This window comes from Triticum aestivum, chromosome 6B (genome assembly GCF_018294505.1).
Source record: "Triticum aestivum cultivar Chinese Spring chromosome 6B, IWGSC CS RefSeq v2.1, whole genome shotgun sequence".
NCBI lineage: Eukaryota > Viridiplantae > Streptophyta > Magnoliopsida > Poales > Poaceae > Triticum > Triticum aestivum.
Window position 1 is genome coordinate 69,253,671 of NC_057810.1, and position 72,089 is coordinate 69,325,759.

Sequence of the window (72,089 nt, forward strand, 5' to 3'; positions counted from 1 at the left end):
TGGGGTTTGTTACCGGTGAGGAGATTGTATGCCGTCTTGCCGAGTAGCTTGTGAAGATACAAGCGATTTGGTTCATGACAAGCTGTCTCAACCGCTTCTGCCCAAAAGTGCTTCGGCGTCTTGTACTCATCAAGCATTGTTCTCGCCATTTCGATAAGCGTCCAGTTCTTCCTCTCAACAACTCCATTTTGTTGAGGTGTGTACGTAGATGAGAACTCGTGTGAAATCCCTTCTTCGTCAAGAAAGGTGTCCACATTTGCATTCTTGAACTCCATTCCATTGTCGCTGCGAACCTTCTTGATCTTCACTTCAAACTGATTTTGAGCCTTCCAGGCGAAGTTTTTGAAGATCTTTTGGACCTGCGATTTATCATCGAGAAAGAACACTCACGTAAATCTTGAAAAATCATCAACTATAACTAGACCAAAAGAATTTCCACCGAGACTATTTAGGCGTTGGGACCAAAAAGATCCATGTGAAGTAACTCAAGTGGCCTCCTTGTGGTCATGATGTTCTTCACGGGATGCCTTCCTCCAACCTGTTTACCTGCTTGACAAGCACTACAAAGTCTATCCTTATCAAATATGACATCGTTAACACCAAGGATATGATTCCCTTTAATAAGCTTGTCAAGGTTTCTCATGCCAACGTGACCTAATCGTCTATGCCATAACTAACCTTTTGAGGATTTAGCAATGAAGCAAGCTTTAGGTTGAGCCTTTTTAGAGAAATCAACAATGTAAAGATCACCTCTACGTATACCGGTAAAGACCATTTTATGATTGTCTCGATGAAACACTTGGCAATCTACTTCAGTAAATAGGACATTGAAACCAAAATCAGCAAGTCTAGATACTGAAAGTAAGTTGTAGCCAAGAGATTCAACGAGCATAAAATTTTGAATGGAGCTATCATGTGAGATGGCCACCTTACCGAGGCCAACCACCTTACCCTTTGAATTGTCACCGAAAGTGACATACTTTCGAGGACTATCATTTTCAGCAAGCTCACGAAACATGTCTTTATCTCCGGTCATGTGATCGGTAAATCCATTGTCAAGAACCCATTCCTTTCCTCCTGCCATATATCCCCAAAGATTTGCCATAGGACCAAAATGTCTCATTGCATTATCAAGATCAAAGTCATCATCATCATCATCCTCATCATAGTATCCATGTTCAACATCGTCATGTGGTGGATCAATTCCTAGTGAGAGTGATTCATTAGTATGAGTTTGACAATAATCTCCTCTATGAATGTTAGTAGCTTCGAAAATAATATCGCTAATGATTCCAACATTTCCTTTGGCACGCATAAGATTTGTAAGTTCAAATAGACCATTACCAAACATAGGATCATTGGAATTCATCTTAGTCAAGGCAATAGACTTATGAAGAATTTCATCCAGATTTTTCAAAGAATAATCAGGAAATCGTTCCTCAAGAAATTTCCATATAGTGTAGGCACACTCAAGAGTAGGCAGTTTTCCAATCAAGTTTCTAGGCAAGCCTCTAGTGATAAGATTAACAGTTCTAACATTTCTAATCATGTCAATAGACTCATCAAGGGTAGGATGCATACGATCAACATAAGGTGCACAAGGACTAGCAATGTACTTGTTCAAATGATATTGATAGAAAATTACAAGCATCTCATTTTTCCGCTCATGAAATTACTCTCCATCAAGTATGGGCACTCTATGTCTAAGACTCCCCAAAGTAGACTCATCCATCTTCCTCCAATGGTGATTAAACCAAAGCAATGGAGACCAATGCTCTGATACCACTTGTAGGACCTTGAGAATAAGTAAGTAAGTCTAGAAGGGGGGGGTGATTAGACTACTTGACCAATTAAAAACTATGCCTTTTCCCAATTTTAATCTTTGGCAGATTTTAGCAATCTTAGCATAAGTCAAGCAATCTTCACACAATTCAAGCAAGCATGCAAGGGAGTATATGAGCAGCAGAAAGTAAAGCATGCAACTTGCAAGAATGTAAAGGGAAGGGTTTGGAGGATTCAAACGCAATTGGAGACACGGATGTTTCTGTCATGGTTCCGATAGGTGGTGCTATCATACATCCACATTGATGGAGACTTCAACCCACGAAGGGTAACGGTTGCGCGAGTCCACGGAGGGCTCCACCCAAGAAGGGTCCATGAAGAAGCAACCTTGTCTATCCCACCATGGTCGTCGCCCACGAAGGACTTGCCTCACTAGCGGTAGATCTTCATGAAGTAGGCGATCTCCTTGCCCTTACAAACTCCTTGGTTCAACTCCACAATCTTGTCAGAGGCTCCCAAGTGACACCTAGCCAATCTAGGAGACACCACTCTCCAAGAAGTAATAAATGGTGCGTTGATGATGAACTCCTTGCTCTTGTGCTTCAAATGATAGTCTCCCCAACACTCAACTCTCTCTCATAGGATTTGGATCTGGTGGAACGAAGATTTGAGTGGAAAGCAACTTGGGGAAGGCTAGAGATCAAGATTCATATGGTAGGAATGGAATATCTTGGCCTCAACACATGAGTAGGTAGTTCTCTCTCAGAAATGGTAAGTTGGAAGTGTAGGTTTGTTCTGATGGCTCTCTCCACGAATGAAGAGGAGGTGGAGGGGTATATATAGCCTCCACACAAAATCTAACCGTTACACACAATTTACCAATCTCGGTGGGACCGAATCAACAAACTCGGTCGGACCGATTCAGTAAACAATGTGACCGTTAGGATTTTCGGTGGGACCGATATGCAACTTGGTAGGACCGATATGATTAGGGTTAGGGCATAACGTAATCTCGATGAGACCGATTACACAAACTCGGTGAGACCGATTTTGGTAATTAGCTAACCAGAGAGTTGGTTAGGAAAACTCGGTGGGACCGATTACTCAAACTCGGTGGGACCGATTTTGCTAATAAGTTAACCAGAGAGTTTGCATTGTAATCTCGGTAGGATCGATTGCTCAAACTCGGTAAGACCGATTTTGATAATGGACATACACAGAGAGATTACAATCCCATCTCGGTGAGACCGAGATCCCTATCGGTGAGACCGAGATCCCTATCGGTGAGACCGATTTGCCTAGGGTTTGTGGCAGTGGCTATGACATCTGAACTCGGTGGCGCCGGATAGAAAGAATCGATGGGGCCAAGTTGGACTTTAGGTTTAGGTCATATGTGGATATGGGAAAGTAGTTGAGGGCTTTGGAGCATATCACTAAGCACTGTGGACCAAGAAACTCATTAAGCAACACCTCATCCCTTCTTGATAGTATTGGCTTTTCCTATAGACTCAATGTGATCTTGGATCATTAAACATAAAATGCAGAGTCTTGATCTTGAGGCTTGAGGCAATCCTTTGTCCTTAGCATCTTGAAGGGGTTCCACATCCTTTAGTCCATGCCACTCCATTGTTGAACTTGTCTGAAATATACTAGATAAAAGTGTTAGTCCAACAAGAGATATGTTGACATTAATTACCAAAACCACCCAGGGAGCACTTGTGCTTTCAAGTTAGAGATAACAGAACTGGAAGGAGAGATGTTGTTAACACTGAATTGCATGATTGCACTTGCCTCGAGTGGCAACACACTGGTAAACCATATGAGCATGCCATTCTTTTCTTAGCATCCCAACCGAAGATAAACATGCACCCATATCTGCATGAATATTATTCGGTAGCAAGATTCAAAGCTGCATATGCTACTCCAATTCCAACACTTACAGATTAGTCTCAGTGGCCTGAAGTAGACATTGAATTTTCCATGTGTCCTCCCTTGATGAAAGGAAAGGCTGGCAGGCCTAAACAGAGTAGATTCAAGGCATGGTTTGAGAAAGGTGGGAGTAGTAAGAAGGGAAAGAAAGATGAAAAGCCAAAAAGGGCCCAAAAAGGTAACAAAAACAGATGCAAGTTGTGCCAGGAACTTGGGAACAGAGTGGGATCTGTCAAATGCCGTTACACTCCTGATAAGCCAAAGTATGTTCTTGTTTATTTGTCTGTGTTTTGATTTGGTGCTTTTTTCCAATTACTATATCTATAACATTTTCCCAATGGCTAGGAGGAAGCGAGCAAGTCAGCCCCTTATTGTTGAACAGTGTTGGCTAACAAAAAAAATCAAGAGTCAATGGCGGTAGAAAGAAGAGAAGTGTGCCTGAGCCTGAGCAGACTGAAGAAAATCCTGCAACAGTCAACATTCAGACTGAAAAAACTGATGTGGATGTGCACACCGAAGAAACTGAACCTAAGCGTGTTGAGGTTCAGACTGAAGAAACTGAACCTGAGCGTGTCGAGGTTCAGACTGAAGAAACCCATGTTGAGGTACACACCAAAGAAACTGAAACTGGTGTCAACATTGAGACTGAAGATACTGATCACGAGGGTGTTGGCGAGGTGTTGAAAAGACCAGTGAAGAAAACCAAGATGATCAGTGAACTTGTGTGTGTAGTAGAACCAAAAACAAGAAGGGCTAAGGCGAAGAAGGGCACACGACGTGGTAGGAAGAAGTAGAACAGAGAATAGTTTGAAAATTTGGGGCATGTAATAATATTTGTAACTTGGTGCGTACTGGTAGTCACTATGTATCCCCATATTTCTATTCGAACTTGTTTGTCTAAACCAGCCAAATAAAATTTAAATTTAAATTTAAATTTGGGCTATTGATGTTTTAGTGCTATCTAAAGTACCTCAACTGAAATATGTTTGCTTGCTAATCATTCCGAGCCCTTTTGGTAAGTTGAACTCATAGTCATGAAAAGTGTGTTTCAAATGACCTCCAAAGGTAGGGTAAACGGCCTCAAATTTAAGCAAGTTTTTTTGGCACCTTGTCTAAACCAGCCAAATAATTTTTCTACACATCTATTCTACCTATATAGTGTAAATCTAAAGTCTCACTTTTATTGAATTAATTTTCTATTATTTTCTTTTCTTTTTGAAAAAACAAGGTTTAATAGAAAGTTATATATAAAACAAGTTTAAAACATGAAAATGAGAAAAGTAAGTTAAGATCTTTCTTAGTCAATCCAAAATGAAGTTTTGGTGAGGTTTTCACACTTTTCATTTTCAAAACTCCACCTACTCTCGGGTGCCCACTACTCTCTCCCTTGAACTCCATACTACATTGTTTGAGGAATGACAATTTTGTGAAGGATTTTTCGTAAAAATGTATGTAAACCATATTTATATTTTTTCTCGTTACTATATGACATAATAAGACTATGTGCGCAAGTTTTATATTTTTTGGTTTTTTTAAATTAGTTATGCTCAACCCTAATCAGTCAAAACCTCTCAAAAGCGCTCTCAAAACCCCTCAAAACCCCGCACACTACCTGGTCGTCGATCGTTGTGCGTGGACGGTTGAGATCAGGCGCTAGGGTTAGCTACAGTGTGCAACGATCCGCATGAGACGCGCTGATTGGTTGACGCGGTGGGGTTTGGATCAGCCTCTCTCGTTGGGGCATCAGGACCATTCATTTGAATCCAACGGCAAGAGTTGACGCAGTGCATGGACCAAGCCTACGCAGTGCCCTTTCCATCGTTGCATGCGTGCCCATGCCCACCCGCGGCATGCATGCCCACCCGCAGAACTGCGCCCGTGCGTTGCATGCATGCCCTCGACGTAGCCCTGCTCCGCCACCCCTATCGACGCAGTAAGCTGTCGCATGCCTACCGTTAGAACCGATGCAGCGTCGCATTAAAGCATGCACCCGGCCACAATGCAGCAGCCCGATGAAGACAACCAAAAAGCCAACGCTGCATGGCGTGGTGTGCACGCTGTGCATGGCGTGCTCCTCTTTGAGGATGCAATACTGGCATGGGGTATTGATGTGGGTATCGAGGGCATGCAGTTCAAACGGTGTGCTGCCCGCTACAAGATGGGCAAAAGAAGGCCTCCATTATTGTCACGTCTCCCATCGACCGAACCTTGCCCTCTAGCCAGGCCCTAGCAAGATGAGCAAATTAATGGGCTACGGCATGCATGCACGGGCGGCACACGCAGAGAACCCGGGGAAGGCGTGTCCCCTTGACCCACGACGGCACAGACGCATGCGTGAGCCCGTCCCCCTTGACCCGCGACCGGTGGCATAGAAGCATCACAGTCCATTTCCCACGGCTACGCTCATGTACACACTTTCATGGGGCGCCACCAAATGCCGCCCGCCCATTAATTCTAGGGTTTCGACGGGGTGAAACCGCGTCGCACTTGGGCTATTTAAGTCGGGCACTATCGTCCTCTCCCTCCTCATCCATCATACCCCATCCTCTGCCTCCTCTGCCCTTCTTCTTCCTTCTTCTCCATCAAACCCGACCGAGCCCTCGAGCCACCCCGCCACCATGCAGTACGACGCTCCCACCTACCGCTTCCCCCCAACTGTGCCGGAAAGGCTCTACCCGGCCGGAGTGTATGTAGAGAGAACCCTTAGGGTTTGGGCGATCTCAAGGCGGAGGGGCGCAAGGGAGTTAACGGAGTTCTTCCTTGCGGCCGGCTTCCGCCACCTCCCCCGCGGCTCTCCTCGAGTGTACCATGTTGAGGAGGTCAACCACAACAGCATTGTGGTTGGGCTCCTCGCCACGTTCACTAACCCTTTCGATGCTTTCCATCTCCTCGGGCGATCGTATTGGGTTGGTTGTGAGTTCATAGCTTTCACCACCTACAATATCTTCACCGACTTCCAGAGCATCTTCCCCAACAACGGTGTTATGCACACGCTCCCATACCCCATCAACAACGGGGAGGAGTGAAGGGCGGCGCCCGAAGGAGCGAGGTGGCGTTGTTCCCCCAGAGGAGGAGGAGAAGAAGAGCCCGAAGAAGAACCCGCGTTTGGTGCCCCACGATCTATCTAGCTTATCGTATTAGTTTTTTTAAGTAGTAATTGTTATGCTACTATTATTAAGTTGTATTAGTATTTTAAGTTGTAAGGATATCATGGAGTTGTAAGGCTATCGTGGAACTATGGGTTGCAATCGTTATGCTACTATATATATTGTGTGTTTCGTGCTATTATTTGAAGATTGCTATGGGTTGTTCTTGCTTATTATTTGTGTATTGCTATGGGTTGCTACGAGCCCGGGTTGCTACACCTTAATCTCACCACACACACCATCTTCAAAATATTGGCCAAACCATGGACATGCAACTAGGAGCCCGATGCAAACCCACTATAGACATGCAACTAGGAAATGCAAACTAATTTACTTCATGCAACTCATTTAGTTCATGGAACCGTAGACATGCATAAAAACAATTAACATTTGGTTTTATTGCATCAAAAAATGATCCATCACAAAATTTAGTGCAAGAAAAAGGCCAAAGTAAAAACAAGTAACATTTTATTTGCCAAAGTTAGAGGTGGGTTGGTGCCGCTACGCGGGTGGGATGGTGCCCCCACGCGGGCGGGCTGGTCTCTATTTTTGGGCAAGGTTATTTTCTCAGGGCCCATTTTCTCAGGGCCTAACATCTATTCGGCAGCCCAGTTTTTTTTACTAGAAACAAAATTTGGGTGTGTACTCTGTTAACTGAATAACAAAAACAGAGGAAACAGAGCATGAACACTGAATAGGGCCCCTGAGAATATCATTACAAAAATTCAAGCAAGTTTTGCTTCACATGAATTAAAGTTCATCTAACAAATGATCCCTGGCTAACTCAAACTACTGGGCACCCGTAAAACTAGCTGACTAACTAACTGAAACTATAACAAATTCTAGCGATTGATGAACATCAAGTAAAATAAACCCATAGCAATGACACAACCATAAAATGCTCCAGCCATCACATTTGCTTGCTGCTTCAAATTGATCAGATGCTTTAGTTGCTTGCTGATTTTCTTCAATTCACACTTCAGTTCTGCTCTGTGCATCATCAGATCGACTCTGTACACCAAATTGGGGGCTTGTTCCATGGCAAGCCGCCCCCCAAAATTGAGCTCTTGGGTTGGGGTTGATCCCTCCAATTTCAACCTTTCAACATATTCATCGAGCCACTCAAAATGCCCACATTTCTTCAGAACCTGAAAAACAGGAGGCCGGTGGCGCATGAATCCTAGATCCACCACCCAGATCCACCGCCCTAATTCGAGGAAAAAAGAAAGAAATCGGGAGAAATTAGACCATAGAATTGGTCAATTACACAGATCTAAACTGCCCCGGCTGTGGCTTGCTCAAACATTTCACAAACTCACGCCCACGGTTTCCATTTTCTTCCCTCACACAAGTCAAACGCTTGAGAGGCTCCATGCGCGGGCAATCGGGGCATCTTGTCAACGGCAGTGGACCGTACTGCGTCCATGATTGGCGGGTGGCTGAAGTCGAGCTAGACATCACTCGCCGGCGGCGCGCTTCGTTGCCGGAGCAGAGGAAGAAGAAGGTGGGAAAGGAAAGGGGCAGGGCAAGCAATGGAGGGGGGCGGGCTGGCTCGGGTCGGGGCACGCTGATGATCACGGGCATGCTTGTGTGGATAAGTTGTGGGTCCCACCCGCATGCGAGTAACTGGTGGGTCCCGTGTGTCATAACTCAAATTGCTAACCCCTGGTGTTTTTCATTTCACGGTTAAACAGAGCCATTTCGCATTGGAGCTATTTACACGCTCAAATGTGTCGCATCACAGCCATTCATTCGAACTACATCGCACTCCTTCCAATTCACATGAAAAACGTCGCACAAGAGCTATTGGCCCAAAGCCAACACGCACCTGGGTCAGCGAGGGCGAACCAGTCAACGCAGATCCTCTTGTGCTCCCTGGAGCAGCCCACAGCGGCGGTGGACCGCGCCCGTGCGATCTCCATCCACGGTCTCCCTCCTCGCGTCGTCGGTGGCGGCTGACGCCTCCTCCTCCTGCCGAATCGCCTGACGCAAGCGGTGTCCTACACTGCCGACGGCGCCTGATGGGAGAGCAGCGATGGCGGTGATCATGGCGATGGGAGAGGAAGGGAGGAGAGGGTGACGGGACTGCATCGGAGGTGATGGCTGCAGGAAGCGAAGAAGAGGGAATGCCAGCTAGGTTTTCCACCCAATGGCGAAGTGGAGAGAAGGAGACGGCCCCATCCATTCCCTAGACACCCATCGCATACCACGCAAGGGCGTAGCACATGAAATACCACATATACCCTCAGCAGACTATGAAAATTACAGGCGGTGGCATGTTATTTTGACCGCAAAAGATATACACCGGGTGCCTCTCTAGCCACAGTCGCTGACGAACGCGGCACACCCTCCAGGACCCCACAGGTCAGCGAGAACCGGTCAAACAGAAGGAGTAATCGACGGCGTGAGCTAGACAAGATCAACCATGCTAAAGGGGGCGGGGATTCGATCGGACGGATGAGATCTTCCAGCAGCTCGATCCGACGGCCGGAATCGCATCAAGCAAACCGATTGAACGGCTAGGAAGCCGAAATCGCTGAGGATCCATATGTTTCGATCGGTATGGTTTTTCTGGATATATAGTGGAGTTTTGGTGCCCAATTAGATACACAAGTTTTGGAGCCTCCTCTAGTTGATCTAATTCTAGTTCTCGTTGGTCCTAGTTGACTAATTAGATCTAGCCCTAGCCACCTCTAGCCCTAGCCACCGTTGTACAAGGAGGAGGCATCGATGTCAGAACAAGTCGAATTCGGCATGGAGGAAGTGTTGGTGGAGTTTGACATCAACCAAGCAGAGGAGGTGGCGGACAATAGGCCATTCTTGAGTTCATCCAGTCCAAGGTGGAGATGATGGCGAAGGGCGAACTGTCGCTTCCTCCATGGAGACTGAGCAACTTTTCACGGATGAGGACGACAAGGAGTAGGGGTCAATGTTTCGCCCGGCCGCCAATGACCACAAGGCCGGTGCCTCTGGTAAGGAGGTCATCAACATTTCCAACGACAAGTAATTTAGTTTGCTAGTTTGCTACTTTGTTTATGTACTTAGAACAAATAGATGTTGCCTGACATTGTATGAAAATGGGGATATGAAAATGAGGAGTGTAGTTGCCATGTGTGAAGAATGAAGGGTGGCTGACACTGTCGTCTCAGACATGTGGAGTCTCACTTTTGATAGGTCCAGTTGTAGATGCTTTGACTATGTTTGTGACATTTCAATACGTCTATATTCAACATAAATGATCACCGATACATCAAATGAATCTACTAACATGCAAAAAAAATCTTGACCATCCGAGAATATTTCACCTTACTTGAACAAGATCTGTTCTATAAAATTGTAATGCTACATCCTTTATCAATAAATATAAGTACCCGAGATGGAACCGAGAAGCATTCTCGTGCCTACAAGGATTAGCTCCACTGCTACAATCGAGGGAGAGGAACCTCATTCCCTCCTTTCCCAAACAAATGACACCAACTTTGGTGATACACATCTCCAACGCCGACCCTCAAACTGTCAGCATATGTCTGGACCATATTGTCCGGACCGTGGAAGCCATTCAACGCGGGCCTGTATCGTTCCGCAAGGCGGTCCAGATGCACTTTTTCCAGCAAATTGAAGCGAAAGTGGGGGAGCTTTGTGGGAGTCCGGACAACAGACACGTAGGACTCCGACACCACCGGCCCACCCAATCCTCCATCCCGGTCCCATTTTCTTTCACTCCACCCCCTTTTCCCCTTGCTTTGCATATGCACAATGCACCTCGGTCATTGCTGCTCTACGCCTGGGCTGCCTACAAAGCCATTGCCGGACGTCCGCAACCAACACCAACGTGTCCGCTCACCTCTACGACGGCGCTGCACCCTGGAGCCGTTTGTACCTAGGTACACACCGCCCCCTATCAATGACCTACATTGTGGACAATGTTGGAAATATGCCCTAGAGGCAATAATATTGTATTATTATATTTCCATTATTCACAATTAAGAGTTTGTATTTCATGCTATAATTGCTATGATCCCGGAATATGTGATTCAGTGGAAAACTCATATGCATGTGTGAAATGACAAACGGTAAACAATTGGTTCCTAGTGTCGGCTCTAAGGTTGGGTCAAGTGTTGTTGGTGATCATGTTTTCCGGATCTTAGGATATCGTTGAGTGTAATGATAGTCCTAAAACAACATTGAGGGTATGACGTTAGAAGAACAATCATATTGAATCGACCCAAACTTGCCTGTTATACTTTGTGATTATATCGTCTTAAATCATTTGTTATAACACGAAGTGTTAGCATGTGTTTTAGTTCCTCAGACCATGAGAGTGTCTCGGTCACTCCTACCAGACAGTGGAATTTGGGGTTGCTCAAACGTCATCTATAACAAGGTGATTATACCGACAACTTTCAGGCTCACCGAAAAGTTTGACAAGTGACCGGATAGCTCGAGAGTGGGATTTGCTCCTCCGACGATGGAGAGTTATTCTTAGGGCCCTCTCGGTGTGGCGGCATCCATCATCGTCTAGGCTGACATAGGTGACTATGTCACAGGGATGCTGGAATATGTCAACGAGAAAGAAGAAAAAACCTGGTAACCGGAGCAACGATATAGTGAGCATGGTGATGACTCAGGAGGATATCGATGCACACTGGGTTTTGTAAAATATCAGGAAGCAAAGGGAACACCACATGATAACCAAAGGTTCACCCGAATATCATTCTTGTAATCATAGGGACCGATATGGATGTCCACGGTTCCGTTATCGGTCAATGAACAAAGGGGTTTCGTTCATGTCAATGAACAGCGAACCAATGGGGTCACAAGCTTAAGGTAATCATGATCTACTGAGTGTTAGTGGTACTGGAGTAATGAGAATATATTTGTGGAATTGTTCCATTAATATCCGGAATAGTTCCAAGAGGTTCCGGAAGCGTTTTGGGGTCATCGGAAGGGTTTCAGTGAATATCGGATAATACCGGGTATTAGCAATTAATATATATAGGTGGAAAATGTTTTTGGGGATATTAAATTATATATATAATGTTCTGAAAAAGTTTAAAATGAATATATATTTAATTTAATATCAACGGGCCTAAAAAAGCCAAGAGGTGGAAAGCAACTTGGGCCACAAGAGCCCAAGTGGGGAGAGGCGCCCCTTCCCTAAGGAAGGAGGCTGAATAGGAGTGGGGAGGAGTCCAACTCCTCCTCCCCTTGGTTGGACGCCCCAAGCAGGGGTTCCTTCCATGGTGGCAGCCCTCCCTCTCCCCTCTAACCTATATATAGTGGAGTTTTTGTGCCCAATTAGATACACAAGTTTTGGTGCCCAATTAGATATACAAGTTTTGGAGCCTCCTCTAGTTGATGTAATTCTAGTTCTCATTGGTACTAGTTGACTAATTGGAGCTATCCCTAGCCACCTCTAGCCCTAGCCGCCGTCGCACAAGGAGGAGGCATCGATGTCGGAACAAGTCAAATTCGGCATGGAGGACGTGTTGGTGGAGTTTGAGAGCAACCAAGCGGAGGAGGTGGCAGACAATAGGCCATTCTCGAGTTCACCCAGTCCAAGGCAGAGATGACGGCGAAGGGCAAACTGTCGCTTCGTCCATGGAGTCTGAGCAGCTTTTCACGGATGAGGATGACAAGGAGTAGGGGTCAATGTTTCGCCCGGTCGCCAATGACCACAAGGCCGGTGCCTCCGGTAAGGAGGTCGTCAATATTTCCGACAATGAGTAGTTTAGTTTGCTAGTTTGCTACTTTGTTTATGTACTTAGAACAAATAGATTTTGCATGACATTGTATGAAAATGGGGATATGAAAATGAGGAGTGTGGTTGCAATGTCTGAAAAATGAAGGGTGGCTGACACTGTCGTCTCAGACATGTGGAGTCTCACTTTTGATAGGTACGGTTGTAGATGCTTTGACTATGTTTATGACATTTCAATACGTCTGTATGCCACATAAATGATCATCGATACATCAAATGAATCTACTAACATGCAAAAAAAATCTTGACCATCCGAGAATATTTCACCTTACTTGAACAAGATCTGTTCAATAAAATTGTAATGCTACATCCTTTATCAATAAATATAAGTACCCGAGATGGAACCGAGAAGCATCCTTGTGCCTACAAGGATTAGCTGCTCTGCTACAATCGAGGGAGAGGAACCTCATTCCCTCCTTGCCCAAACAAATGACACCAACTTTGGTGATACGCATTTCCAACGCCGACCCTCAAACCGTCTGCATATGTCTGGACCGTGTTGTCCGGACCGCGGAAGCCATTTAACGCGGGCCTGCATCGGTCCGCAAGGCGGTCCAGATGCACTTTTTTCAGCAAATTGAAGAGAAAGTGGGGGAGCTTTGTGGGAGTCCGGACAACAGACACGTAGGACTCCGACACCACCGGCCCACCCAATCCCCCATCCCAGTCCCATTTTCTTTCACTCCACCCCTTCTTCCCCTTGCTTTGCATCCGCACCATCCACCTCGATCGTCGCTGCTCTACGCCTCGGGCTGCCACAGAACCATTGCCAGACGTCCGCAACTAGCACCGACGTGCCCGCTCACCTCTACGACGGCGCTGCACCCTGGAGCCGTTTGTACCTAGGTACACACCGCCCCGTGTCGACGACCTCCATTGCGGACAATGTTGGAAATATGCCCTAGAGGCAATAATATTGTATTATTATATTTCCATTATTCACAATTAAGAGTTTGTATTTCATGCTATAACTACTATGATCCTGGACTATGTGATTCAGTGGAAAACTCATATGCATGTGTGAAATGACAAACGGTAAACAATAGGTCCCGAGTCTCGCCTCTAAGACTGGGTCAAGTGTTGTTGGTGATCACGTTTTCCGGATCTTAGGATATCGTTGAGTGTAATGATAGTCCTAAAACAACATTGAGGGTATGACGTTAGAAGAACAATCATATTGAATCGACCCAAACTTGCCTGTTATACTTTGTGATTGTATCGTCTGGAATCATTTGTTATAACACGAAGTGTTAGCATGTGTTTTAGTTCCTCAGACCATGAGAGTGTCTCGATCACTCCTACCAGACGGTGGACTTTGGGGTTGCTCAAACGTCATCTATAACAAGGTGATCATACCGACAACTTTCACGCTCACCGAAAAGTTTGACAAGTGACTGGATAGCTCGAGAGTGGGATTTGCTCCTCCGCCGATGGAGAGATATTCTTAGGGGCCTCTCGGTGTGAAGAAATCCATCATCGTCTGGGCTGACAAAGGTGACTATGTCACAGGGATGCTGGAATATGTCAACGAGAAAGAAGAAAAACCCGGTAACGGGAGCAATGGTATAGTGAGCATGGTGATGACTCAGGAGGATAGCAATGCACACTGGGTTTTGTAAAGTATCATGAAGCAAAGGGAACACCACATGATAACCAAAGGTTCACCCGGATATCATTCTTGTAATCATAGGGACCAATATGGATGCCCACGGTTCCGCTATCGGACAATGAACAAAGGGGTTTCGTTCATGTCTATGAACAGCGAACCTATGGGGTCACAAGCTTAAGGTAATCACGATCTACTGAGTGTTAGTGGTAAGGGAGTAATGAGAATATATTTGTGGAATTGTTCCATTAATATCCGGAATAGTTCCAGGAGGTTCCGGAAGCGTTTTGGGGTCACCGGACGGTTTTCAGTGAATATCGGGTAATACCGGGTATTAGCAATTAATATATATAGGTGGAAAATGTTTTCAGGGATATTAAATTATATATATATATAATGTTCTGAAAAAGTTTAGAAAATATATATATATAATTTAATATCAACGGGCCTAAAAAGCCAAGAGGTGGAAAGCAACTTGGGCCACAAGGCCAAAGTGGGGAGAGGCGCCCCTAAGGAAGGAGGCCGAATAGGAGTGGGGGAGGAGTCCAACTCCTCCTCCCCTTGGTTGGCCACCCCAAGGAGGGGTTCCTTCCATGGTGGAAGCCCTCCCTCTCCCCTCTAACCTATATATAGTGGAGTTTTGGTGCCCAATTAGATACACAAGTTTTGGAGCCTCCTCTAGTTGATCTAATTCTAGTTCTCGTTGGTCCTAGTTAACTAATTAGAGCTAGCCCTAGCCACCTCTAATCCTTATAATTAGAAGCCTCCTGTGGTTCTAATCTCCTCCCTCTGATTCTCCAGTGATGATTAGCTCTGGTCGGCGAAGTACTGCCTGATCATGAAGACCGTACACTTGCAACCAAGTAGAGAGGTCATGCTTTCGGCCTTCCGTCCGAGGGATTGTTCGAGGGCGATTCAAGGGATCGTTTTCGGCGCTCGAGGGACTCCAAGTACGATCTACATCGACTCGTCTACTTCCACTGCACTCCCGTAGTCGGTAACGATCATTGATCCAAAGCCGTTATGCATCTTCAAATTGTTCTTGGGTGATCGTAGGGCGAAATTTTTGTTTTCTACTACGTTTCCCAACCGTGGCATCATGAGTGGTTCTACGAGTAGATGCAGGTTTCGATCTAGATCACATGTGATAGTGAGCGTGATGTTCTTGCTATTCTTCCCTCGAGTGTTGCTTTGGTTCAGTTCATTGACGGCATGGTATCGCTTTCTACAAGGTTCTAACAATCGTTTGGCTCTGGCTGTCGATGATCTGCTAACAGTTCCTTGGACTTCACCATAGTCAAGAATAGTGAACCGTCGCGTGCACAAGAGGGCAATGAATATGGATGATCTTCTAGGGGGTCACGCGTATTAGATGAAATTTAGTGTGGGGGAACGAGATTTTTAATTAAGTCTCTTCTTTCACACACCCCGAAAGTTAATCTAGCAATAAGGATTATCACTTTATGGTGTGCACGTAGGTAGCTAGGTTTATCCGGAAACCCTAGAAGCAACGTAATTAAAATTTTCCAAACCGATTAGAGGACGTCTAACTTGGTTTTGCAGGGTTTGCATATGATGTGGTATAGCCTTCATCGTGATAATGAGTTTGTGTACAAGATGGTTATATGTTGTAATGTCAAGTGACCTGCGCGTCACGACATGATGGCTGGAGCCACGAGATTGCCACCTTAATGTAAATATAATAGAGATAGGTTACAAGTGATGGTGGCAAGACGTACACAGAGGACCCCAACGAGAAGAAGGTGTACCAGGCGCGGGACGAGGAGCTATAGTTTCGTGCCATGGCAAAATTTCAATTTTTGTGCCACGACAACGTTTTCTGAAACGACCGCTACAACAATTTTTTCTGAGATTGCCGCCATGGCAATTTTTTTGAAATGTTTTCCACGACAACAAAATATTTGCCGTCACGTTGCTTCAACTGGAGATTGAGGACGATCATAGAGAACTCTTGGTACCCAGGGCTATACCATATCATGCTATTATGAATTGCTTGAGATGTTTATCCCTTTGTTGTTTGCACCCTTTGATTGCGCAGTAGTCAAATTATTAATTAGGGTGATCCCTCACAGTAAATATCAAGTTAAAAGGTGCTCTTCTCAGTGTTGCAATCTTCTATAACACGTAGCATTCCAGAGTATGTGATGTCCACATGAGTACAAATGGGACGTGAGGTGTAAGACGGGGACGATCAGACCACGGGTGCAGATAGGACTCGGTTATCTTGAAGTTCTAGCTGAATCGTTCTGATCTCAAAGCACGAAGCATCGAAAGATGAATAAGAGTCATATGGAGATATGATCGGCAAGAGTTTGCCCACCGGTCAAAATTCTCGTCATCAGTGATGTTCACATCAATGAGTGAGAACTAGATTTGGATCTTGAATCACCTAAAATCAATTACGAGAGATATTGATTTGAGTCGGAGCATAATTATGGATTAATTTAGTTTAATCACTAGTGCAAATTAATTATGAACTATGTCTATGTGTAGTTTGCATTATTGTTGTAGAATTATGACTCACAATTCCGCCTTTGTTGTTGAAATTGATTGGCTATTACTTATCTGGTTGAATCTTTATGATTGAGAGGATTGTCCTCTAAGAATGCAAAGAAAGATTTTGTCCTATTGCATGCTTACAATACTCTCTTGCTAATGCTATGGATGATGAGACTCACGTCCTTCGACCCAAAAGCTAGAACTGCATTGCAGTTTGATTGCTTTTGAGAAACCCGAACTTCAAAAATGTTTGGGATAGTTATGTGATATTCTTGGAATTGAAAATTGTTTTCAGAAACAAACAAAGGTTAAAGATATGTGATATCTAAAGGAGTGTTATATTTGCAAGATCTAGTGAAGTGTTCAACTATGTTTAAGATTAAAATGTGTAAGAACCGGAAGAGCGCCAGTCATGAGTTGATGGCGAGAACTTAAAGAGAAAGAACAAAACCAAAAGGTGTAACAAGATTTACAAGCATATGGAAGTTCGGGGGCTCACGCCACTCTTAAAAGGTTAGATGATTCTTCTGTTGAGTGGGAGAAATGTTGAACGTAAAACTATAAGAAGTTTAGAGCCGGAAGGAAAAAGAAGACTAGCATGTCCACCTCAGGTATGAATGCCATACAAGTTATAAGATGCAGAGAAAGTCAGTCAAGTAAAGTGTGATTCTTGATAATTGTGATTAAATTTTTAAACACTAAAATCTTCAGGGATTGTGGTTAAAAGTTGATCACAAGGATACTGACTCGATTGCATGTTGTTGCGAATCGATGCAAGAATTACTACGGCCTAATGACCAACAAATTAATGAGGTTAAAATATGTGTTGAAAATTTTGTAATAGTTATGATACTTTTTCATCAAACATTACCTCTGAATTTACTATCATAATTCATTTAGAGTTTCATACACTCTAACCCATTGCATAGGAGTTGCAAAGAGGTTGTTCACGAGAGAACAATAGTTGTTCAATGCAATGAACAAAAGGGCCCTACTCCTATTGTGAATAGGATTTAAGTTATGAATATTGATGATATGATTGAACATGCATACCACTGTCGCTAAATGTCACAAGACTAAAAGAATACCACATATGTGTGGCACTGCATTTAGTCACATTGGAGAAACCCGCATGGAGAAATTCTTATGGATTTTGGAGTCACATGATTACGAATCATCTGACACTTGCAACTTTCGTCCAATAGTGAAGTAAACAAAAATACCGTTCACATGCCATAAAGAACGAGCAACAAAAAAATTGGAAATATGCATATTGATGTATGTAGTCCAATAAGTGTTGTTGCAAGCAGCGGATTTATCTACCTTCAAGGATGACTCAAGTAGATATTTATATTTACTAACTGAGACATAAATCCGGATATTTTGGAATGTTTCAAAAAGATTTTTAGTATGAAGTGGAAATTATTATAACAAGAAAATTATGTTTCTACAATTGGATTGAAGAAAAAAGAATATTTGATTTACAAATTTAGTGAATGACTGATGAGCTATAAAGAATTCTATAGCTTGCACCTCCTAGAAACACTACTGAGAGTAGAGTGTTTTGACTAGATGTAATCAAGCTATGTATGACATGGTGAGGTCAGAGATGACATTGATTGTTCCACCAATATACTTTTAAATTGATGCTTTAGAGACTATGACTTTTACACTGAAAAGAGTGTCATCAAATATATTGAAATAAGTGTGCTACTTTTTAGGTAATCACAAATTGTTGGGTATTCCTCAATCACTATGCCAAGGCAAAGTGTTTTGTCATAGAGTGCGGAAATTTTGAAGAAAATTTTTTCTGCAAAAGAGTGAGTGGGAGGATAGTGCAATTCAATAAGATTACAGAATCCTCGTGATCAGGTCAAAGAAAAGAAACACTAGAAGTGGTTCTGGAATCTTTTACTGTGACCGATACAGAAGCCTCTACATGTATATAGAGATCTCCGTCGAACATGCAGCCGAACTATCTAGGTTGAAAAAAATTCACACATACCTTCAGGGTATGCAGACAAAATATTGTTGAATCAAACAATCCTATGATACACAGAGAAGCGTTGATGGGCCCTGACTCCAGAATGGGCTATATGCAAAAATGATTTGAGATAGTTTCCATACATATAATTCAAGTTTAGACCTTGATAGACCCTTTGAAAGACTTAAAGTCTAAAGTGTAGTGATGGTATCGTATGCGCTCATACTCCTTTCCTTACTGCAAGATGATCTGCTCTTGTCTCGTCTATTGCTGCAAGATGGTGGCCCTGTGATGCATAGAGCTTCCCCCTCTAGTTCTGGCATTCTGCAGTATAGTCCACTGATATACCCCGTTCCTTTGATACCGATGCATATGTAGCATAGATCTAATGTAAGTCTTGTGAGTACCTCGGATGAGTACTCATGGATGCTTTGCACCCCTTTTCTTCTACCCGGTTGCTGCGATCAGGTGATGGGGCCCATGAGCTAGAGGATTCCGAGCTTGCTACTACGTGGAGTTCGACATCGACGAGTAGTTCAGAGGTCCTAGGCAGGAGGCCTGCACCTTTTCGATCTAGAATCGTTGTTTGTTTTCACCTTCTTAAGGCACCCTTGTATTTGTCTGTAAGACAGACCTAACTCTTGATGTAATTTGGGGTCCTACGACCCAGGCTTGTAATATTTTGTTCTTTGTATAAATTTGAGTCGTAGAGTCGTGGTTTGATATTATAGCGTGAGTCATTGATCTTGATCTTGATCGTGCATGCTGCGTGGATGTTTAGTGCACGATTAATTTAGGGGGCGTCACACATTCGGACGTGTCCATGGGAATTTAGTGTGTCTATTTTGATGTAATGCGTAGGAGATGCCTTTACGACAAGAATGTGTGGAGAACAATAATTATAGCTGGGAACAACAAAAAAACCTCGGGCAAAGCCGAATCCTCTGACTTCCACGAGGAATTTCTTGTGTAAAAAAGGGAAGGCAAGTTAGACTTTTGGAGATTGATAGGGATCTTTTGAAAAGGTTAAAATGAGGCTTTTAAAAACTAAAATAAGTCTTTTCAAAACTGAAATGGATCTTTTGAAAACTGAAGTTACTTTTTTAGAAATTGAAATGAGCATTGTTCATGAAATTAGAGTGAAAGGAAAGTCAAGTTACTTCCCTTCCTAAGTCAGAGGATCCGGCTCCAACTCAGACAGTCACGGAAACTTGCATCACTCATGATTCATATTTTTTTGTTTGTTTGTGAACCCATGAAGTACTGGCATCGAACAAGGTTCCTAGCCCAAATATGTACCATAAATAAATGGTTTTGCTAATTTCCATCCGACTGAAAACAATTCATTTTCAGTCGGATATTGTATCCGTTCGATCCATACACATCTATTCGTGCGTGCTCGCTTGGTTATTTGTTTTAGCGGCCCACTCATGTGTCATGTGTTTATGGGTTGCCGTTAACCCGTGCCGCTGGCTGTTTTCCCTTCGATTCTGAAACTTCTCTATTAGCTCTGTAGCTTGTCTTCTTTTTGCACCTTCGTCAGCGGCAGTTCAAGCAATACATTAAGAGCATGGGAGAGAGAGAAATACATGGGTGATTTACATTCCGAGCTCTACATCTCTCATTACTTGAGCATTTGGTTGATGTTCTCGTTCACTGCGCTTAGAGGTGCTCTTCCAAGTGGTTTGCACATGTTGTTCTGCCTTTCCTGTATTCCTTATTCCTTTTCTAGATCTTGGTTCATAGATTTTTGAGCTCTCACCCGCCAATCCTAGCTAGGTTTATGTTCATGTGTTTGCCTTGTTTTGTAGCTCTTCTAATCCGTTGGAAGGACCCCTTGCTTGAAGTTTAGGTTGTCGTGGTTGGCTCATTTGGAGTTTGCTCTTCCCAGCGGTTTGTTGTTGTTCTTCATCCATTACTGTATTATCTAGATCAGTGAGCTATGGTCCTCCATTTTTTTGTTCCCATCCTTGTGTTTTGCATCTGGCTTGTCGTCCATAAGTTGATAGGTAGGTGCTTTGTGCTTGTCATGTATAATGTTGGGGCAATTCTAGGTGTACTGTATGCAAAATCTCCTCAGTGGAGAGTTGGATTTAGCTTTCTAAGGTTATTAGTTATTTATCTAATTATTTCACATCTTGAAACTTTTACTGGTTGTTGATCTGTAATTTTTTGTTGTTGTTTTTCTATAAATTCAGTGAGTTGTCTCCGAAATTTCTGTTTGGTTAAAGTCCACAACATTTTAAAGTTACTATGTTGTACCTTATGAATGAATTGTAGTCCGAGAGTATCTTTGTAAGTCTTTTAGTGATTATTTGCATTATTACCTCTGCATCTTCTAATTGGTTGTGCAGGTTTGTGATGTGACCATCTTTATTGAGAGTTGCAAAAACGTCTTATATTTAGTCACATAGGTAGATTTTTTTATGTTAGGTTTGGTTCAGTTTTTGAAGTTCAATGATATGATGATATAAGCAGTTATGATTTGTGCTTCCTCTACTAAGGTTGTAGTATGATAGATGTGCTTCACAAATCATGACCAGTTTACTCTAGAGTTTCTCTATAGCTAGGTTTTATTTGTGTTATCCATGTAGTGATTTAGTTAATTTTTCAGTCCTACTTTTCATTTCTGATCATTTTTGTAGTTGCTTTACGTACCCCACCCCCCAAACACACACATATGTACTGTAAATTGATCAATCGCTTCATGTAATTTGTGCGTTTGTGTAATGCAGTTATCGAGTTTGTCTACATTATTGAGTTTGCACACATAGTTGAATTGTTGAGGCTACATGTTTCGAGCTCTCTTACTGTGTTTCTTCATGTTTCTTACTATTTGTGGGATGATGTAATTTTTTTGCCCCCACATGTAATCAAATGAATCATTTGATTGTATACTCTTCAACTGTCTCTTTATTCGCTAGTTTTCCTTTTGTTGTGGTATGTTTTGTACTACTTTTCAGGGGACTTTCTGTTCCACGTGAGTTGTAGCTTATGTAGGGGGTTAGTGTAATAGAAATGGGTAGATTCCAGAAGCTTGGGAGAAGCTTGGGGAGAAGGGCATTATTGTCTCTTCTTCATATGGAAGTGTTGATTCAGCATCAGATTAATCTTTTGCTATGTTTGAGATACTTTATACTTTCGATGAAGTTTGGTAATAGATATGAATTATTTAAAAAACATGCATTGCGTGTATGCATTTAATAGTACTAATGTACACATTTACTAGTACTCTACAAGTAAATGTGTATTATTGGAAAGGAAATTAATTGCAAGTTGATAAGGTAGAATATCATTTGTTCATTAATTATGAGATTAGCACGAACATTCATATTTGGTATGATATTAATTGCGCATTAAAAAATTTGAGAGCTCACCATTGTTATAGATATAGATAGAGATAGAGATAAGCATGAGTTAGATTATTATAAGAAGGTCCACCATTACCAGACATTTGAAGCAACTACACACAATGGCAAGAGCACTTGCGATGATGCTACTCATGGCCATCGCGCTGACCACTACTATGTCAGCGACGAGCGCCATGGACATCACAGATAAGGATCTGGCGTCGGTGGAGTCCTTGTGGGCGTTGTATGAGCGCTGGTGCGAGAACCACAGGGTGGAACGCGAAATTGGCGACAAGACTCGACGCTTCAATGTGTTCAAGGAGAATGCACGCATGATCCACGAGTTCAACCAACAAGATGTGCCCTACAAGCTAAGCCTCAACCTCTTCGGCGACATGACCGATGAAGAGGTAGACCGTACTTACGGTCGCTGCTCCAACATCAGGTCCAACGGCCGGAAGCGCCGGCATCAGGATCGGCTCACGCAAGGATCCATCATTGCCCGCGAAGACCTCCCAGCTGCCGTGGACTGGCGCATGATGGGATACGACCAACGTCCGTCAGCAGTGACGAACGTGAAGCGTCAGGGGACCTGCGGGGGCTGTTGGGCCTTCGCGGCGATAGCGGCGGTGGAGGGCATCAACTCCATCAGGACCCGAAACCTAACGTCATTATCTGTGCAACAACTTCTAGACTGCGATAAGGGGAATGAGGGATGTCGTGGCGGCAACGCGGAAGGGGCCTTCGAGTACATTATCCACCATGGGGGCATCGAAATAGAGGCCGAGTATCCGTACGTTGGCCATGAGCATGGCCGCTGTTCGGTGCCCAAGCAGAGCCGAAACACCGTCGTCACCATTGACAGCTACAAACAAGTGCCGCCCAATGAGGTGGCACTGATGCAGGCAGTGGCGGCCCAACCCGTCGTCGTGGCACTCGATGCTAACTCGACAGCCTTCCGACGCTATGGGGGAGGCGTCTTCGTGGGACCGTGCGGGACAGACCTAAACCACGAAATGACAGTGGTGGGCTATGGCACTACCAATGAGCAGGACTCGAAGAAACGCATGGATTACTGGATCGTAAAGAACTCATTGGGGCCTGAATGGGGTGAAAATGGCTACATCCGCATAGCACGCGACGTCAACAGTCAGGCCGAGGATGGGTTGTGTGGCATCCTCATATATGCATCGTACCCGGTGAAGTTCAAAAGGAAAGGCGTGAATGATGTCATGAAGATAGTGTAACAAATGCGTATAAAGATTTGAGAGTTCTTTCAACATACATGTTCCAGACATATATATGGACCCTTCATTTTATTATCGCACAATAATATTACCTTTATCATTGGGAAGGTAGGATGATGCATGTCTATGATTAGTATATAATGATTATATGGACCACAATATTATGGGAATGTTTTATGGGAGCGTTTTTCTCAGCGAGCGTCAAATTTGTCATGCCAAACCAACTAAAGTTGCCATGGCAACTTTGTCGGATTTGCCATGATTGGAGGAGAAAACTGACATATAGCACAAAAAAAAGCCGAAAAATGTCATGTTTCGCAGAAAAAATGTCCTTCGTTCGAGCTTTGAGGGTGTCCGCTGGGAGGCCCAAAAATTCAGACGTTCGCTAAAACAAGGAAAATAATATCTTTATTAAGAACACGACACTAGATTAGAAAAGACATAACAATGTCCAGTTAATGCTATCTCTATCTTCCAATTTTGGTTGCCTATAATAACTTACAGTATTAACACATACTTCTTTCGTTCCAAAAATAAGTGTCTTAACATTAGTATAATTTTATATTAAAGTTAGTAGTACAAAGTTGAGACACTTATTTTGAGACGGACGGAGTACAACATATGCTAGTACAAGAAAGATTCTTAGTTATACAATATCAAATACTCTCTCTGAAAAGAAATATAAAAGTGTTTAGATCACTACTATTTCCTAATGGAGGGAGTACTACCTCCGTCCTGATTTATTAGGCCACCTCGTATTTTGGATCATAATTTTAACAAATACAATATAAATTATGCATAGAAAAATAAAATCATTGGAAGCTACATTCAAATACGAATCGAACAATATAATTTTTTGTGACATGAATTAACATCTTGCTAGTCAAACATATGGTCAAATTATGACCGAAAATACGATGAAGACTAATAAACTCATATGGAGGTAGCAAAATTTAGATTGTGAAAACACTTAAAAGCATTTGAGGCCCTAAAAAATCTGACGTTAATACACAAATAAGATTTCACATGTCATTACCGGAAAGAATGTGTATGCCAAGTGTATTGTTATTTGCCCTGTCTGCCAAAAAAAAAACAATGCACGGGTCTTTGCTGAGTCAACCCAACAAAACACTCGACAAAGATTGCGGTGAGCACTCAGCAAAGCCGGTGCCATGTGTCCCTTGCCACCACAAGTGATGGTGCTGTTATAATGAGGCGAGTTTGTCAGAGCATCTCATGTTGAACACTCGGCAAAGAATTTATTATCTTTTCCAGATGTTGAAAATATTTGCCGAGTACCCGACATATAACAGTCACCATTTTTTTAAACATTCCTTTCCTTTCTTTCCCAAAAATTTAGAGTACTCGACGACCCGTTTGTCAAGTGTTGTGGGGCTTTTGTCGAGTATTTACGGCACTCGGCATAAAATAGATTCTAATAGTAGTGTGCGTGTGTGTATTTTATGTACATAAATATATTTGTTAAATACTTAACTTATGGCCTCTATGTGATGCGCACAGTATTTTACTTTGTTATACTATATAAGTGCAGTGATTGACTGGGCCGGCCTAACAACCTGTACGGATACTGTAGTGCAAAAATATGCAAAAAAAAACATCAAGGACCCGCTAGGAATCAAACACAAGACGCTGAATTCGTGAGTCCACGGTGCTAACCAAGGGACCACCGAGGATTCGTGTCTACATAGCAGCGCGAAGACTTAAGATCAACAGCAACAACAGATCATTTTTTTTTAAACAAACAAATGTGTTTAGAAATGAATACTTCTTGAAACGAGACCACTTTTAAACTTCATGAACGAATTTTCAAAACCTCATCTTTTTAAATGCGACCATTTTTTAAATCTATGATCAAATTTATAAAAATTGAACACAAATTGAATCATTGAGCAAATTTTGAAATTCCAAATAAAAAATTTGAAAACATGAACATTTTCTGAAAATCCTCGAACAAAAATTGAAAAGGGGGACATTTTTTGAAAAACATGATGTTTTTTCAAAAAAATATTAACAATTTTAGTGGGAGTAACCTTTTTTTGAAAATTCAGTATTTTCTTTGAGTGAGAACATTTTTTCAACAAACTTTGTAAATTTGATCATTTTTTGTAAAAAGTGAACAAAACTTGAAATTCCAAAAGGTTTTTTAAAAGCACGAATTGTTTTGAAATTTGATATTTTTTGTTATTTTTTTACAAATTTCGAAGATATGAACTTTTTGGAAAAAGTTTTTAAAAAAAATTCCAAAGATTTTTACATAACACGCTTTTTGTCGACATTCCATGCATTTTTTTTGAAGAAAAAAGACTTTGAAAATTCTGAATTTTTTAGATGATTTAGAAATTGACAATTTTCAGACAAGAAAAGAGAGAGAGAAAGAAACAGGAAAGAGAAAGAGGAAAAAACATAAAAGAAGCAAAACTTAGTTCAGGAACCTGCTAGAAGGTTTCTGAAACTGGGAGAAAGGAATGGGTTAAATGGGCCGGCCCAAGTGCGCTGTGGGTGTTGAGGCATGTGCGTTTGGTCGTCCGTTCTTGCAAAATGCGATAGATACGCACTCCCTCAAGATTCAGTCCCAAGCCCACGGGAACACGTTTTCCACCCGGCCACCCTTCCCATCTCAAACCCAAAACGTTCTCTTTCCGACATCTGTCATAAATAAACATACACACCAAACACCAGACTCCGTGCCATCATCGGCATTTCCTATTCGGCGCCTTACTGCACATTTAGCAAACAAGTGCACAGCCCCATCAACGCAGGGCCGGCCCATTGGCCATTTTTCTCTTAAATTGCAAAAAAAGGTGCGACTGGCCTTAATCGAACCTCCAATCTCTTCCTCAAGTATAACTTGAGGTAACCACTCGGATAACTTGGCTCTTGAAACTTTTTTTTATGATTTATTCTTTTTAAGCTCACGGAAAGCCCCTGTTTTTTTCGGCCCCTGGGCAGTTTCTGATTCACAGAAAGCCACTGTTTTTTAGACCAGTTTTTGTTTATTTTTTCTTTCCCTTTCCTGTTTATTTTCTTCAGTGTTTTTATTTTTTCCTTTTCCTTTTTATTTACTCTTTTTTTTCAAAATGCTTGAACTTTTTAAAATTCGATTAACCTATTTTCAGATCAACGAACTTTTTTCAAATTTGATGGTTTCTTTTCAAACTTTAGGAAAATTTTCAAAATCGACGAACCTTTTTCAAAAAATTATTTCTTTCAAAATAGATTAACCTTTTCAAATTTGATGAACTTTTTTCCAAATTCATGAACTTTTCTGAAGTTTGTGAAACAAATTGAAATCTGCAAAACTTCTTGATTTTCTTGCTGTTCTCTTAGAAAAAGTTCATACTTTCATAAAAGTCAATGGTTGACCGGTCTGCGACTGGTCAGACACGATCCGACCAACAAAAAAGAATGTGATCGAGCGACCAGTGAGAGATTGCCTTCTTCTTGGGCTAGCCCATGAGCAGGGCGCATGGGTGCCAGCAAACCTATTCGGGCGTTTAAGGCGCTGAACGAGATGCTCCCATCATCATCATCCTTGCACTTTTTTTTGTAATGCTTGGCTTCAGCTGATGGATCACACGCGAGCATCCATCTGTCATCCATGCAACGCGTGTCTTTGTCTCCCACGTGGTCGCTGCTTGCTGCTCGCTATAATGCGTTTCTGCAGCAAAGTCTTTGTTGAAAAAAAAACCCTGTAACAAGACCTCTGTTGCAAAAAAGAAAGTTGCAACGAAACCTTTGTTGCAAAATAAATTAATTGCAACAAGACCTTCATTGCAAAAAATTTAAATTACAATAAGACCTCTGTTGCAAAAGAAAAAACTGTAACAAGACTTTTGTTGCAAAAAGTCTGCAACTTGATTATGTTGCAAAATTTTCTGCAGCATAACCTGTCTGCAACACGGCATGTGTTGCAATGATAAAAGATGACACTCGGCCACTCAATCTGCCATATCCCATGGCTCGCGATTAAAATGATCCGGCGGCCTACGCGTAGCAGCGCCTTTTTTCTTTGAGAAAATATCCTTGCAAATCTTCAGTGTGTTGTGCGGACCGGCGAAAGGAAATCACGGACGCGTTCTCTCCCATCCCAACTCCAAGCCCAAGCCCAAACCCGCGTTCTCTTCTCCTCCATACGCGCCATCCCTCAAAGATTCAAGATTTCAGGCACTACAAAAGGCGGCAGAACGCGCGCGCGTTTTCGATCCACCAATCCCAAACCCGCCGCCGGCGCCTCCCAGATCCCGAACCCTAGCCAGCACCCCGCCGGCCGCCAGCTTCGATGACCCATGGCCTCCACCCCCATCCTTCCCATGGGCTGCAGGTTCAGCCCCTCCGACGCCGACCTCATCTCCTTCTACCTCCGCCCCATGATCGCGAGCGAGCCCCTCCCTGAGCCCGCCGCCAGGTTCCTGCACACCGCCGACGCGTACGCCGCCGACCCATCCTCCCTCGTCTCTGGCCTCCTGCCTGCGGTCCTGCTGGCGCCCAGGACCGGGGCGGAGAGGCGTTGCTGGTACTTCTTCGGCCCCGCCAAGGCCCTGTCCGGGCACGACAAGCGCAGGTCCCGGGCCGTCGCCGGCGGGAAGGGCACGTGGCATGCCGAGAAGGGGAGGGTGGCCGTTCTCGACGGCGAGGGACGCGGCGGAGTCGTCGGGTACAAGCAGAGTTTCAGGTATAAGCCCAGCGATGCCGACGGATCCGTGGAGGCCGTGTGGCTCATGGTGGAGTTCCGTGTGGCTCATGATCAAGGAGATGACGAGAAAGGCGAGACAGTTCCAGTTCTTTGCAAGGTCTACCAGAGCCCGCGCAAGCCCCGATCTGCGTCGATCTCGACGTCGCCGGCATACAAAAGGGAGAGGAAGAGGAAGGCCAGGGACGACTCAGCTCCGGCGACGACTGTCAAGCGGCGGCTGCTTGTCCCCCCTGCTGCACCAATTCTGCCGTCGGCCGTCGAGCCACAGCCAGACCTGAACAACTGCTCGGATGGCGTCTCAGTGGACCAGCTTCTTGATGATCTCATGTCCGTCCTCACGCCTGATCAAGTCCTGGGTGACTTCTTGATGCCTGTCCCTGAATCAGAGGTCAATTGCAGCTTCTCCATGGGCAACCACGCCGGTTCCGCGGCGAGAAGCTACTGTGACATGGTACTCCAGGACGAAGCTGGTGCTGGTGCACGCACGCCTTTTCATCAGAATTCTGATCAAATCCTCCTGGGTGACTTGTTGATGCCTGTCGTCTCTGAATCAGAGGTCAATTACAGCTCCTCTATGTCCGACCATTCTGGTTCCATGGTGAGAAACTACGAGACCGTCCTCCATGGTGGTTCAGTCACCCCCCTTCTTGATAATTCTGATCAATTTGACTTGTCGATGCCCATCATCGAGCCACTGCCCACTGACTTGCAGACCCAGACAGCAATGCTAAATTATTTCAGCTTCCTGCCGTGTGCCCCGTATGCTGGAATTTGTGATTCTTGGACAGGAGGCGACACCACGGACGATGAAGCGGCCTCAGTCAGCTGGTACGGCTCCGCTCCAAGCTCACCGGCAATTCCTACTGAGTGGATGATGCAATCACCATTTGCCACCCCATATCTATTCTGAAGCTGACCAGCTTCATGTTCTGTGTGTTTATTCGCTATCCCGATACATGCAACCGCCGTTTACCCCAAGGATAGAATACACGTTTTGTAGCTTGTACCAAGGTTCAAGACCTTGATGAGTTTTTGACTTATAATGATCTGGTTATGTATGTCAGGATACATTCTTAAGTATTGGCTGAAAGATTGGTATGTGTATTGTCATCTTTAACTGAATTTAGATGTTCTATTATTCAGCATGTGCTTGCTTGTGTGATTTCCTATGTTGTAAACTGCAATTAATCTCTTTTAGCTGCTGCCTTCAATCCAACAGCTGACTCATGCACTTGGGATCCTTTCCTGTATAGGGTTTGGGTCTTAATTAGAGTTCAATGCTTTTCTAACAGCGGAGGGAGAAATTGATGAAATTGAACTCATAGAAAAGGAAAACTATGAAATTGACTAGTCCTATTTACAGTTTCACATTGTTTTAGCTAACTCTTTCAGTACATCTAACATTTCATATCAGGATTCCTTGTTCCATAATTCTCGAACCATATGACCATGGAATGAATATTGGACAAAGTCACACAGATTATCTCGGTCTTAGAAATAGTTTCTCTCCGTATCACTCATGTGATATTTCCATCTCATTGGAATTTTGTGAAACTGTAGTAACTATTAAAATAGTTTTTCAACGTTTTGTTTTCTCCTTGAACAGGCAAAGGCGCCTATTGTAATGGGCAAAAGATTCATGTCAGTCTGACAGACAAGATAGCCCTTTTCCCTCGTATACAACTGTACAAGAACGATATGTGCACACCAGTGTGTGCCTGCCATGAAAATCTTACAGTGATCATAGAACCAAGGTATCTGTTCATTTAAGTACTTCAGTATGCAGTCATAATTCATGTAATTCAGATAGTTCATGCAGCAGATGTGAGCCAATATAAATTTGTTCAAGGAATTCACAGACGTTTGTAGGGTAAGTGAATCTTCCCCTGATTAACAAGGAAAAGTATACTGAGTAGGATGGCTTTTTTTTTCCTTTCATTCTTTCAGTTTTATAAATTTCTGAAATGTATTTATCACGCATGCACCCAATTTTCTCCTTTATGCTGTTTCTCTTATCCTTATTCTTTGAAATATACTTTCTTTTAGGGAGTACGAAGACTAGGCTCCGCTGCTGCTGATATGCTCCATGATCCTTTTTACCCTATGAATTAGATTTTATTAAATAATTATCAGTTTGATAAAAAATGGGACTGGCTTATTTTCTTATTTTCAAACCTCATGGCATTTTTATCCGGGTAATGTTTTTTCATGTCTTGTGTTACTAGAGTACCTGAATGGACTGCCCGATATTTCTATGAAAGATACATGGAATTTTTACTGGTCTAGCACTAAATACTCCACAAAAAGAATTTACCTTCAGTTTGCTGGTAATCCACCTGATGCTGCCAAACCCTTTCACTGGATATGGAAATCCAGCTGTCTGCATAAACAGAAGTTCTTCTTTTGGCTTCTCCTACAAGACAGATTGAACACAAGGGACCTACTTACCAAAAAGAACTTCTATGTGGAAAACAACAGATGTGTTTTGTGTGATGATGAACCTAATGAGGATTATATCCACCTATTCTTTTCATGCGATTTCAGTCAAAACTTCTGGATTGCTCTGGGCTTTGAATGGAATGCAGATTCGACTATATTTGATATGTTGATGGAGGCCAAAAACAGAATTACAATCAAATGTTCCAAAGAATGTTTGATTGCACGTTGCTGGGACCTATGGAAACACAGGAATGGCATCATCTTTGATCACAAGCAAAGAAACTTAGAATATTGCATCAGTTGCTTCAAAGAACACTTTGCTATGGTGATCAAGAGAACCAAACCTAGTCTTAAGGAGGGAATGCAATCATGGTTAGATTATTTGTAGGAACATTTGTAAGACTATAGCTATGCTATACCCCACCATTTGTAATTATTCCATTATATAATGAAAAGGAGTTACAGTAGGGGACTTCCCTACTGTTTTTGCTAAAAAACAGATGCTTCTTATATTTCTGGAATCTTATAAATTGGTTTGAAAATTGTATAGAGCTAACCTTAAAGGTATCATTGTGCAGTTTTGAACTAATTTCTGAAAGCAATCGATTTCATTTTTTGTAATCAAATGTAGAATTTGCATAGTAAAAGGTAGCAAAGTGATGCAAATATTCTGAAATGTATTTATCTAGCATAGTCTTACTTTCAGTTTTATAAATTTCTGCTCACTGAATCTGAGTAGGATGGCTTCTTTGTTCCTGCTCTAAGCTTATGGTGTGGAGTTTGTTTCAGTATAATTACTTGATGACCTTGGTTATTTTTCAACAAATAGCTGAAGAAGCTGGTGGGGTTTTGTCACCCATGGCATGGATGGTGGATAGTTTAGAGTCTTTGGTCGTTCTGTTCTTGTTTCCAGTGGTGCTGTTCACAACCAGGTCAATTTTCAAAAGTAGTTTGTTCTCTCAGTTGGTAGAAATCACCTCCTATAATGCCATTACAATACTAATGTATCAAGTATTGACAGTCATACTAATATCTCTAATGGCCAGATCTAGTCCTGACTATGTCCGTGGTGGAAGCCCATACAGCGGCGGAGGAGATGAGAGGACTAGCGCCAAGTATGACCGTGAACGAAGCAAAGCCAGTCCTGCCTATATATGACAGGCGCTGCAGGTTAGTATGCTGAAAATGCTTCCTTGTGTTTGCTAAATCGCGTTGAAGCACCACACTAAGCTTGTTTTCATCTGTGCAGCCGCTTGCCTGCAAGGATACGGACTGATAAGCATACCATACTTGCACTCAACACCACCTGCTTTGGACCGAATGGCTCCACATCTAAGTGATGCTCAAGTTAGTCATGTTAGGCAGCCAGAAACTCCTGTAACCTATTGGGTAGCTCTAGCAGTCTAGCTGAATGTTATGTCGATTTGGTTTGAACTGTAATTGTTAGCTTAAACTTTGCAAAGCGGTTATTTCAGTGAGACCATTGGGGAGCAATGAGATGTACCATGTATTGACCAACAGTATCATAGCTTGCGTTACTAGTAAACTATGCTTGTTCTTGTTCCTGTTGTCTGCTATTGTTTCTCTTTTGTGCTGGTCAACATGTCAAATTGCTTTGCTGCCAGCTCGCAACTAGGTCTAGTGTGTGTGTTTGTGGTGTTCCTGATGTTAGTGTTGCTGTGCTGGATTTCTGCACACTTTTCAAATGATTGACGATCAATTCATGTGGATGGAATTTCACATGAATCTGTTCAATTCTTGCATCCCAAGATGAACTGGGAGCACATCCTCTGCCCAAATGCATAACTTCCATCTTTGTATCAGGATGAAAGTGTATCATTATGTGCTTAACATGCTTCTTTGTGTGCTCAACGCTTTTTGTTGTTTGAGGGAAAAGATCACCTTTTGGACGGACCTCTGCACAACGCAATAGCCGTGAGTTTCATGGCGGTGAGACGAATGATTCGCTAAAATTTGTCTAGTCATTATTTTTGTAGGCAAGGCAAGAAAACTTGAGGACTTGCATTGTATTTTGATGGCAAATGTATTTGTAAAATTGTCGATGGCTGATCTAGTGTGTTGTGCTTATGTGGAGGTAAACACTCCCTTCTTCTACCTGTCCAGAATGTGTATGCAGTGCTAATTTTCAGTGTGTTGCAAAAGCAGATTTTTTATTTGTTTGCTGCACATGAGTAGATTCACTTGATGCATCAATGATCATTATGTATGGTGATGATGAGTGCATTTTGTAGAACTTCATATTCACGGCAACTTGCACAAATAACGGTCTGAAACAATTGTTCCATCTACTAGACTACTCCAAGGGCTATTTCAAACTTTACACCATTCACCACTGAGAATAAACTGCTATCGATAATTTCACAAGCTATTCTCACCACAGCTTAGAAACAAAAGAACAAAAATAAACTGCTAAGCTAGATCGGCTCAGTGCTTACAGCCCTGTGAGTTTCACTTGAGAACACTTGCACTATACTCTCTTCATGCCACAAATAAGTGACACCATGGATACCTTCAGTTAAGCTTTTTAAACTGACTATGAATACCATTTTAATTGTCCAAAAAAATTGAAAAACATATGTACAGATTTGTCTTAAAAAATATTTACAATTTTTTAAATCTTGTAAATATATTGTGCTATGAATTAGTGGTCAAAGTTACATATTGTATACCCATCTTGAGGACCATGCCAACTGTCTCTAAAGTCATTTATTTGTGATGTTGATATGGAGGGAGTAGCACAATTTCAACTGAAACTGAATACTCTAAACCAAACATTTCATTTTCTTTCGGCATTTGTTCCTTCAAACAAAAGCATTGACAAAGAGCAAGTACACCAGACACAGGCATGAACAGACCAACCCATTTGCCATTGCATTCCATTCCATTGGATACACAATGTTTACAATTCCCCTTTTTCCTTTTTGCAGGTAAAAAATTTCCAGATCTATCAACCAATTAGATGACTCTACATGTTGGCTTTGGGGGGAATGGATCAGCGCAATCATTTTCCTTCCTATGATTATAGATAGAATGAATATGCAGACCAAACATCAGCTCATGTGTCATACAAAATGGTGAGTTGGGTACTCGTGCTCGTCGCCGTTGTAGTCGTAGTACAGCCTCTCCCCCTTGGAGATGTCCCTGTTGGCCACCAGGAGGCAATGGCACTCGCCGTCGATGGCGAACCGCACGCACTTGAGGTTCTGCTTCTTCCTGCCTTCCCTGCAGTGGTCATCATCACGCAAAAAATTTCAGACATGGTTCCGAACAATGTGTAAATGCACGGTGGAGGTCGGAGGAAGAGGATGCTTACGGCGTGTGGTTGTTGATCCCGTTGATGTACCGCGCAATGTTGCTCCGCTTGTCAGGGCAGATTACCAGGCTCTTGGAGGGCGGCGCGGCAGAGAGCAGGGTCATGATACTGTCGCCATCATCGTGCTCGCGGTTTCGAAGGTAGTCCACGTCGCCGACGTACTCGGTGATGATGGTCAGGTCCTTGATGTGCCTGTCTGCCTCCACCGTGAATCTGAACAAGAAATTGCACACAATCATCATCAGTGCCTGACAGGTTCTGAAGAACAAGTTCAGAAATGAGCAGCGAATTGTGCAGACAGTACTAACCCTTCCACCGGATCGAAGACGACGAGGAGAGGGGGCCATTCCCCTTGCTCCATCATCCTCTTGCACAGGCTCAATGTCTCTGCATCCTCCCTCGGCAGCACCTGAGATGAAATGCCACCCGAGATTCAGAAAAACAGAAATGGCGTCGCGATACTGAATTTAGTCGAGATGGGGAGGTTGAATTGGACGGGGTAGCGTCTGACCTGCATCCCTCCTGCCTCGAGGGCGGATTGGTTGGCGGAGCGGGGCGCCATGCCGGGCACGTAGGTGAGGTCGTTGCTGAAGACGGCGCCGGTAGCCGTGAGCGCCGTGGCGAGGGACGCCATCTGCGTGAGTCGCCGGACGGGGTCCTCGCTGGGGGTGAATGGCAGCAGCTTCCTGCTCTTCTTCTTGGACACCACCAGCGCGCTGGCGGCCTTCCGCTTCCTCTTCCTCCCCTCCGGCGGCTCGGGGGCCGCGAACGCCGGGCGCCGCTGGATCTTGAAGAAATCGACGATCTTCGTCTGGATCAGCGGGAACTCTGGAACCAAATCACGAGATCCAAATCAGCGAACGAGCAGATCCAATCCAGAAATGGTCAACGAGATAGGAATCTATTTAATTCGACTTACGTTTGGGCATCTTGGTCTGGACGACGGCGGCGGATTTGGCCGAATGGGCGGTGGTGGTGGTTGCGGCGGCGCAGGAGGGGCAGAACCAGTCGCCGGCGGGCACGCGCGGGAGGATGGGGCGGAGGCAGAAGATGTGGAGGCCGCGGTCGCAGCCGTCGCAGAGCAGCAGCTCGTCCGCGTGGCGGCCGGATCCGCACGCCTCGCACCTGACGCCGCCGTCGTCGTCGGCCGCCGCCCTGGGCCGCCTGGCGGCCGGCCGCCCAGCGCGCGTCCGGTGGCGCTGCTGCGTAGCGGGACCCATCTGCAGCGCGCGTCCGCGGGAGGCCGGGGAGCGGGAGACGGAGGGCGGACGGGGGAGGAGAGGGGAAGGCGGCTGAGGTCAGGTGGGTGGCCGTCACGGTTTGTGAATGGGGGGAGAAGGGAATTCCGGGGGAGATGTAGCCGGAGAACGGCGGGAGAAGGGGGGCGCGTTTTGGCGCGAACGGGGCTCCTCGGCTTCGGCTTCGCGGGAAGCCGAGCGAGCGAGCGCGCGCCGCGTTTCGCCACGCGGGTTCGGGTTTTTGGCGCGAATCGGCGGGCCTGGGGGAGCGCCTGTGCCTCTATGGGCCGTCGGGGGGCCTGTGGAACGCTGCGTTTTTCTACGGGGCGTCCGGGCCGGTAAAAGTGGGTGCTCTCCCGCAAGGGCCACTTTGGATTAGCTGGGAGCAAGAGTACTCCCTTCGAGAGAGGCATGGATTTACTTCTCGTGGAGGCACGGACTTGCTAACGTGAGAGGCACGACTACAGGAAAAAAATGTTTTCCTCTTTTTTTTTCCTTCCGCGAGAGGTTTTTTTTTCTTTTATGGGAGGCACGGATTTACTTCTGGTGAAGGCACGGATTTGCTTCCACGAACTGTGCCTCTCGGAAAAGGAAAAAAACACGTTTTAGGGTTAATAATTGTCAAACGGTCTGGGTTGTGGTTGGTTGCAGGTGTCATGGTGGTTCCTTCCGTGGATGATGTGTGCTCTATTTGGAGGTAGTGCGGAGGCTTGTTGGGTTTCTCGGATGCCGGGGTGACTGCCTATGAGATGGGCTACACAGTTTACTCTCCGACGAATAGCGTGCCGGCGGTGCTGGTTGTGCTTCTTGGCTGCATGGGCGGCGAGAGGTGTGGCGGCAGGTGGTCCTGGTGGTGATGTCTGAACCCTGATCTCGACGTGGAGAGCTTCATTCGTTCGTGGTCTGTCTTTCACCGTGGTAGGCTCTGTGTCTTTGGTTTCCTCGGTGTGGTGTGGGATAAGATAACAAGCCAAGGCTTTGTGGTCGGCGCCAATCGCATCCTCTTGGGGCGACACATCGGGCTTTCTCTCCCGTGTTAGGGGTCCGGGTGAAAACCCTTGTTCACTCTGCCAGACTCGTCGACGATGACACTTTGCGCCGTGACCTTCTTGGGGCATCCTTGGGGTGATCGGGTCCATCCTTCTCACGTAGCGAAGACATCTTCCAACGGGCTCAGATCATAGCTCGACGTATCTTTCATGATGATAAGTGGATGTTTTCATGCCTCCTATCATTTAAATGTGCTAGCGTCCTTCGTGCTCTCAATCCTGGCTATTTGATGGCTGGGTCGGTGCTCCTTTGTCTGGAGTGAGAGGGAAGAGGGTCCTTCAAGAGGCATGGGGTCGTGATTCGCCGTTCGGTGCCCATTAGCTCTTCTTCCTGCGGCGTGGCTTTGCCACTGCTCAAGCTTTCCGGCGATACGACGGCACTTGGTGGTGCTTTTTTTTTTAGGTGTACATCTGTTTGTTTGGCTTTTCTTTTAGCTGCTTAGTGAGAAGACTTCTTGAACACCTTGTATGGGAGTGGAGCGAATGACCGTTTCGAGAGAGATTCCTTGATTCTTTCAAACTTCTGAAAGAATTTGTGAAAAAAAATGCGATGACCATGCAAGGTTTTGTAAAAGGCAGAGAACCGAACCGAGTAAGAACAGAATGATTGTAGGATGGAATTCTTTTTACACGAAAATTTAGATGTCAATCAAACACTATTTTTTAATCGTGTCCTCATAGCACATGCAGGTTGTTCCTTCCTATGGATAAAAAAAATATTCTACAAATTGATGCTGGACTTGCAAATATTGCTGGTATGTGAATATGGAAGATATGCCTGCTCATCAACTGCAAGACTAAAAGCGAATATGCAGATTGCAGCACTAAAGAGCGACGAAACAAACAATCCAACTAACGAAGGCAAGAACTGATATTGGGGACAATATACAGGCGAGGTGATTCGGTGTCCAGGAACAGCTACACCTACGATGAAAAGAAAATTAAAAAAAATTAAAAAGAAAAAATTGAATTATTTTCTGCATGGAAGATAATTTGGTGCGCTCCAAATTTCGGATCGTTTTGACATCTGGGTAGCTCTCCGCAAAAAAAGATAATTTTGAGGCATGCGAATTTTTTTATTGTTCATGTATTGTTTTGCCCTAATTTGTCTTTTTCGCTGAGAGTTACTCAGATGTTTAAATGATCGAAATTTGGAGTGCACCCCACGCATCAAATTATCTTTCATGCAAAAACAATTTGAATTTTTTGAATTTATTTAGTATTTGTTTGTGAATTTTCTCTTCATTGGATGCAGATGAGTATCAACTCAGAAATGGATATTCAACAATATACCTCATACATTATTTTCTCTACCCTCGCCTGATACACTCAAGAATATCACTCTACAAACCTCCAGTAGGATATTTGTTACTCTCGCCCATTTAAAGCCCTTTATTTAAGAGATGTGAAAATAGACACACATATAAGGATACAGTAGTAAACATGTGTGCCCTTTATTCATTAGACAAATCTGATTTTGATATGTTTTCTAATTTTGTTATAATTAGGATTTCAAATCAACAAAATATCTCAAACCAATGTCTAGGGAAAATGCATAGTTTGCACAACAAAATAGAGTTCTATTCAATATTATCGTTGTAATTTTACACGTCATTAATGCCTAGTTGTACATGATTAAAATATTAAATTTGCATACCAGAGTTCCATATTAATGAAATAACAATTCAAATTTAATGCAAGATGGTATATATAAAATAAAAATGTTCAATATAAATATAATTGACAAATATTGGGCTGTGTTGCCACTGTATTCATACTTATTATCATGTATGTATCATGCACTCTATTTCTCAATGAATCCTTTATTTTTCAAGGTCATGTATATGGTACAAGTATACTTGACATACATGCACACCGACTAGGCACATGGTCATCAACAAGTACAGTTCACATGCACAATAAAATTCTCATTAGAATTCACATGACCATGAAAAAAAATTATCATCGATGTAGCCAATGGAGAGAGTGGGGAGGGGGCAAAAACGCGAGAAAGGGTAGTCGAGAAGGGCAGGGTGGATATGGAGGGTTGTGTAACTAGATGATGATAAGGTTAGTGTCAACTACCTACCTGCGACTAGCAAGAATACAGCCACGACTACTGCCAAGTCAGCACCGGAGGAAGCCAAGTGGACCAATCAGGGCGAGGGCCGCGTCATCGCCAGGCCAACTCGAATCAAGCTTGCCAACCGGAGGTTCATGGGTCCATAGTGGGTCACCTCTACATAAGTCTGAGAGAGAGCGAAGGAACGACATCCGGGCTTGGATCAGGCACAAGGCACCGGCACCGGCTCCTCCTACTCCTTCCCTTTTCTCTGCAAGTTGTAACTAAGAGAGACTTGTGGTGTATCCCAACCTGTACTCATGCTTGAGAAATATTCAGAGAATAACTAGTTCCTAACATCGTGGTATCAGTTAGCCACCCTCCACCCTTCCGCCACCGTCGTCGTTGCCACGGATCTGCCGTGCTGGAAACCCGCCGCCGGAAACAAGCGCGCGACATTGTCATCGCCACCATGGATCCGACGTTGAAGGCGTACCTTGACAAGATGAGTGAAGAGGTTGTCGCCCGCGCCAACAGGCAGGACGACGACAACAAGGCCATCCTCAAGGCCGTGGCGGCGCAGATCGCCCAGGTCAACGCCCTCATCACTTGGAAGCCGGAGATGGAGGCGTGATTCCCGCAACTGGAGCTCTCCGTCGCGGCACTCCAAGCAGCGTCGTCCTCGACCGCACCATCCACCGGATCCCCGCCGCCTGCGACCCCTCCCCTGGTCACGCGCGAGATCCAAGGACAACCAGGCCACAGCGCATCACTATGATGACCCACAAGTATAGGGGATCTATCATAGTCCTTTCGATAAGTAAGAGTGTCGAACCCAACGAGGAGCAGAAGAAAATGACAAGTGGTTTTCAGTAAGGTATTCTCTGCAAGCACTGAAATTATCGGTAACTGTCGTGGAATTAACACGTCAGATGTCCTTAGTGTGAGGACTTAGTCGTGTGGCCAACGCATCTATGTGGTAGCTTGAGAGGGGTTGAGCGGAATCGAGAGATGCAACGCACAAGACAAGATTTAGACAGCTTCGGGCCCCGGGAAACATCATCCGGTAACAACCGTACATGCTGTTTGTTGCTAGGTCTCATTATCATCATGAGGGAGTCACCGTAAACCGGCTCTCCTCTCGTTGTGTCTAGCCCTAGAGATTGTTTCTTGTTGCTTGTCCCTCTTTGGGCAGCCCTGCCCCTCCTTATATAAGTTGAAGGGGCGGGTTACATGTGGAGTCCTATTAGGATTAGGACTAGTCTACCTTCTAATACAAACCGGATACAAGTCCCGGTCTTAACTCCTTGTAAGGTAAATATTCCTCACGCCTTTCCTCTTAAACCGGCCCGCCATTAACATAAACCGGCCTTCTGGGCCTTGGGCCTTGTCATCCGTCTGTCCCGCCCGCCGGGTTACCAGTGAGTAATAATGTTCAGGTAGGTTGCTTGTAAACCGTCTGGTCAGGGCAGGTCACCAATGAATCGCCGAGTGTAAACCGGGTGTCAAGTAAACCGCCAAGTCCGGCCGGGTCATATTTCCGGCCGGGTCATACCGCAGGGTATATCCCCGACATTAGCCCCCAGTTTAATTTGGATTCATCCATGTTAAACTGATCCTGTAAAACAAACACAAGAACAAACTTGGCGGCTTGTGCTCCGGGTTAAAAATTCTTATAAACCGGCGCTTGATCATCCTTAAATCCTTGTCATTTCTTCCTTCTAGAAAATCCGAGTAAATAGACCAGCTTCATAATCAATTTGCTTGCAGAAGATATTTTGTAAATAAAGAATCTATTTGAATCGGCCTTCAATACTCTAACTTGACAAAAATATTGGTCTTCAAATATTCAACTGATATTCAGCCGGCTTGAAGATGTAGAACTTGCCGATCTATGATTTTCAAAATTGTCGGGTTATAAAAACTGATAATTTCGGGTCATGATTGTTTCCAACGTCGGTTCATGATTGTTGCCAATGCCGATTCATGATTATTGGTGACGTCGGTTCATGATTGTTGTAGACACCGAGTCATAATGATTGGTTATGCCGGGTCATACTGAAAATTGGAAGATATTTCTCCCTTATATCCATATTACCTGTAGCCCCCAAGTCTTGAACAGAAAAAAGTGATGATTTGAGACTTGTTTCCATATAATTACTGCCACTTAGAAGAAATTCATGTTGTTCATCTCAGTCACTAGTAAAAACTGAATACTCCATATATGTAGCCCCCAAGTGCCGGGTTGTCATGCTTGCAGCAACCTGGGACTTGAAATTGCCTTATGCTCATAAAAACTTCAACCAGTGTAGCCCCCAAGGGCCGGTTCATTATGCAATAATGAGCAGGGACTTGGTAAATATAATCATGTAAACTTTGAACAGCAACATGTATCCCCCAAGGGCCGGCTCAGTAAGATAATATTGAGCTGGGACTTGATATATACTTCAACAAAAATAACATCATATGATGTAACCTCCATCATGGGGCTTGAATCCACGTCCAGAAGGTTAAGAGCCTTGTGCTCTACCAACTGAGCGATGGACCCTTAAATATAATGGATTTAACTTGTGTACCTTGAATTGTTGACAGGAGCAATTGGTAGCCCCCAAGGGCCGGCTCATTATAATATGATGAGTCGGGTCTTTAATAAGATGAGCAAAAAATGACTTTGCATTAACCCTCAAGTGCCATGGTGCATGCTGGCAGTGACATGTGACTTGCATATTTGATATAATCTCAATATGAATAATGTAGCCCCCAAGTGTCGGGTCGTAAGTCTGCAGCAACTTGGGACTACTCCTTCAATTATAGAATAAACCATATCCATTGATAATATGATAGCCATTGTGCTAAAGCGACTTTGAAAACCTTAACCATAATACTGGTTATTGATAACCATAATAAAATCCAGCCATGTTGGCTATTTGAAGATTTGAATAATATAATCCAATGATTTGTAAGCGCATGATTCCAATGGCGCAACCCAAATATATACTGGCGACTTATAGTCCAAATCCAGGCCGGGTTAATAAACACCGGTGATTTATAATTATGCTTTATTCAACCTGTTTCTGCATACCACAAGTTTAAAGTGTCCTGGCGGTTTATCGTCGGACGGGTCATAATGCCCAACATATAACCCGGGTTTATAACCAAGGCTGCAAGGATAATAAAATATGAAATACATCATACCTGTGATATTGAATCACATCGTTGGTTTACCAACTTTCTTGTAGTAAGGGTGATAACCCAAATTTGGAGTACTGATAACTCCCACCATGCTTTGCTGGTAATTCCCACCATGTTTTGCTAGTTTATAGTGAAACCATGTCGGGTTATAATAAACATTGGATGATAATCCTAGTGATTTATAGTCAAAGCCAGACCGGGTTAACAAACACCGGTTCATATTTGATTGTGTACTAACAACTGAGAGTTGAAAGACAAGCAGGGTTAAGAAACACCGGTTTTAAATTGATGACTTATAGTCAGACCGGGTCAATAAACGCCGGTTTACCGTAAAACGTTATCAAAGAAGAAAAGACTTAGACAAATAAAAGCAAATAAAAACTTGTAGTCGAGGCTTTTCAAGGTCTGCCATGCCCAAATTCGAGGCTTTCATGGGCTGCCAGGCCGCTGAGTTAAACCGTTTCGCAAAGCCTTTTAAGATGGACCTCACATTAACCAATCATCGTTTTAACTTTGACAAGTTCAGGTTCTGTATTATATTGACTTGTCAAATGTTCGATGGGTCATACCAGGATTACCTGGATGGAGTGGCTTACTTGATGAAGGCAGGTTAACCCGGGGTTTTAGGTGAATACACCTAGCTTCCAAGCCTGGCTCGATAGCATATTACAAGGGTCCTTTCAAACTCTTTGTTGCTTTACACAAAGAGCCCCCAAGTAATATTTTGAGCTGTGCTCAATGGGTGTCTATGTTTGAGTTGTGCTTTTTGCAACACTCTCTTTGGCCCCTAAGTGATTTCCTGTTGGCCTTACGCCGATCAAGAGGTGTAGCTATGGTTCGAATATGACCAAGCCCCCAAGTGATTTCCCTGGTGGCCTTACGCCGATCAAGAGGTGTAGCTATGGTCCGAATACGACCAAACCCCCAAATGATTTTTCTTGAAAACTCGAACTTTGCGAGAGATATTTCTTCTTGAACCGGATGTTAAACCGGATTTTGAGAGATTCAAAGCTTTGTGGGAGACAGCTTCCCTTTGAACCGGATTTTAAACCAGAATCCTTCTTTTTAAGCCGGAAATTTTCTGACGGCCTTTAAATTTGCACCAATATGGTGGTTTAGGGTCCTGCATTAAATAACTTTGCAAGCCGGAGTAATTGGTCTTTTAAAGAAAGCATTATATAACATAAAAACATATTGGATGGATTTCACCTGATATGTTAGGCCCAAAATTATCCACCACGGAGTTGATGATCACCCCGGTAAAGGCGGGCGAGTCAGCGGTAGGCGCGGACGATGAGTCAGTCGCGTATGTTGATGTAGCGGGGGCGGTGAATTGCTCACGTATCCGTCCAACAGTATGACACGGACAAGTACTAGTGCAAAAGCAATATTGGCTTACGCCCCTTTGCCACACCTTTGTAATAAATAATGGTCCTGCAAAATAAAAATACCATAGACCAAAATAATTGTTTTTCAAACAATGTAATATATACTGATAATATTTATAGAGCACCTGGTCTTTGTGAACCACAGATGATCTGGACGTAGACACCCGTAGATAACCTTTCTGTGCTGTCAGTGAATTCTGTTTGATCCTTATGTATGCATCCAAAGAATTTTCAACAATACCTGATCACTTTTGACTTTTCGTCCAACAAGCCCCCTTTTTTCTTTTAATCAAGAGGCCTCATGCATATCTCTGTATCCACCGGGCCAAACTTCTCATTTTTTCATCAATCTGTAAGGGAGCGTACGGGCGCAACCCGTGTGATAGGACGACCGGAGCGGGGACACAATGGGGCGGCAAGCCAGCAGGGGCGATGCAAGAACCGGCTCTGGCGCATTGCAGGAATAGCGTAGTGGCAGGAGGAGGAGCGAGGCGGGAGGCGGCTCGCGGAGGCCGGCCGGAGTGGAGGTGCAAACCGGCGATGGCGGGGACGCGGCAGTTTATCCGTGGCGGGTTCGGCTTGGCGCGGACGCCGGGGCGTGTGGCGGTGGGTCCGGCTTGAAGCCTCGACAGAAACGGCCACGAGGTCGGACGGCTTGAGGCGCTGCGGTATGGGTCAGGGCGGAGGTCCGGCGGGCTGAATCCGCGGCGGCGGTTTACAGGCTGGTGTCGCAGTCCTGGTCCGGCGTGGGCGGCCCGAGGCAGCAGCTGAAGCGGCCAGGCCGGCCGCCCGAGGTGAAGCTTTAACCCGGAGCTGAGGGGTGGACCGGCGGCGGGTCACGGCCAGGGCCGGCTCCCCACCGCAATCGACGCCGGTGACGACTCTCCCGCTGCAATAAGACGAGGGTGGTTCGTCGTAGTTGAGGCGACCGGGCAGAGTCCTGGCGGTTTGCAAGCGTGAACCTGTGACGGTGGAGGCGTGAGAGGCTTGCGCGGCAGAGGCGGTTTGCAAGCGTGAACCTGTGACGGTGGAGGCGTGAGAGGCTTGCGCGGCAGAGGCGGTTTGCAGCAGCTCCGTTGGGCGCGAAGCGGCCATTGACCCGTCATCAGGGACAGGTTGAAAACCATGACGCGGATGAGGTTGGAGCGGCACCCCCGGGCGTGCGGCGGCTGAAGCAGCAGGGCATCTAAAAAACGACTCAGGGGAGCAGAGGATTCAGCGGGAGGCGAGGATAACCCGACTGGCGGCTTGTCACACTGATGGCGATTTGGACTCGAGGTGACCCACGACCCGTGGCAGCGAGTTAGGCAGACGGACGGCGGTTCAAGGCCGACGACTCAGGCGGCTTGCCGCGGAGCACTGGAACAACAGCATCTGATGCGCATAATTGGGGGCGCGGGTTGCATCCAGCGCGGAAGAGGCAACGTCAGTGCAAACCGGTGGTGGCTTCGAGCGTCGAGGATGCTGACGATTTCATTGCAGAGGCGACAACACAGACCGGCGGCGGTTTGGAGGAACGCCAGCCCGGCGGGGTAGGGGCGTGGGTGACTCGGGGCGGCAACAGCGCCCAGCAGGAACGCGGGGACGGTCCGACGGGCGGCTCCATGGAGGCACGACACGAGGCCATGGAGGTTTGCAACCATGAACCGGCGATGGCGGAGGCGCGATGACGAGCTATGACTGTTTGTGGAGGCCGAGGCCATGGCTCGGAGGTACCGGATCATGGTGGTCTTGGCGGTTTACAAATGGCGGTTGAATTGAGCGGTCCAAGACGAGATGGTTGATGGATTGGAGCCGGAGGCGGAGCAAGTCACATCGTCGAGGCCACTCGGAGTCGGAGTCTGGTGCTTCAAGGCTTACTGCTGCAACCTGCGGCGGAGGTAACCCGGTCAAGGTGACTCACCGGAGGCCCGGCAACTGGCGGGGGCAGCCCAGGTAGGCCACAACGGGCACTCGAGACGGAACGGCGGTTCGGCGGTTTGACCACCGCGGCCGAAGAGGCAAGACGCGCCCGGCGGAGGAGACAGCACAGGCAGACCAGCCTGGTGCGAGCGGGGCAGGGCTATGGGTTCAAGGCGCAGCGATCGCAGCCGCGACAGTGGAACGAGTCTACACCCAGGATCCCATCCAGTCCGGGTCGTGGTTGACTTGGCAACCCCACGCTCCTTTTTCTTTATTTCTTGTGCAACGCTGCTGATTGGACATCTCATCTCATCTTTCCTTGTACAGCCTGTCTCCACGTATGTATACCTATCTGAGATAACAACAATTCAGAAGATTGAACTAGCACTCAACCCACGTGAGCAGCCTAGATCCTATTGGTCCTTTTGTATGACAACATGTAGTAGTAGTTGGTATGCTTGATGGAAGCTCTATGACTCCGAAGCCGTGGTACCGACAAAAACTTCAGAACTTGGCGCGTCGGAAAATACAGTCTCCGTGACTCGTGACTCGACCGCTCCTCAATCTTATAACATGCTGCAAAAAATTTCTGTTGGTCCATGTGACACGATCTTTCCATTGATTGATCTCGAACGCATCTTCAACTTGTAGCGGTAACAGCACACCCGACGCAAATCTTAATTTTCTCTGTATAATCACGAGCTCCTTGATCCCTGAAGAGATCCCTTCAAAACTCAACACCACCGTGTGCGAGCCTCATGATGGGCGCCAACTGTCGTGGAATTAACACGTCAGATGTCCTTAGTGTGAGGACTTAGTCGTGAGGCCAACGCATCTATGTGGTAGCTTGAGAGGGGTTGAGCGAAATCGAGAGACGCAACACGCAAGACAATATTTAGACATCTTTGGACCCCGGGAAATATCATCCGGTAACAACCCTACTACTGTTTGTGGCTAGGTCTCATTATGATCATGAGGGAGTCGCCGTAAACCAGCTCTCCTCTCGTTGTGTCTAGCCCTAGAGATTGTTTCTTGTTGCTTGTCCCTCTTTGGGGAGCCCTGACCCTCCTTATATAAGTTGAAGGGGCGGGTTACATGTGGAGTCCTATTAGGATTAGGACTAGTCTACCTTTTAATACAAATCGGATAAAAGTACGGGTCTTAACTCCTTGTAAGTTAAATATTCCTCACGCCTTTCCTCTTAAACCGGCTCGCCATTAACATATACCGACCTTCTGGGCCTTGGGCCTTGTCATCCGTCTGTCCCGCCCGTCGGGTTACCAGTGAGTAATATGTTCAGGTAGGTTGCTTTTAAACCGTCTGGTCAGGGCCGGTCACCAATGAATCGCCGAGTGTAAACCGGGTCTCAAGTAAACAGCCAAGTCCGGCCGGGTCATATTTCCGGCCGGTTCATACCGCAGGGTATATCCCCGACAGTAACAGATAGTTTTGTGATAAGGTAATTCGCAACGGGTAACAAGTAACAAGAGTAAACAAGGTGCAGCAAGGTGGCCCAATCCTTTTTGTAGCAAAGGACAAGCCTGAACAAACTCTTATATAAAGGAAAATGCTCCCGAGGACACATGGGAATTATCGTCAAGCTAGTTTTCATCATGCTCATATGATTCACGTTCGTTACTTTGGTAATTTGATATGTGGGTGGACTGGTGCTTGGGTACAACCCTTCCTTGGACAAGCATCCCACTTACGATTAACCCCTCTCGCAAGCATCCGCAACTACGAAAGAAGAATTAAGATAAATCTAACCATAGCATGAAACATATATGGATCCAAATCAGCCTCTTACGAAGCAACGCATAAACTAGGGTTTAAGCTTCTGTCACTCTAGCAACCCATCATCTACTTATTACTTCCCAATGCCTTCCCCTAGGCCCAAATAATGGTGAAGTGTCATGTAGTCGATGTTCACATAACACCACTAGAGGAAACACAACACACATCTCATCAAAATATAGAATGAATACCAAATTCACATGACTACTTATAACAAGACTTCTCCCATGTCCTCAGTAACAAACGTAACTACTCACAAATCATATTCATGTTCATAATCAGAGGGGTATTAATATGCATAAAGGATCTGAACATATGATCTTCCACCGAATAAACCAACTAGCATCAACTACAAGGAGTAATCAACACTACTAGCAACCCACAGGTACCAATCTGAGGTTTTGAGACAAAGATCGGATACAAGATATGAACTAGGTTTTGAGAGGAGATGGTGCTGGTGAATATGTTGATGGAGATTGACTCCCTCCCGATGAGAGGATCGATGGTGACGATTTCCCCCCCGGAGGGATGTTTCCCCGGCAGAACAGCTCCGCCGGAGCCCTAGATTGGTTCCGCCAAGGTTTCGCCTCGAGACTGCGGCGCTTCGTCCCGGAAACTTCCTTATGATTCTTTTCCAGGGAAAAAGACACCTTATACCAGAAGATGGGCGTCGGGGGGCTTCCAGGTGGCCCACGAGGCAGGGAGGCGCGCCCATGGGGGTAGGGCGCGCCCCCACCCTCGTGGATGGAGGGCGGCCCCCTTTTGGTGCTTTCTTCGCCCAAATTTTTTTATAAATTCCAAAACTGAGTTTTGTGGAGTTTCAGGACTTTTGAAGTTGTGCAGAATAGGTCTCTAATATTTTGCTCCTTTTCCAGCTCAGAATCCAGCTGCCAGCATTCTCCCTCTTCATGTAAACCCAGTAAAATAAGAGAGAAAAGGCATAAGTATTGTGATATATTGTGAAGTAGCCTCTCATAATGCAATAAATATCGACATAAAAGCATGATGCAAAATGGACGTATCAACTCCCCCAAGCTTAGACCTCGCTTGTCCTCAAGCGAAAGCCGAAATCGAAAAATATGTCCACATGTTTAGAGACAGAGGTGTCGATAAAATAAAATACAAACATGAGGGCATCATGATCATTCTTAGAACATCAACATATATGTATATTGTCATATGATTTCTTTGTTGGGGAACGCGGTAATTTCAAAAAAATCCTACGATCACGCAAGATCTATCTAGGAGATGCATAGCAACGAGAGGGGAGAGTGTGTCCACGTACCCTCGTAGACCGAAGCGGAAGCGTTATGACAACGCGGTTAATGTAGTCGTATGTCTTCATGATCCGACCGATCCTAACACCGAAGGTATGACACCTCCGTGATCTGCACACGTTCAGCTCGGTGACATCCCAGGAACTCTAGATTTAGCTGAGGTTGAGGGAGAGTTTCGTCAGCATGACGGCGTGGTGACGGTGATGATGAAGTTACCGGTGTAGGGCTTCACCTAAGCACTACGACAATATGACCGAGGTGTGTAACTGTGGAGGGGGGCACCGCACATGGCTAAAACAATTGTCAACTTGTGTGTCTATGGGGTGCCCCACTCCCCCGTATATAAAGGAGTGGAGGAGGGGGAGGGCCGGCCCTCTCATGGCACGCCCAAGGGGGAATCCTACTCCCGAGTAGGATTCCCCTTCCCTAGTTGGAGTAGGAGAGGAAGGAAGGGGGAGAGAGAGGGAAGGAAAGGGGCCCCGCCCCCCCACCCAATTTGGATTGGCCTTGGGGGGGCACGCCCTCTGACGGTGTCCTGGACTAGGGGGGACTCAACGCGTCATCTCCCGATCAGTTGGATTGGGCCGAGGACCCCCATGGCCGTATACTCATGGGCCAGTCCGGACAGCTGCCGCATACAAGGAAGAATCCACAAGACTTGCCGATCACGACAAGGACTCCTCCCCCACCGGCGTATTCGGCTAGGACTCTTGTTATCCTAGGCCTCTGGTACATTATATAAACCGGGGCCAGGCTAGTCGATAGACATATACAACAACAATCATACCATAGGCTAGCTTCTAGGGTTTAGCCACTCCGATCTCGTGGTAGATCCACTCTTGTACTACCCATATCATCAATATTAATCAAGCAGGAGTAGGGTTTTACCTCCATCGAGAGGGCCCGAACCTGGGTAAAAACATCGTGTCCCTTGCCTCCTGTTACCATTGATCCTAAGGCGCACTGCTTGGGACCCCCTACCCGAGATCCGTCGGTTTTGACACCGACATTGGTGCTTTCATTGAGAGTTCCGCTGTGCGATCGACGAAAGGATCAATGGCTCGACTGCAGGTCAACTGGGACGTCGGCTTCTTCGTCACCAGCTCGACTGGTCACCTTGGTTTGACCGAGAACTGCGCCCTACCTCCGATCGTCATGTTTGGATGAAGGCCTTCATCAACACCAACTCCAATCTCTATCAAGATCATGGAGGAGTCATCCATGGAGCTCGGGGGCTCAACGTCAACATTGCCCTCAAGCGACCGTGCTGTTTTTCTGGACAACAAACTTGTATCCGCCACCACCGCCCCCTCGAGTGTCGCTTAAACGATTACTTCGGTGGAATTATGCGGAATTAAGCCTACAACAACCCTGCAAAAATTTTGTCGAGTTCTGATGGAGGAATCTCCGGCTATCTCCGATATACCGGAGCCCTGTTGAATCTGTACGAGAATTCGGACCAGTTTAGGGCGTGGTATCCAGCATCTAACCGTTGATTTGCTGCGGAATTCTCATATCTACTGTTGGGGAACGTAGTAATTTCAAAAATTTCCTATGTACACGCAAGATCATGGTGATGGCATAGCAACGAGAGGGGAGAGTGTTGTCCACGTACCCTCGTAGACCGTAAGCGGAAGCGTTATGACAACGCGGTTGATGTAGTCGTACGTCTTCACGATCCAACCGATCCAAGTACCGAACGTACGGCACCTCCGAGTTCAGCACACGTTCAGCTCGATGACGATCTCGGGCTCCGATCCAGCAAAGCTTCGGGGATGAGTTCCGTCAGCATAATGGCGTGGTGACGATGATGATGCTCTACCGGCGCAGGGCTTCGCCTAAACTCCGCGACGATATGACCGAGGTGGAATATGGTGGAGGGGGGCACCGCACACGGCTAAGGAACGATTCGTAGATCAACTTCTGTTGTGCCTAGAGGTGCCCCCCTGCCCCCGTATATAAAGGAGCAAGGGAGGAGGGGGCGGCCGGCCTAGGAGGGGTGCGCCAAGGGGAGTCCTACTCCCACCGGGAGTAGGACTCCCTCCTTCCTTGTTGGAGTAGGAGAAGGGGAAATAGGGGGAGAGGAGGAAGGAAAAGGGGGCCGCACCCCTTGTCCAATTCGGACCAGAGGGGGGCTGCGCGCCTCCTTCCTTTCGACCTCTCTCCTCTATTCCCGTATGGCCCAATAAGGCCCATATACTCCCCGGCGAATTCCCGTAACTCTCCGGTACTCCGAAAAATACCCGAATCACTCGGAACCTTTCCGAAGTCCGAATATAGTCGTCCAATATATCGATCTTTACGTCTCGACCATTTCGAGACTCCTCGTCATGTCCCTGATCTCAGCTGGGACTCCGAACTCCTTCGGTACATCAAAACTCATAAACTCATAATATAACTGTCATCGAAACCTTAAGCGTGCGGACCCTACGGGTTCGAGAACTATGTAGACATGACCTAGAACTATTCTTGGTCAATAACCAATAGCGGAACCTGGATGCTCATATTGGCTCCTACATATTCTACGAAGATCTTTATCGGTCAAACCGCATAACAACATACGTTGTTCCCTTTGTCATCGGTATGCTACTTGCCCGAGATTCGATCGTCGGTATCCAATACCTAGTTCAATCTCGTTACCGGCAAGTCTCTTTACTCGTTACATAATGCATCATCCCGCAAATAACTCATTAGTCACATTGCTTGCAAGGCTTATAAAGATGTGTACTACCGAGAGGGCCCAGAGATACCTCTCCGACAATCGGAGTGACAAAACCTAATCTCGAAATACGCCAACTCAACATGTACCTTCGGAGACACCTGTAGTACTCCTTTATAATCACCCAGTTACGTTGTGACGTTTGGTAGTACCCAAAGTGTTCCTCCGGTAAACGGGAGTTGCATATTCTCATAGTTACAGGAACATGTATAAGTCATGAAGAAAGCAATAGCAATATACTAAACGATCAAGTGCTAGGCTAACGGAATGGGTCATGTCAATCACATCATTCTCCTAATGATGTGATCCCATTAATCAAATGACAACACATGTCTATGGTTAGGAAACATAACCATCTTTGATTAATGAGCTAGTCAAGTAGAGGCATACTAGTGACTATATGTTTGTCTATGTATTCACACATGTATCATGTTTCCGTTAATACAATTCTAGCATGAATAATAAACATTTATCATGAAATAAGGAAATAAATAATAACTTTATTATTGCCTCCAGGGCATATTTCCTTCAGTCTCCCACTTGTACTAGAGTCAATAATCTAGTTCACATCGCTATGTGATTTAACACCAATATTCACATCTGCATGTGATTAATACCCATAGTTCACATCATCATGTGATCAACACCCAAAGGGTTTACTAGAGTCAATAATCTAGTTCACATCGCTATGTGATTAACACCCAAAAGAGTACTAAGGTATGATCATGTTTTGCTCATGAGAGAAGCTTAGTCAATGGGTCTGTCATATTCAGAGCCGTATGTATTTCGCAAATATTCTATGTCCACTATGCTCTGCACGGAGCTACTCTAGCTAATTGCTCCCACTTTCAATATGTATCCAGATTGAGACTTAGAGTCATCTGGATTGGTGTAAAAGCTTGCATCGATGTAACTTTACGACGGGCTCTTTTATCACCTCCATAATCGAGAAACATCTCCTTAGTCCTCACTAAGGATATTCTTGACCGCTGTCCAGTGATCTACTTATTAGATCAAAATTTTATTCCTTTGCCAAACACAGAGCAAGGTATACAATAGGTCTGGTTCACAGCATAGCATACTTTATAGAACCTATGACTGAGGCATAGGGAATGACTTTTCATTCTCTTTCTATTTTCTGCAATGGTCGGGTCTTGAGTCTTACTCAACTTCACACCTTGTAACACAGGCAAGAACTCCTTCTTTGACTGTTCCATTTTGAACTATTTCAAAAATTTATCAAGGTATGTACTCATTGAAAAATCTTATCAAGCGTCTTGATCTATCTATATAGATCTTGATGCTCAATGTGTAAGCAGCTTCACCGAGGTCTTGCTTTGAAAAACTCTTATTCAAGTATCCTTTCATGCTATCCAGAATTTCCATATCATTTCCAATTAACAATATGTCATCCACATATAATATTAGAAATGCTACCGAGCTCCCACTCACTTTCTTGTAAATACAGGCTTCTTCAAAAGTCTGTATAAAAACCTTATGCTTTGATCAACTCATCAAAGCGTATATTCCAACTCCGAGATGCTTGCACCAGTCCATAGATGGATCGCTGGGGCTTGCACAATTTGTTAGCACCTTTAGGATTGACAAAACCTTCTGGTTGCATCATATACAACTCTTCTTTAAAAAATCCATTAAGGAATGTAGTTTTGACATCCATTTGCCAAATTTCATAAAATGTGGCAATTACTAACATGATTCGAACAAACTTTTAAGCATCGATACGAGTGAGAAAATCTCATTGTATTCAACACCTTGAACTTTGTTAAAAAACCCTTTTCGACAAGTCTAGCTTTGTAGATAGTAACACTACTATCAGCGTCCATCTTCTTCTTGAAGATCCATTTAATCTCAATGTCTCGCTGATCATTGGGCAAGTCAATCAAAGTCCATACTTTGTTTTCATACATGGATCTTATCTCAGATCTCATGGCCTCAAGCCATTTTGCGGAATCTGGGCTCACCATCGCTTCTTCATACTTCGTAGGTTCGTCATGGTCTAGTAACATAACTTCCAGAACAGGATTACCGTACCACTCTGGTGCGGATCTTGCTCTGTAAGACCTACGAGATTCTGTAGTAACTTAATCTGAAGTTTCATGATCATCATCATTAACTTCCTCACTAATTGGTGTAGTAGTCACTGGAACTGATTTCTGTGATGAACTACTTTCCAATTTGGGAGAAGGTACAATTATCTTATCAAGTTCTACTTTCCTCCCACTCACTTCTTTCGAGAGAAACTCCTTTTCTAGAAAGGATCCATCTTAGCAACGAATCTTGCTTTCGGATCTGTGATAGAAGGTGTACCCAATAGTTACCTTTGGGTATTCTATGAAGACGCACTTCTCTGATTTGGGTTCGAGCTTATCAGGTGAAAACTTTTTCACATAAACATCGCAGCCCCAAACTTTAAGAAGCGACAACTTTGGTTTCTCGCCAAACCACAGTTCATAAGGCGTCGTCTCAACGGATTTTGATGGTGCCCTATTTAAAGTGAATGCAGTTGTCTCTAATGCATAACCCCAAGACGATAGCGGTAAACCGATAAGAGACATCATAGATCGCACCATATCCAATAAAGTGCGGTTACGACGTTCGGACACACCATAACGTTGTGGTGTTCCAGGTGGCGTGAGCTGTGAAACTATTCCACATTGTTTTAATTGAAGACCAAACTCGTAACTCAAATATTCGTCTCCGCGATCAGATCGCAGAAACTTTATTTTCTTGTTACGATGATTTTTCCACTTCACTCTGAAATTCTTTGAACCTTTCAACTATTTCAGACTTATGTTTCATCAAGTAGATATACCCATATCTGCTCAAATCATCTTGTGAAGGTCAGAAAATAACGATACTTGCCACGAGCATCAACACTCATTGAATCGCATACATCGGTATGTATTATTTCCAATAAGTCAGTAGCTTGTTCCATTGTTCCGGAGAATGGAGTTTTAGTCATCTTGCCCAAAAGGCACGGTTCGCAAGCATCAAATGATTCATAACCAAGTGATTCCAAAAATCCATCTTTATGGAGTTTCTTCATGCGCTTTACACCGATATGACCCAAACGGCAGTGCCACAAATAAGTTGCACTATCATTATTAACTTTGCATCTTTTGGCATCAATATTATGAATATGTGTATCACTACGATCGAGATCCAACAAACTATTTTCATTGGGTGTATGACCATCGAAGGTCTTATTCATGTAAACAGAACAACAATTATTCTCTGACTTTAAATGAATAACCGTATTGCAATAAACATGATCAAATCATATTCATGCTCAACGCAAACGCCAAATAACATTTATTTAGGTTTAACACTAATCCCGAAAGTATAGGGAGTGTGCGATGATGATCATATCAATCTTGGAACTACTTCCAACACTCATCGTCACTTCCCCTTCAACTAGTCTCTGTTTATTCTGTAACTCCTGTTTCGAGTTACTAATCTTAGCAACCGAACAAGTATCAAATACTCAGGGGCTACTATAAACACTAGTAAGGCACACATCAATAACCTGTATATCAAATATACCCTTGTTCACTTTGCCATCCTTCTTATCCACCAAATATTCAGGGCATTTCCGCTTCCAGTGACCATTTCCTTTGCAGTGTAAGCACTCAGTTTCAGGCTTTGGTTCAGCTTTGGGCTTCTTCGTGGGAGTGACAACTTGCTTGTCATTCTACTTGAAGTTCCCTTTCTTTCCCTTTGCCCTTTTCTTGAAACTAGTGATCTTGTCAACCATCAACACTTGATGCTCTTTCTTGATTTCTACCTTCGTCGATTTCAACATCACGAAGAGCTCGGGAATCGTTTTCGTCATCCCTTGCATACTATAGTTCATCACAAAGTTCTACTAACTTGGTGATGGTGACTAGAGAATTCTGTCAATCACTATCTTATCTGGAAGATTAACTCCCACTTGATTCAAGCGATTGAAGTACCCAGACAATCTGAGCACATGCTCACTAGTTGAGCGATTCTCCTCCATCTTTTAGCTATAGAACTTGTTGGAGACTTCATATCTCTCAACTCGGGTATTTGCTTGAAATATTAACTTCAACTCCTGGAACATCTCATATGGTCCATGACGTTCAAAACGTCTTTGAAGTCCCGATTCTAAGCCGTTAAGCATGGTGCACTAAACTATCAAGTAGTCATCATATTGAGCTAGCCAAACGTTCATAACGTCTGCATCTGCTCCTGCAATAGGTCTGTCACCTAGCGGTGCATTAAGGACATAATTCTTCTGTGCAGCAATGAGGATAAACCTCAGATCACGGATCCAATCCGCATCATTGCTACTAACATCTTTCAACACAATTTTCTCTAGGAACATATCAAAATAAACATATGAAAGCAACAACGCGAGCTATTGATCTACAACATAATTTGCAAAATACTACCAGGACTAAGTTCATGATAAATTTAAGTTCAATTAATCATATTACTTAAGAACTCCCACTTAGACAGACATCTCTCTAGTCATCTAAGTGATCACGTGATCCAAATCAACTAAACCATGTCCGATCATCACGTGAGATGGAGTAGTTTCAATGGTGAACATCATTATGTTGATCATATCTACTATATGATTCACGCTCGACCTTTCGGTCTCCGTGTTCCGAGGCCATATCTGTATATGCTAGGCTCGTCAAGTTTAACCCGAGTATTCCGCGTGTGCAACTGTTTTGCACCCGTTGTATTTGAACGTAGAGCCTATCACACCCGATCATCACGTGGTGTCTCAGCACGAAGAACTTTCGCAACGGTGCATACTCAGGGAGAACACTTCTTGATAATTAGTGAGAGATCATCTTAAAATGCTACCGTCAATCAAAGCAAGATAAGATGCATAAAGGATAAACATCACATGCAATCAATATAAGTGATATGATATGGCCATCATCATCTTGTGCTTGTGATCTCCATCTTCGAAGCACCGTCGTGATCACCATCGTCACCGGCGCGACACCTTGATCTCCATCGTAGCATCGTTGTCGTTACGCCATCTATTGCTTCTACGACTATCGCTACCGCTTAGTGATAAAGTAAAGCAATTACAGGGCGTTTGCATTTCATACAATAAAGCGACAACCATATGGCTCCTGCCAGTTGCCGATAACTTCGGTTACAAAACATGATCATCTCATACAATAAAATATAGCATCACGTCTTGACCATATCACATCACAACATGCCCTGCAAAAACAAGTTAGACGTCCTCTACTTTGTTGTTGCAAATTTTACGTGGCTGCTACGGGCTTAGCAAGAACCGTTCTTACCTACGCATCAAAACCACAACGATAGTTCGTCAAGTTAGTGCTGTTTTAACCTTCGCAAGGACCGGGCGTAGCCACACTCGATTCAGCTAAAGTGAGAGAGACAGACACCCGCCAGCCACCTTTAAGCACGAGTGCTCGTAACGGTGAAACCGGTCTCGCGTAAGCGTACGCGTAATGTCGGTCCGGGCCGCTTCATCTCACAATACCGCCGAATCAAAGTATGACATGCTGGTAAGCAGTATGACTTGTATCGCCCACAACTCACTTGTGTTCTACTCGTGCATATAACATAAACGCATAAAACCTAGGATCGGATGCCACTGTTGGGGAACGTAGTAATTTCAAAAATTTCCTATGTACACGCAAGATCATGGTGATGGCATAGCAACAAGAGGGGAGAGTGTTGTCCATGTACCCTCGTAGACCGTAAGCAGAAGCGTTATGACAACGCGGTTGATGTAGTCATACGTCTTCACGATCCGACCGATCCAAGTACCGAACGTACAGCACCTCCGAGTTCAGCACACATTCAGCTCGATGACGATCCCCGGGCTCCGATCCAGCAAAGCTTCGGGGATGAGTTCCGTCAGCACAACGGCGTGGTGACGATGATGATGCTCTACCGGCGCAGGGCTTCGCCTAAACTCCGCGACAATATGACCGAGGTGGAATATGGTGGAGGGGGGCACCGCACACGGCTAAGGAACGATCCATAGAGCAACTTCTGTTGTGCCTAGAGGTGCCCCCCAGCCCTCGTATATAAAGGAGCAAGGGAGGAGGGGGCGGCCGGCCTAGGAGGGGCGCGCCAAGGGGAGTCCTACTCCCACCGGGAGTAGGGCTCCCTCCTTCCTTGTTGGAGTAGGAGAAGGGGGAAAGAGGGGGAGAGGAGGAAGGAAAAGGGGGCCGCACCCCTTGTCCAATTCGGACCAGAGGGGGGCTGCGCGCCTCCTTCCTTTCGGCCTCTCTCCTCTATTCCCGTATGGCCCAATAAGGCCCATATACTCCCCGGCGAATTCCCGTAACTCTCCGGTACTCCGAAAAATACCCGAATCACTCGGAACCTTTCCGAAGTCCGAATATAGTCGTCCAATATATCGATCTTTACGTCTCGACCATTTCGAGACTCCTCGTCATGTCCCCGGTCTCATCCGGGACTCCGAACTCCTTCGGTACATCAAAACTCGTAAACTCATAATATAACTGTCATCGAAACCTTAAGCGTGCGGACCCTACGGGTTCGAGAACTATGTAGACATGACGTAGAACTATTCATGGTCAATAACCAATAGCGGAACCTGGATGCTCATATTGGCTCCTATATATTCTACGAAGATCTTTATTGGTCAAACCGCATAACAACATACGTTGTTCCCTTTGTCATCGGTATGCTACTTGCCCGAGATTCGATCGTCGGTATCCAATACCTAGTTCAATCTCGTTACCGGCAAGTCTCTTTACTCGTTACATAATGCATCATCCCGCAACTAACTCATTAGTCACATTGCTTGCAAGGCTTATAAAGATGTGCACTACCGAGAGGGCCCAGAGATACCTCTCCGACAATCGGAGTGACAAAACCTAATCTCGAAATACGCCAACTCAACATGTACCTTCGGAGACACCTGTAGTACTCCTTTATAATCACCCAGTTACGTTGTGACGTTTGGTAGTACCCAAAGTGTTCCTCCGGTAAACGGGAGTTGCATATTTCTCATAGTTACACGAACATGTATAAGTCATGAAGAAAGCAATAGCAATATACTAAACGATCAAGTGCTAGGCTAACAGAATGGGTCATGTCAATCACATCATTCTCCTAATGATGTGATCCCATTAATCAAATGACAACACATGTCTATGGTTAGGAAACATAACCATCTTTGATTAATGAGCTAGTCAAGTAGAGGCATACTAGTGACTATATGTTTGTCTATGTATTCACACATGTATCATGTTTCCGGTTAATACAATTCTAGCATGAATAATAAACATTTATCATGAAATAAGGAAATAAATAATAACTTTATTATTGCCTCTAGGGCATATTTCCTTCATCTACCACCTGCCAAAAAGTCAGCTCGATCTGACCGTCCAAACTCCGGGAAACTTTCGATTAGTGCATTACTTTTTGGATCTGTTTTCTGCGCGAGGACAAATCCCACGCGAATTCATCTTCTTTATGAACGGGATCTCGGACATCCCTTTTGAAGGAAGTTTTCATATGGGGTGTTGTGTTTTATTCTCAAACACATCCAAGTAGTATTAAAAGTATTCTTGCAATACAAACTTCACCGTCGCGCCGGTGTCATACCAGCCCGACAACATCACTCCATGGCGGCCGACCTGCGTTAGACACGTCATCGCTTTGTTGAGCCGAGCTCAATTTCTTCGGATCATCATCTCGGCCAGCCGAACAATAGTTCGGCATCGCGAAGGATAAATCGTCACCAACATCGCCGCCCCATGGATTACACGGAGCGGGCACACCTGCATCGCCACACGGTCACTTCATCAAGCCGGCATCGACCACGTCATGACCTGCATCGCTGGACCGGGGGCTTCATGATCTCTTCATCAACCTACTCCGGAGACTTCGGCGTCGCTGGCCGACCAGCTCCGTCACGTTAGCTGGACCGAGGGCTTTGCCTCGGCGAGCCAACCTTCGCCAACATCACCATGCTGTTTCTTTTGTCGCCCATCAGGCGATAGGTGTGCGGATCGAGTCCCAATTTTGAGAATCACCTTTCTTCGGATTGCTACAACAAATAAGCCAGGTCTATCAAATGGTGGCCGCATTAACGGCGGTCGCATGGTGGTTCGGTCAGTTTCCGTACATAGTCCGGCGAACGCCGCATCCGGAACTCGAACCGACCTGTGAATTCAGGCCTTGCCATGCCTTTACCGCATCACCCCGCCGCCCTGCATTGACATTGACTTCGGCGCCAGGCCATATTTCTTTTATTACTCACTTTGCATAAATTTTTTGTTATACAACGAATTATTATTATTATTATTACTATTATCTCCGGTTTGCACTATTTTTTGTGCACAGGAAAACAATCCAGCCGGACTATATCCTTTGGCGTCACCTCGGCTGGACGGGGGGCTTCGTCAACACTTCATTACCCCATGCCGGGGACTTCGGCATCACCCTGCCGTCCTGCATTGACCGTGCTATGTCACCACTTCAGAGTGCCGAGCTCTTTGCTCCGCCACCTCGGGATCGGCTCGGGGATGGAACCTTGTCCCGCATCAAGCTCGGACCACGTCATCAATACCGAACACATTAACCAGCTAAGTTGTCTTCATGCTCAAAGTTTTAAATTTTTAACTTGTGTTCGGCTCGGCCAAGCATTATACTCTTTTGGAAAAAAGTTGCTTGTAAAAATTTCCTTGTCCAAACTTTGTTTGTGGCGCGCAAATTCAAATACCCCGTTTACCTGGGGGGCTTCCTTCATGAAGCTTTTTCCTCTTGCATATGGTTATACTTGTACGGCTTCGTTCCTTGTTCGTGTATTACGCCACAATATGCACCATATTGACTTAGCGATTTGCAAGCTGGGTTGCCTGGCTCCTGTGCTTACCCCTACGTTCCCGATTGTTCGGCAAGGGAGTAAAGGGAGCACCTCTGCGATTGTCACGATCGGGTCACCCGAGCCGGACCTCAGACTGGGTGAAGCCGAAAGCTAGCACTCTTATTGTTTTCAATCATGGTCGGCACACAACGGAACTCATGAGTACAAAAAATCTATTGCACAAGTCTCAAGATAACAATGAGCACCGAAGAAAGGTATCGGTGGGGGTACTATTTTCTTCGAAGATGCTTCTTACTCTTTGCAGTAATATAGCATAAGTTCCCTGAGCGTGCTTTGTCTGTTACAGCCTTATGGCCTGATTGCCTGGTTATTGGAAACACCATCGATATTCTTGACAGATGGAGTACATAACACTTTTCAGTTCTTGACCGAAGAGGGAGAAGCCGACGGTTGGTTAAGACGCGTTTAAAGTTCGGTTGAACATAGATATGATATAAGTACTTCGGTACATGCAATCATTCTTTTACCCAAGTCACTTGGGGGCTCTTAAATTTATATGAGCCATTTTACGATAAGTGTTTTTCTTCTTAGTCGTTGCAAAGTTTTTATTATTATTTATCACTCCTTTTTTCGACACAAGTGTGCGGTCACTAGCCGGGGAGCCTAATTTCTCTCTCAAAGCCGCTAGAGTTTAGTTTGCTAAACTGGCCTAGTAAGAAGTACTCCGACTTCGGGATAGGAGGTTGAAGCCGTAAGCTGACCCGCTTGAAGTTTCGAGATAGGATGTGTCATGTTAAAGCACGGCAGAAGCACCTTTTTTTTCTAAAGTCCAATTTTCGGATTGGCACCGAACACTTGATTTAGTTCGGACATTCACCTTTTGAATAAGTTTTTTGGCTTTTCGAGCCCATGGCACTTTTAAAATATTTGTGTGTTTTCAGCACAAGTCTCGCAGTGCAACGCTGGACACCTTTAGAGATTCGGCAAAAACATTCTCGGATATGGCTATATATGCATCGGTTTCAAATTGTGTCTTCGGTCAATAGTTGGGTTGCCCGGCTCCTGCGCTTGCCTCCTATGTTCTGCTTTGTTCGGCTAGGTGTGCAAAGGGAGAACCACTGCGATTGTGCTTCCAGCTCACATGGTTAAGCACCTCAGTGGAGAAAGCCGAAAACTGACTGTCACAATAAGCGTAAACTCGTCGGCGATCCGATGACGGCGTTAAACAACGGGCCATTCATAACAATGGCCAAAGTGTTTACAGCTTGACCTCGACTGTCGCCGAACACTACATGGGGCTATTAACTGGCCTCCCAAACTAAATCCTCGATATTTTGCTCTTACATTGGAGCTGAGGTTTCATGATCATGCTTAGCATGACAACCCAAAGAAAGGAACCGATAGCGGGACTATTTTCTTTGGAAGACATTTCTTCTGTTAAACAGTAATATAACATGTCTCTCCGCGTACCTTTGTTTATAAAACCGTATGGCCAGATTGCCGTGTTTGTTGTAAATCTTTGCCCTCATAAAGGCTTTATAAAGTTGGACAAACACTCCTCAGCTATTGGCCGAGGAGGTGGAAGCCGATGGTCGGTCAACAAAGTTTTGTACAATGCGGATCCGAGCATTAATGACGTAAAGTACTTGGATACATAGAGTCATTACACATAATTTGTGATTTTACTATGGATATTGATCCTTAATTCGGCCTCCCGTGCCCGCATTAAGGCTCGGGGGCTACTAGGCTTCGGGCTTATTATTCACAAATATTAAAGGGGCACATCGATCCCCTGATCTGGTGTTGCCACCCAACCAGTGTCTCGGGGGCTACTGCATTGCCTGTTCTATGTAGAAAATTTTAAGTGCAATACAGTTTCCGAGGAGATTTTGATCCTCAGGTTGGTCGGACGCACCCAACCTGAGTCTCGAGGACTGAGCACGCCGCTTTTTGTGTCCCGAAGTACTCTGCCGAGCTAGGACTTGATCCTCAGACCGATTTTGCAAATCAACCTGAGTCTCAGCAGCTACGGGGATCAACGGTCTTATGTCATCCTTCATGGGCATCTCGGGTTTTAGACCGATACCCACCTTGAGGGCTACTGGCTATGTATCTCGGCAGAGAATAAATTGCACCAATCAAAAATATTGACAAAAATCAGCCCACATTCGGGGTGGTGCACCACCTCGGAAGCAGTCCGGCATAAAGCTCGGGCGCTAGTGGATGGCTCCATAGAGGGCATTTCCGGTGTTAAGCTCGGCTAAACTCCTTCAAACTTCTTTGAACCAAGGTGATTTACGACACCTCGGATACAATCCGGCGTTGGAGCTCGGATACATAGTCCGGCATTGGAGCTCGGATATAGTCCGGCGTTGGAGCTCGGATACAGTCCGGCGTTGGAACTCGGATACATAGTCCAGCGTTAGAGCTGGGAAGTAGTCCGGAATTGGTGCTCGGCTGCAAAAGATACCTCGAATGCAGTTCGGCGTTGGAGCTCGGACGCAAGAGGACGTTGCCGCCTGGGAACAACTTCAAACCCGAGGTGTGGCATAAAAATAACAAGGCATTGATAAAGGCCGGAAACTTAAAGGGGCTCCTCGGATACCCGACGTGTAAACTCGTCGAATGCATTTCGGCGATCCTCAAGATAGAAGATGAGAAGATTTGTTGAACCAGTTTTCAAGACCAGCAACCGAAGATGAAGAACAGTTCGGAAGAATCGAGGAGCGTCCCTAACTTGAAGACCGGTTCAGGGGGCTACTGACGGTGTCCTGGACTAGGGGGGACTCAACGCGTCGTCTCTCGATCAGTTGGATTGGGCCGAGGACCCCCATGGCCGTATACTCATGGGCCAGTCCAGACAGCTGCCACATACAAGGAAGAATCCACAAGACTTGGCGATCACGACAAGGACTCCTCCCCCACCAGCGTATTCGGCTAGGACTCTTGTTATCCTAGGCCTCTGGTGCATTATATAAACCCGGGCCAGGCTAGTCGATAGACATATACAACAACAATCATACCATAGGCTAGCTTCTAGGGTTTAGCCACTCCGATCTCGTGGTAGATCCACTCTTGTACTACCCATATCATCAATATTAATCAAGCAGGAGTAGGGTTTTACCTCCATCGAGAGGGCCCGAACCTGGGTAAAAACATTGTGTCCCTTGCCTCCTGTTACCATTGATCCTAAGGCGCACTGCTTGGGACCCCCTACCCGAGATCCGCCGGTTTTGACACCGACACCCTCCACCTGGCTGCCTCCTCCTCTCTCCCACTAAGGCCCAATAAGGACCATACGCTCCCCGGGGGGGGGGGGGGTTCCGGTAACCCCCCGGTACTCTGGTAAATGCTCGAACTCACCCGAAACCATTCTGATGTACAAACATAGTCTTCCAATATATCGATCTTTATGTCTCGACCATTTCAAGACTCCTGGTCATGTCCGTGATCATATCCGGGACTCCGAACTACCTTCGGTACATCAAAACACATAAACTCATAATACTGATCCTCACAGAACGTTAAGCGTGCGGACCCTACGGGTTCGAGAACTATGTAGACATGACCAAGACTCATCTCCGGTCAATAACCAATAGCGGAACCTGGATGCTCATATTGGTTCCTACATATTCTTCGAAGATCTTTATCGGTCAAACCGCATAACAACATATGTTGTTCCCTTTGTCATCGGTATGTTACTTGCTCGAGATTCAATCGTCGATATCTCAATACCTAGTTCAATCTCGTTACCGGCAAGTCTCTTTACTCGTTCTGTAATGCATCATGCCATAACTAACTCATTAGTCACATTGCTTGCAAGGCTTATAGTGATGTGCATTACCGAGAAGGCCGAGAGATACCTCTCCGATACACAGAGTGACAAATCCTAAACTCGATCTATGCTAACCCAACAAACACCTTCGGAGACACCTGTAGAGCATCTTTATAATCACCCATTTATGTTGTGACGTTTGATAGCACACAAGGTGTTCCTCCAATATTCGGGAGTTGCATAATCTCATAGTCTAAGGAACATGTATAAGTCATGAAGAGAGCAGTAGCAATGAAACTAACACGATCATAATGCTAATATAATGGATGGGTCATGTCCATCACATCATTCTCCTAATGATGTGACCCCGTTCATCAAATGACAACACATGTCTATGGTTAGGAAACATAACCATCTTTGATTAACGAGCTAGTCTAGTAGAGGCATACTAGGGACAATATGTCTTGTGTATGTATTCACACATGTACTAAGTTTGCGGTTAATAAAATTCTAGCATGAATAATAAACATTTATCATGAAACAAGGAAATAAATAATAACTTTATTATTGCCTCTAGGGCATATTTCCTTCAGTCTCCCACTTGCACTAGAGTCAATAATCTAGTTCACATCGCCATGTGATTTAACACCAATAGTTCACACCTGTATGTGATTAACACCCATAGTTCACATCGCCATGTGACCAACACCCAAAGGATTTACTAGAATCAATAATCTAGTTCACATCGCTATGTGATTAACACCCAAAGATTACTAAGGTGTAATCATGTTTTGCTCGTGAGAGAAGTTTAGTCAACGGGTCTGTCACATTCAGAGCCGTATGTATTTTGCAAATATTCTATGTCTACAATGCTCTGCATGGAGCTACTCTAGCTAATTACTCCCACTTTCAATATGTATCTAGATTGAGATTTGGAGTCATCTGGATCGGTGTAAAAGCTTGCATCGACGTAACTCTTTACGACGAACTCTTTGTCACCTCCATAACCGAGAAACATTTCCTTAGTCTTCACCAAGGATAATTTTGACCGCTGTCCAGTGATCTACTCTTAGATCACTATTGTACCCCCTTGCCAAACTCATGGCAAGGAACACAATAGGTCTGGTACACAACACAACATACTTTATAGAACCTATGACTGTGGCATAGGGAATGACTTTCATTCTCCTTCTATCTTCTGCCGTGGTCGGGCTTTGAGTCTTACTCAACTTTACACCTTGTAATACAGGCAAGGACTTCTTCTTTGACTGATCCATTTTGAACTCTTTCAAAAAACTTGTCAAGGTATGTATTCATTGAAAAATCTTATCAAGCGTCTTGATCTATCTCTATAGATCTTGATGCCCAATATTTAAGCAACTTCACTGAGGTCTTTCTTTGACAAACTCCTTTCAAACTCTCCTTTATGCTTTCTAGAAAATTCTACATCATTTCCGATCAACAATATGTCATTCACATATACTTATCAGAAAGGTTGTAGTGCTCCCACTCACTTTCTTGTAAATACAGGCTTCACCGCAAGTCTGTATAAAACTATATGCTTTGATCAACTCATCAAAGTGTGTGTTCCAACTCCGAGATGCTTGCACCAGTCTATAGATGGATCATTGGAGCTTGCACACCTTGTTAGTACCTTTAGGATTGACCAAACCTTCTGGTTGCATCATATACAACTCTTCTTTAAGAAATATCCATTTAACGAATGCAGTTTTGACATCCATTTGCCAGATTTCATAAAATATGGCAACTACTAACATTATTCGGACGGATTTAAGCATCTCTATAGTTGAGAAAATCTCATTGTAGTCAACACCTTGAATTTGTCGAAAACCTTTTTGCGACAAGTCAAGCTTTGTAGATAGTAACACTACTATCAGTGTCCGTCTTCCTCTTGAAGATCCATTTATTTAATATGGCTTGCCGATCATCGGGCAAGTCCACCAAAGTCCACACTTGTGACGCCCGGATAATTAAGCTACAGTAATTCCTTGCTAATGATGCCACGTCATCATGACTATTGTTGTTAAACCCGCGTTGGTTTGAAACTGGTTCAAATTTCAAATTCAAATCAAAATCCAAAATTCAAAATTCTCAAACATGAAAACTAAAATGTTGATCATGTGACAAATTTTCACTTCTTATTATTGGTGGTGATCCAACATTTTTGCAAAGTGGTGTAATGCCCTAATCTTTGTAAAAACAGATCTTAAAAAAAATTAAACTAAAAAAAGGGAAAAGGTCCCCTCCCCACTGGGCCGATCGGCCCAGCTAGGCGACCGGCCAGCCCACCTAAGTCGGCCCTCCTCTCCCCACTGGCCTATTTGGCCACCCCCTCGAAACCCTAACCACGCTTGCCAGACCCCCCCCCCCACGATCCACACTCCCTCCCCGCGAGTCCCTCTCTCCCTCTCGCACGCCCCTCCCCCGCCCGATCTGGGCACCTGCCCGTGCATAGGGGCCCGGCCCCGCGCCCCCGACGCCGGTGCCCATCCCGGCGCCACCCCGCCACCTCGCCGTCGCTGCCTCACCTCACCCCCGAGCCAACCCCAACGCCTGTCTGCGCCGCCCCATCCCTGATCTGGAACTCGGGCTTGGCCCCGACGCCACTACTGCTCGGGGCCCTTCTGCCGGAGCCACGATGTCGCGTGTCGTCACCGCCACCCCGTCGCCGTCCCGTCGTCGACCGCCGCCGCCTCGAGCTCCGACGCCTCCACGACTCCTCCTCGCGCACACTTTACCACCTCTACAGGGCACCATGAGCACACTCCTCTCTTCCCCCTTCCTGCTCCTCTGCCTTGGCTTGTGCGCCCCGCATCGTGGTTGCCTACTCGCCGCACGCGGCCTCCCAAACGAGCACATGGCCGCGTCCCGCCTAGCACGCCTGGCGCCCGACCACTGTGCCACACAGCTGCGCCCGGCCACCCTCACTTCGCCCTGGCGCCCTCCCGTGCGCACACGCTGACACATGTCCCCGTCCGCCGTGGCCTCACCCCGGTGATGCTTCTGCTGCCACTGCCGTGTCGGCGCCTTCCCACTCGCTGGCCGCGCCCCTGCGTGCGTCCGAACACCCAACCTTGCATGCTCCCGCCCCTTGTCCCGCCGTTGCCCGTGGCCGCGGCCCCGGCCGGCCGCGCCCGGGTCCGACGCCCGGTGTCTGCCCTGACACCCATGCCCGCACCCGTTAGCCCGTTTGGCCCTAGGCCTTTGGCATATAGGGCCCACGCCCCAGTAGTTAAAAAAAGGAGAAAACGAAATAAAAATTAGTTAAAAATAATTAAATGTTAATTAATTAATCAATTAACGATTTGATTAACTTAATCAATCCTAACAATTAACTTGCTAATTACATGTTAATTAAGCTATGACAATGACAACGGGACCCACATGTAAGTTTGACCCAGTCAACTGTTGACTGCTGACATCATGCCGACGTCATGATGATGTCATAACCCGGTTTTCCATTTATTTAATTATGTTATTCCAAAATGATTTTAAAAAAACTTTAGGAATTCATATAAAATAATCCGTAGCTCGGATCGAAAAACTTTGTACATGAAAGTTGCTCAGAACGACGAGACGAATCCTAATCCGCTGTCCTTTCGTCCGCCACACGTCCCTAGCACAGCAAACGTCGAACCTTTCCCCTCTGGTTCATCTGTTTGACAGATGTCCGGAACCGGGAAAACTTTCCCGGATGTTTTCCCCCTTCGCAGTATCGCCTAACATCGTGTTAGAACACATCTAGCTCTACATGTTGTCCTGTTATGTTCTTGCTTGCTATGTATTTACTGTTTTCTCCCCCTCTTCTCTTCGGTAGACCCCGTGACGGCTGCCGATGCCGCTGCGATCGACTACGTCGACGACAAACCCTCCTTCTCGCCTGAGCAACCAGGCAAGCCCTCCCCCCCTTTGATCATCCCGATATCGCCCATTCTATTCTCTCATGCTTGCATTAGATTTTGCTACTGTTATTGTTTGCTCCTATTCTGATGCATAGCCTGCTTTTGTACCTACTTATTGTTACCTACCTGCTTATCCTAAACTGCTTAGTATAGGTTGGCTAGTGATCCATTAGTAACCCCCACCTTGTCCTTGTCGCCCCTACTTCATCATCAACAACTCAATCAACGTGATCGACGACCAGAGCCTGACACCTCACATCGCATCACGCCCCTTTTTGTTGCTCGACACTAGAGAGTTACCATTGAGTGTCGAGGGTGGAGCCTCATACATCACTCCTGATGAGATCTCTGTAGTGTAGCTATTCGGTCGTGGTCAACGAGGGTGGTTCCTCCTTCACCATTCCCAATACGGCTATGTTGTGCAACACCTGTAGTGTGAACCTCGAGGGTGGTTCCTCTTACGTTCACCTTGACGATTACATCGAGTGGAATCCTCCGAGGGTGATTCCTTGGGTTTTCCCCTTGATGTTTGGACACACAGTTACACTGACTTTACTTGAGACCTTGGTGAAAGTCGGGCGGGCCCGGTGAGCACCCGCAAGATAATTTCGTGGCACGGACGGGCATTCTAGGCCCTTGTCGTAAGTCCACGAGACGGGGCGACGGGGTCACTTTCGATCGTGAGTTTCTGCTCGTCTCCGCAAGCTAATAATACACTATGGTTTGGGTATTTGTTCTGAGTTGGCCTTTGGCCTTTACACACCAACCACCATGTGTGAATTTTTATGGGCCTCGACATCGTGGTATTAGCCGAAGCTTTGTCAGACGTGCAGTTCAGCAGTGCGGCACAGCTGGGCCGGCACCATCCTGTAGTGGTGGAGCCTGGTCCGCCGTGCTCGCAATGACCCAAAGTGCAATGGGCAATGCGCCCGGACCCCGCAGTGCTTAGGAGGTAGACCGGCGAGGACCTCTCTGCTGAGCCTAGGTAGGGCTACGATGTGTTGATCTTTCGAGGCCGGGCATGACCCAGGAAAGTGTGTCCGGTCAGAGTAATCAAGCGTGTTGGAAAACATGGTGCACCCATGCAGGGAAATTTATCTATTAATAGCCGTGTCCACGGTAATCGACATTCAGACTTATATCCTGATCTTATACAACTACAAATGGATACTTTGATATGTGGCTCCGGGATTGCTTTCTCACAAGGAGTCGAGGAAGGATCTGTGGGCGTTAATGTTACAACATGTTTGATAATTATAAACAACTATTCTTTACTCTTCTACATGCTGCAAGATGCTTGGAGCTGCTTGAAGATGCTAGTCTTTGATAGGCTAGGCCTTTCCCCTCTATTCTGGCATTCTGCAGTTCAGTCCACAGATACAAACCTTCCATTTGATACTAGTGCATACTTAGTATAGATCTGATGCTTGCGAGTACTTTGGATGAGTACTCACGGTTGCTTTGCTACCCCCTTTCCCCCTTCTCTCTTCTTTCCGGTTGATGCAACCATATGGTGGATCCTTGGAGCCAGATGCTACCGCCGACGTATACTACTACATGGAGACCGCCGAAGACCAGGAGTAGTTAGGAGGTCCCAGGTAGGAGGCCTTGCCTCTTCGAGCGTTGTTGCTTTTGTGCTAGCCTTCTTAAGGCATCCTTGTTTAACTTATGTCTGTACTCAGATATTGTTGCTTCCGCTGACGCTTGTGTTTCGAGCTTATGTATTCGAGCCCTCGAGGCCCCTGGCTTATAATATAAAGCTTGTATTATTTTATTTGTGTCTAGAGTTGTGTTGTGATATCTTCTCATGAGTCCCTAATCTTGATCATACACACTTGCGTGTATGATTAGTATATGGTTGAATTAGGGGCGTAAGAAGTTGGTATCAGAGCCAACTGCCTGTAGGATCCCCCTTTCCAACTCCCTGGTCGAAGTTAAGTCTAGTCTTTGAAAAACTGATTTACTATCATGGCTATGTGGCTTACGGGCCCACGTTGCCAATTGGGTGGTATTAGGATCTTTTACTCCTCGACCTTTACTCTAGGACTCTAATCTTTCTTCTATTCGGGTTAAATGATTTTGTTAATTCTGACTCTAGGTTCTCGTAAATACTTTCTCCCGGAGAGCCCCTCACTTTAGATGATTGCTTGGTGCACCAGAAGATTCTAAAGATACTCTCTGATGTTTTCCTAAGACCCTTGTACCCTTCGCCGTTGCGATCCCTACCACCGAACATCCTTTTGGATAACTACCTGCATTGTCGTTCATACCTTCTTACTCTTGTTATTACAGGATGTCCTAAAATACTCTTCGATGTTCCGAGAATTCTTTATGCTTACTGCCCTACAGTTCTTTGCCGCATGAATACCCCTACGGATAATTACTCGCTCTTATTGAGTATCCATTCATCCCCAGTTATTCTTATGCTTCATAAGATACTTTGTAATACAATCCGAGCTTTCGATGACCTCTGTCGCCTATTGCTCTAGAAGGTTTTACCTGCCTACACTCTGGTTAATTCCATATGCCTTGCAATATCCATTGACGTCCTTTGTCATTATCATCTTGAGTCTTTCGATTTGATATGCCTGTGTCGCAATCATCAGTTGATCCTTATAGATTATCTTTCCAGCTCAGACGTCTTCCCGAACATGAGCTGGTTCTCGGCCAATCAGATTGCCATCGATTGTGCCCTAAGTCTATTCAACTTATCCATCCTTGGTCAGAGCGTTTGCTTCTGATCCCTTGATTTTGGAAATCGTAATTCCTTTGCATTTGAACTCGGAATTAGTCAGTTGTTTCTACAATCTGATATCCTTGCATTCTTTCTTCTTCTGGGTGAGTACCGATACTCACATCAAATCCCTTGTGGACCAGCATATCCTTTGTTGGGTTTTATCCGACAGCGTCCTTCATATTCAGTAACCTTGAAAGCCTTTCCTCAGATACATAATGCATTCGGTAAATTGTATCCCCGCTCTTGTCAACCATACTATGCTTCCGGGCTTGAGTTATTTACTCGTGAAGTTTGTGATATATGTTCCTAAGATGCCCCTATGGGTTGAATCTATGTCTTCCATAAATTCATGTGAACTCGAAAGTTATGCGGGTTATACTCTACTGGCTTTTCTCCAGGTAAAATTTCAACATTACAACTTCTTTGAAAACGAGAAGTGAATGGAAAGTTGTGCATTAGAGAAGTGGGAGTCGACCTTGAGCCTTTGTGTTCATGCCCATGTACCCGATGTGGAACTTATCATGGAAGCTTCTGGTAATAATAAATATTCCTTGATATAATATCATCCTGTATCGATGAATTGGTCCTTTGCAACCGTGCTTTCAACCATATTATTCTTATTTGATCCCATTTCTCGGACAAGTTAAAGTACTTATCTTCTGCAGATCTTTTCATCTGTCCAACCTCTATCTTGTTCTACCTTCGAGTATTACCCTCCGGTATCTCAAGAATATCACGGAACTACATAACTTCTTATGAGTTCTTCATCAAGTATTAATTCTTGCTGGTTCCAAATTTTCCATGGGTTCTAAGTTGTTAGACGCTCAAGAACGTCGATAACTGATCCGAGACTACACTTTCCTTTCCATTGTTTTGTTAACCTTTCTTGCAACTTAACGTCCCCGAGCAGTGATGGTTCCCTGCTTATGTAAACACCTAGGTGTACAACTTTGTCAGTAAGACCTTGCTACTATTGTTGATGACATCCCGGTAGCCACCGATGGACGAGAACTTTGCCTGTTGGTTCGCCTCGTCTTAACGAGCAGGAAAATGGTTCTCTTTGTCCCTTTCCCTTGGTACCGATGTTGTTGCCGACATAACTGACAGGTTATTGTCAGACATGCCTTGCTATCAAAATCGTGCAAGATGACATCACCCTTCCTACTTTTGATCCACATGGTGGGCCCATAACCCACAGTTCCACATGATCGAAACCTGACTCTCCTATACATCCCTGTTTTCTAAGTTATTCCTCGCGCTTGGCTTCGTATGTAATTCACGAGCCTCATTCCTAGTGATCTATTCTAGTATCAGACGCAATATTCCTAGTGCTTTGAACCCCATTCACTCTCTATTTCAGGGAACGAACGATTGCCTACCCTTATTGCAACTACTTACCTTGCTCCCGACGCCTTTCTTAAATTCCAACTCAAGAGAGGCCTCTATGCCACGCTCACTCAGATAGCCCCCAGGTACCTATCTTGTGTTGAGCTCCGTCCTTCCCGAGTCTTTCCCCTTACTCTACCTCCTAAATCTCGGGACAAGATTTCTTGTAGTGGAGGAGAATTGTGACGCCCCGATAATTAAGCTACAGTAATTCCTTGCTAATGATGCCACATCATCATGACTATTGTTGTTAAACCCGTGTTGGTTCAAAACCGGTTCAAATTTCAAATTCAAATCAAAATCCAAAATTCAAAATTCTCAAACATGAAAACTAAAATGTTGATCATGTGACAAATTTTCACTTCTTATTATTGGTGGTGATCCAACATTTTTGCAAAGTGGTATAATGCCCTAATCTTTGTAAAAATAGATCTTAAAAATATTAAATTAAATTAAAAAAAGGTAAAAGGTCCCCTCCCCACTAGGCCGACCGGCCCAGCTAGCCGACCGTCCAGTCCACCTAAGTCGGCCCTCCTCTCCCCACTGGCCTATTTGGCCAACCCCCCCAAAACCCTAACCACGCTTGCTAGATCCCCCCCACGATTCCCACTCCCCCCCGCGACTCCTCTCTCCCTCTCACACGCCCCTCCCCGCCCGATCTGGGCGCCTGCCCGTGTTGAGGGGCCGGCCCCGCGCCCCCGACGCCGACGCCCATCTTGGTGCCACCCCGCCACCTCGCCGTCGCTGCCTCACCTCACCCCCGAGCCAACCCCAACGCCCGTCTATGCCGCCCCGTCTCCGATCTGGAACTCGGGCTCGGCCCCGACGCCACCGCCGCTCGGAGCCCTCCTTGCCGGAGCCATGATGTCGCCTGTCGCCATCCCGTCATCGACCGCCGCCGCCCCGTGCTCCGACACCTCCCCGACTCCTCCTCGTGCACACTTTAGCACCTCTACAGGGCACTATGAGCACGCTCCCCTCTTC

General features: G+C 45.2%; 3 protein-coding genes across 3 annotated transcripts; 2 read left to right on the plus strand and 1 right to left on the minus strand.

Moving 5' to 3' along the window:
- Nucleotides 1–22,200: 22,200 nt before the first annotated feature.
- On the plus strand, nt 22,201–23,437 carry LOC123133521 (ervatamin-C-like). Its single transcript, XM_044552998.1, has one exon. It carries the CDS (start codon nt 22,201–22,203, stop codon nt 23,323–23,325), a length of 1,125 nt encoding a protein of 374 aa, XP_044408933.1. The 3' UTR covers nt 23,326–23,437.
- Nucleotides 23,438–27,547: 4,110 nt separating this feature from the next.
- LOC123133522 (uncharacterized) lies at nt 27,548–29,262 on the plus strand. The gene has a single exon (XM_044552999.1). It carries the CDS (start codon nt 27,633–27,635, stop codon nt 28,947–28,949), a length of 1,317 nt encoding a protein of 438 aa, XP_044408934.1. The 5' UTR covers nt 27,548–27,632; the 3' UTR covers nt 28,950–29,262.
- Nucleotides 29,263–33,345: 4,083 nt separating this feature from the next.
- LOC123133523 (histone-lysine N-methyltransferase ATXR6) lies at nt 33,346–35,159 on the minus strand. The gene is made up of 5 exons (XM_044553000.1): nt 34,732–35,159; nt 34,324–34,640; nt 34,121–34,221; nt 33,813–34,025; nt 33,346–33,721 (listed from the first exon to the last, which is right to left on the minus strand). Exons 1-5 carry the CDS (start codon nt 35,030–35,032, stop codon nt 33,562–33,564), a joined length of 1,092 nt encoding a protein of 363 aa, XP_044408935.1. The 5' UTR covers nt 35,033–35,159; the 3' UTR covers nt 33,346–33,561.
- Between the last annotated feature and the right edge of the window lie 36,930 nt (nt 35,160–72,089).

Coding starts and splice junctions, on each gene's coding strand:
- LOC123133521 (XM_044552998.1), top strand. CDS start 22,201: ATGGCAAGAGCACTTGCGATGATGCTACTCATGGCCATCGCGCTGACC.
- LOC123133522 (XM_044552999.1), top strand. CDS start 27,633: ATGGCCTCCACCCCCATCCTTCCCATGGGCTGCAGGTTCAGCCCCTCC.
- LOC123133523 (XM_044553000.1), bottom strand. CDS start 35,032: ATGGGTCCCGCTACGCAGCAGCGCCACCGGACGCGCGCTGGGCGGCCG. Junction 34,641..34,731: donor CCAGACCAAGATGCCCAAAC/GTAAGTCGAATT, acceptor ATTTGGTTCCAG/AGTTCCCGCTGATCCAGACG. Junction 33,722..33,812: donor GGGATCAACAACCACACGCC/GTAAGCATCCTC, acceptor TGACCACTGCAG/GGAAGGCAGGAAGAAGCAGA.